The sequence below is a fragment of the Hypanus sabinus genome, chromosome 12 (genome assembly GCF_030144855.1).
Source record: "Hypanus sabinus isolate sHypSab1 chromosome 12, sHypSab1.hap1, whole genome shotgun sequence".
Taxonomy (NCBI): Eukaryota; Metazoa; Chordata; class Chondrichthyes; order Myliobatiformes; family Dasyatidae; genus Hypanus; species Hypanus sabinus.
This window is the reverse complement of record NC_082717.1, coordinates 79,278,141-79,350,229: the sequence shown is the minus strand read 5'-3', so window position 1 is coordinate 79,350,229 and position 72,089 is coordinate 79,278,141. Positions and strand designations below refer to the sequence as shown.

General features: G+C 42.7%; 1 long non-coding RNA gene across 2 annotated transcripts; it reads right to left on the bottom strand.

Annotated features, from left to right (window-relative positions):
- Positions 1–23,779: 23,779 nt before the first annotated feature.
- LOC132402514 (uncharacterized) lies at positions 23,780–57,265 on the bottom strand. Of its 2 annotated transcripts, XR_009514938.1 has the most exons (4): positions 57,189–57,245; positions 56,901–57,094; positions 56,007–56,070; positions 23,780–25,963 (listed from the first exon to the last, which is right to left on the bottom strand). It is a non-coding gene; the product is annotated as an uncharacterized LOC132402514 (long non-coding RNA). The 2 variants fall into 2 exon arrangements; XR_009514939.1 differs by lacking the exon at positions 56,901–57,094 and having other exon boundaries at positions 57,151–57,265.
- Between the last annotated feature and the right edge of the window lie 14,824 nt (positions 57,266–72,089).

The following is a 72,089-nucleotide window of genomic DNA, read 5'->3' as shown; positions in this document are numbered from 1 at the left end:
TTGACTCATTATAGAGCCTAATGACGAGGGTAAGAATAAACTCATATAACACTCACTGGAGCAGCACAGTTGCCTTAGTCTATTAATAAGAGTGCTCCCCTGTCATCCATGATGATATGCAGGAGGTGAGAACCATTGAGAACTAGGCCACTTGTTCTCTGAAGCTTTCCTTTTAATTAATAAGATCATGGCTGACCTCCCTGGCCTCATTTCCTCTTTTGTGCCAATTTCCTCATAACCCTCAATTCTTTAATATTTCAATTATTTATCGATCTCTACATCACCCTTGGGTCACATTCCCAGAGTAAAGGGTTAGCTACTCAAGACTACAGGAAGAAATCTTTTCACTTAGGAAGTGGTGGACTTTTGGAATGATCCATCCTCCAAGTTTGGGGATCATTTACTGACTATATTCAAGACAAGGCTTGACAGGAATTTTTTTGATAGTAAAGGAATCAATATAGGATTAAACAGAAAAGTGGTGCTGATGTGATGAGCAGCCATGTCGGTGTGACCAGTCACAGTTGAGTTTATTACCAAATGCACATCTAAGCACAGGTGAAATACTACCAGCATTAGATAAGCAGAATTCATAATAAAACATAAATTAAACATGAGTTGTACGTAATTTTTACAAGAAAGAGCACAATTGGAAGATAGATTAAAGTTTATTTGTCATGAGTACATTGAAACACACAGTGAAATGCGTTGTTTCCATCAACAACCCACGCAGTTGAGAGTGTGTCAGGGACAGCCTGCAAGAGCTGCCACCAACAACGCATGCAGAATAACACAGAACACAACAAACAATAATAGCAAAACAAATTCTGTTCCTCCTTCCTACCCACACACATATACAGTTCTCTAACCCCGAGACTGGATTCTTCTTTGGCCCCAGTCTCCTGTGGACTCAGTTTCGGCCTAAGAAATGCAGACATTATACCTTGAATACCTTAGTGGACTCTCAGAGATTTGCAGGCCTGGGTCTCCATTCAGTGTGGCTGGACCTTCGAATATCTGATTTGACCCTCGGGCCTCGATTCTCTGCATTGACACCAAGACCCTGCTGATCACCAGATACTAGGCCTTGAACTCCAGTCTCAATGATTTGTGAAGCCAGGGGATCACCAGACCTCATCCTTTTGTCTGCATGGAATCTGGACTTTGAAACTCGCTGACAACTTACTGACCTGGGGGCGGGGGGCGGGGGGTGGGGGGTACCAGTCTTCATTTATGCTGGTCTGCAGGTCCATTTTTTGTGCAAAGTGATCAAAGTGGTCATAGTGTTACTAAACTGTAGTGATTAGGGTTGTGCAGGTTGGTTCAAGAACCAAATGGTTAAAGGGAAGTAACTGTTGTTGAAACTGGTGAGGTAGAAGGTCAGCTGTGGTGCAGTGGGTATGAAGGAATGAATCGGCTGCCTCTTGCTTCTATTTCTTAATGTTTTCAGGGCAAGGATTTGCACCCAGTTGCTTGTGAGGCTGAGAAGCAAATGCAAAAGTATTGATTTTGAGCTGAATGAGTCACCCCTGAGACATTTTGTCTCCCTCTGAAGGAAATGACGCACTGCTTGTAATGCAAGGAAAACCCTACAGGAACTTCCTGCCTCGGCTGGACAGCTTCTGTAAGCCTTTTCCCATCTTGTAATGAGCAGCTCCAGTTGGCAGAGACCCCCTTTTGCAGGTGAGAAATAACATCAGTGTCATGGATAAATCACTGAGTTTGAACAAAAGCACGCTGACTTAGCACCAGGAAGCATTGGCGGCCAATATCTTTCCAGGGCCAATGTGCAAATGCAAATGACCCTGGACAGCTGGAGAGGATTAAAGTGAAATGTGCATCCTGGCTGGTTGGATCCGCTCTCAGTTTCAGGGGAGAAAAACTGTTTAAAGATGGGAGCTAGATTCTCACCAACAAAATTAAGTTCAGTACAAAGTGTCACGTCTAAGACAGGTTTCAGTTGCAGGGAGTGGCTGGAAGATTGCAGGTGAATTTAAATACTTCCATCCAAATTGGGCCTGGGGTTTCTTTTTCTCTCACATGTGAGGTAGCACAGCTGTCTGGGGTGGCTTGTTGTTCATTTATTCCGATTTACATGGTTTGCTTCATCATTTAAGCTTTAGTATTGTGGAGTGACAGTGATCATTCCAGCAACCGTTTAGAACCGAGATGAAACACGCCGCACTCTTTTCCTGCTGCCCAATTTGATAGTGAAGCAGTAAGAATACAAGAACATATTGGAGTCATAGAGAAAAAAATCCTGGAGTTGTTGAGTACTAAAACATGTTAGAGTCAGAGAGAGAGTCCCGGAGTTGTACAGTATAAAAACACGCTGGAGTTATCGAGAATCCCACAGTTGTACAGTATAAAGACATGCTGGAATTATTGAGAATCCCGCAGTTGTACAGTATAAAGACATGCTGGAATTATTGAGAATCCCGCAGTTGTACAGTATAAAAACATGTTGGAGTTATCGAGAGTCCCACAGTTGACCAGTATAAAAACATGCTGGAGTTATCGAGAATCCTGGAGTTGTACAGTATAAAAACTGGCTCTTTGACACACTAAGTCCATGCCAGCCATCTTATCTATTTTTAACCAATCCCATTTACCAGCATTTTGTCCCTAGCCATCTACACTGCGTCAGTTCAATTCTCACCTAGGTGCTTTATAAATGTTGAAAGGCTATGTTCTGGTGTGGGATTGCACTGGCAGAATGGAGTGATGGATGTATTAGAAGTAGAACAAGAACCTTAGAGCAGGCAAAGTCGTTTATTTCCCTCTGGCTCCAATACTTCCACCTCATTTGAAAGTGGTGTGTGGAAGACATCCCTCCCCAGCCCCAAGAAGTTGAGACCTGTCATAGCAATCTTTTCCCCACCTCTGAGAAAGCTCTGCTTCTTTATCACTGATGAACCCCAAGATTTGACATCTCCCCAGAAGTGGAAACAGAATTTGGCCTGTGCAGTAAAAGGCAGCTTGTAAACTCAATCCAATGGACAAATTGGGCTGTGCGCTCACTTCTGCATCACCAGAGGCAAAAGGGCTTCCCTGTTTTGCTTAGTTTCATTTGAGGGAGGGCAGTGGTCCTCTGACATTGAACAAAGGTTCTTAGGACAGTACAGCACAGAAACTGGTCCTTCAGCCAACATTGACAGCGCTGAACATCAAGTCTCTTCTGTCTGTACATCATCCATATTCCTTCTTCCCTGCATATTCATCTGTCAATTTAACAGACTTTCAATTGCGTCTATCACACTTGCTTCTACCATTCTCCCTGACAGCCCTTTTCAGGAATCCAACAATCTCAATTTACAGAAATTTTGTCCCCCACCCCTCACATCTCCTTTAACCTCCCCTCCCCCCAGTTTAAATTGGATGTATTTTAGTATTTGACAGTTCTGTCCTGGGAGGAATATTCTGACTACCTGTCTCCCGTCAGCTTCTGACACGCCAGAGAAGACAGTCCAAGTTTATCCATCTTCTCCTTGTTACCCATTTGGGAGATGGGATGAGGGGTTGGCTTTGGGCTTCATTGCCCTGCAGTGATACTGGCGAAGGTGAGCAGGGGTGCTGAGATCAGACCCTTCATCCAGTGTTAGCAAACCCTGGGAGTCCCAGGTTTGGGGCCCGAGACAGTGGGGTGGAAGGGAGGTTATGATGAACTATGAAGGATGGGCCCAGAGAAATGGTCAGGGCTTGGCAAAGCTTCACTTTAGGCTAGCAACATGAAAATATAGTGGTTCCAGACACAACCAGAAAAGTGGTTCCTGGATAAAATGGTCAAGTTTATTTGGTAATGCTCCAAAATGGCAGCGTTTGGTATGATATGAAACTTGTGACTCATGGAGGATGTGCCCTGTCAGTCCAGGAGAAGTCCCAATCTTATAGAAATGAACTGAAGACTTTATGCAATTGATTTTTTAAAATACCTTCAGATATACAATATGCAGGGCACCATCGTAGTATAGCAGTTAGTGCTGCACTATTACAGCTCAGGGTGTCGGAGTTTGTAGTTCAATTCCAGTGTCCTCTGTGAGAAAGTTTGTACAGTCTTCTCGAGAGTGGTGCTTTTTCTCTCCGAGTGCTCCAGTTTCCTCCCGCAGTCCTCAGGCATTACCAGTCATTGGGTAATTGGTCATTGTAAATTGTCCTGTGATTATGCTAGAGTTACTGGGCTGGGTTACTGGGCGTTGCAGCTCGTTGGGACAGAAGGGCCAATTCCGCCCTGTATCTCTAAATGAATAAAAAGAAATATCAACATATTGGGAGTTCCCAATTAATCAAAGATGGGGCCAAGCGGAATAAACTTTAACATGTGTCATTAATCTGTTATACAATTGAAGCAAGGTAATACCCCAAGAACAGCAAATCCAAAAGTATTGAACTTCCAATGAAATGACATCAGTCTAAATCCTTAACACAGCTTCTCTTTCCATAGATGCTGCTTGACTTACTAATTGCTTCCAGCATTTTCTGCCTTTGAGTTCAAGAGCTGTCAGGTAAAGCTGCAGCTCTATAACATCCTAGTTAGGCCTCACTTTGAATATTGGCTTTAGTTCTGGATGCCTCATTATAGGAACGATGTGAAGCTTGCGAAAGAGTGCAGAGGAGATTTACCTGGATGCTGCCTGGATTGGAGAGCAGGTCTTACTCAATTCAATTCCAGTTTAATTGTCATTGAACCATAAATGAATACTCATGAATAGAGTACTGCCAAACGGGACAGCGTTACTACAGGGTCATGGTGCAAAGACACGTTGCCAACAACACACACTGTGGTGAACTATGTATACCTGTCTGAACACGCCCCCCCCCCCCCCCACTCCTGCTGACTGCTCCTGTGGCTCCTCCCACAGACCCCGGTATAAAGCTGATTGAGGCCTGAGCCCTGCCCTCAGTCTCCAGGGTGTTGTATGGTGGTCAATTACTACTTGTTCTTTCTTCCAGTCAATAAAAGCCTATATCTCGCCTCACATCTTCGAGAGTTATTGATGGTGCATCACACACACAAGAACACAATCACATAATAAGAGTCCCAAGACCACCCCCCCAACCCCGCAATGCCGCGACATGTTGCCCAGTCCTCGCACATGCAAGTCAACCATCCCATAGAGAATATCTGTAAAACTACGTCAATGCAGGGTATCAACGAGGACAGGTTGAATGATCCAGGGATTTTCTCCTCGGAGTGAAGGAAGATCAGGGGTGACTAAACAGAGGTGTACAAGATGACATGAGTGTAGTTCGAATGGACAACCAGGGACTTTTTCCCAAGGTAGAAGTTGCTAATATGAGGGAACATTATTTTAAGGTAATTGGAGAAAAATACAGGAGCGGATGTTAGAGGTACAATGTTTTTTTTTACATAGAGCATGTTGGGTGCATGAAACGTGTTGCCAGGGTGATAGTAGAGGTAGTTATCTTAGGGCCATTTAAGAAACTTCCAGATAGGCGCATGTATTATAAATAAAAGTAGAGGGCTATGTGGGAAGGAAGGTTTAGATTGATTTTAGAGTAGATTAAATGGTCAGCACAACATTGTGTGCCAAAGGGTAATGCTCTATCTTATATTTAAAGCATTATCAATTTTTCCATAACATCAACAGTGTAGCAGTGTATTAAATGTAGCCTAATGCCCTGATAGACCACCAGACTTTGTATGACACATCTTTAGGCACCCATGCACTCTGCTAACATTGGTAACATCATTCACAATAAAGTATTCTTCAAAGTTGTGGCGATCTCTTTGGTAATGCAGGGCAGTTTTTGCACTGTAAATTCCCAGAAGTAACAATGTGACCATGGCCATGTAATCTTTTGCTTTGTTGATTGAGGAGCTAATTTTCTCCAAAGGCATTGGAAATAAATTGCTGACATCTTTTGTAAATTAATTTAATGGAATCTGAGAAACAGATAGCCCCCCACCTAATGCCTTTAGCTACAGTGAGCGGCTGGAAATCCAGCATAAAAATCATAAATTCTACTGTTGCAAACGGTGGGTATTTTATTGGCTCTGAAAGGACACTTCCTTTGGTAATAAATGTTGGTGAATGGTGAATTCTGCCTTTACTCCCCAGTGTTTGGTGTCAGTACTGTGTACACACTGCCACCTCATGGCACCAACTACATCAGCAATATCTTCCTTTAACTTGCAAAGAATAAATTTGAAGTAGCAACCAGATCATGGAAAGCAGGTCCATTATGGAAGAATAGAGCAGGGAAGAGGTCATCCTGCCTGTTGTGGCCTTCCCAGAGCTGCTCATTCATCCTGCTCCTCCAAGACTCTCCCCATGATGCTACAATTCTTCTCTTCCCCCATAATATTTCCCTTCTTAAATCATGTGGTTGCATTTCATTTCAGTTTGAAAGTACCCAGCGGGGTAGCAGCTCAAAATCACTGACCTCCAACCCCCTCTGTTTTACTCTGACAGTCCTTGGTAGCCTCACTTAGGGTGGCATGGTATCTAGTGGTTAGCACAACACTTTACATCCGCCAGCTGTAAGATCTGGTTCGATTCCTGCCACTGTCGGTAAGAAGGCTGCATCTCCTCCCCATGACCACACGGGTTTCCTCAGGCAACCCAGGTTTCTCCCACCATCCAATGATATACAGGTTAGGGTTAGTCAGCTGTAGGCGTGCTATATTGGCACCAGAAGTATGGCGACACTTGCCCAGCAATGTCTTTGTTTTGATTTGGCACAATCGACACATTTCACTGTGTGTTTTGATGTACAGACGGCAAATAAAACTAATCAGGCAATGCTTTTCCACAATAAAAGGTGCTATTAAAAACATGCATTTTATACAGCAGAACAATATGACAAGAGCGTATGGCAAAATCATCACCTACTTTAGATTCACTTGGCATTGGCACAGTGCAATCTTTTGCTGACTCATGTGCTTGATTTTATAATGCATGTTCTCTGGACACTCAGCCACAGAACCAAAACCACCATCAGCATTAACCCGTTAGTTATAAGCACCCAAATCACCTCTGTTGTTGAAGGGTAATCTAACTGAACATCCAACGCATCATCATTTCAAATTATTTGCTAATTATATAGACCCATAAGGGTCAATTCCAATGGTTTGAAAATCATAGATGCTGTAGTGAGTGGCCAAACTCATGGTTGATGAATGTAAAAATTATCTTCAAAGTAATCAATATAAATCTATTAATAATATTATACACACTGTGCAGCTTTATGTATTTGATTTTAAGACTTCATTTTGTGTTACATGAATATATTCAATATTTTTTTCCTCCGTGAATATGGTATTACAAAGGTCAGCGGAAATCCCTACTCTACTTGAAAAGGGCAGCCTCTTATTCTGCTTTGATTACAACAAATACGATATGTTTTCAGCCCCACTCTCTCTTTTGAGTAACATCAGGCAAAATTCCAAAGACATTGGGTCTTGTAGCTCAATTCAGAATCTATCTACTTGTTGGTATGAAATAGCTAGCGAGATGCTAAGAAGATTTGAATCATATACTGGTAGGTTCCTTCAGATTTCTGGGAGTCAGGCAGTTACTGATAGATTTCTAGCAGTGGCCTGTCAATCCCTGGGTCAGAGTGCATGTGAAGGTGGAAACCCAACTGTTTCCTTCAGTATGTATTGCCCAATATTGGCTAGCTGTTCGATTATAAGGAAGGGAGACGAGAATTGCTGGTAGCAGGATGATGGACAATATAGCAAGCTTCATCTCTTCTGGATGTTGAAATGGAAGTTCCTCTGAGGGTGAGGCAGACTGTTTGGTGCAGATCATCTGAGTCACTTTGAAGGTACGTGGCTTCACCATAAGTGCCAGAAAAAGCCAAGTGGAAAAGTAAAAAAAAAACAATCAGATTTAGAAACTAAACACAAGTGGCATCAAGGGTTATGAGGAGAGGAAAGAGATAAGATGTGGTAGAAGAGAAATACCTAATCAAGTGAAATCCTTGGACAGTGTAACAAGGGAAGCCAAAGAAATGGATAGGACTACATGGTTCATTTGTCATCCAGAATATCTGCTGATAGATGATAAGCTGTGCTCATATTGAATTGTGGACAAGATTCAAAGAGCCAAGTGGCCTACTCCTGCTCCCATTTTCCATGTTTTCAAGATTCTAAATTTGAAACAAAATTGACCTGGAAACCTGGACCCGCTGCACTTTGCCTACCACCTAATTTACAGCAAATGCATTCTCACTGATTCTCCACCCAGCCTTGAACCACCTGGACAACAGCAATACCTATGTTACGTTGGTGCTGATTGATTACAGCCCAGCATTCAACACCATCATCTCCTCAGTACTAATCAATAACCTTCCAAGCCTGGGCCTCCATACCTTCCTCTGCAACTGGATCCAAGACTTCACTGGGAGACAACAAACATTGTGGATCGGAAATAACATCTCCTCCTCACCAGCAATTAACACAGGCACATCTCAAGGATATGTGGTCAGTCCACTATTCTACTCTCTCTACACTCATGACTGTGTGACACGAACGCTATCTTATAAATTCACCAGTGACACATTGGTTGTCAACGTGTCAGCATTTTCAGAATAGCATCTTCCCCTCCACCATCCAATTTCTGAATGATCAATGAACCTATGAAAACAAACTATCTATTTTTGCGCTACTTACTTAATTATTTATGTACATATTTTATTTTAATTTATGGCATATTTTATATATTACACAGCACTGCTGCCACAAAACAACAAATTCCACTATTTATATGTCTCAGTGATAATAGACCAGATTTTTCTTCCGACTTTGATAGACGTTTCCTGACTTGTTAATGATTCCCAGCATGCTCTGTTTTAATACTAGAATTAGGTAGAGTGTGACTTGAGCATAAAGTTTTTGTCCATGATCCAATACAGGACCTCCAAGCAGGAGAAAGTTTGTTGTGGTTCTCCCACAATCTGTGTGTGGTCAGTTTTGAATCCCTAGTGGGACAATGTTTGAGTAAATGTCCAATAAGAACATGGAACTGCTGCCAGATTTAGCAGCTGATTCTCATTAATATGTCAACAGAACAAATAGCAAGGCTTGGATTTGTGTTCAAATCTCTCTGTAACAGCTATAAGCCTCAAGTGAAATTAATGACATCGAGTTTTGTTTTTAAAGATAATTAACAATAACATCATTTATTGCAAAATCTGTATTTGGTTTACTAATGCCCTTCAGGAAAGGAAGGCTGCCTCCTTTAACTGGACTGAGTTATTCTCAACCAGGGCGTCCCAAGCATTATGCCATTAACTGAGGGGTCCATGGACTCCAGGTTGGGAAGCCCTGCTCTAAGCCTATCAATTTAGCAAAACCCAGATCCTCAGAATCGCTAGACTTTGTAAGATTCTTAAATGCTCTCAGAAATAGTCCAGCAAACCACTCAGTTTAAGGACCAATCGAGGATGAACAATAATCGATAGGAGGGAGCCTGTGTATGTGTGTGAGGTGGGGGGGGGTGTGGGACAGTGGGTAAGGGTCTTGTTTCCCTGTTGGCTTGTTTATTCCTGCTGTTGTTGTTGCTGCTTATGTTGTCTATTGAGCTGTTGCTGCATTGTACATTGTGGGCATGCTGTGTGGCAACTCTTGCGGGTTTCCCCCAGCACGTCCTTGGGTGTATTGGTTGTTAACACCGATGATGCGTTTCACTGTTTCGATGAACGCGTGATAAATACATCTGAATCTGAATCTCAATCGCAATCTCACACTTCCTTAGGCGGAGCAGTATGAAATTTTGTAGGAGATATTCCGGCAGAATGCTACAGAACATTACAGACGTGATGTGGATTAATTTTGCTACTGAATTCCTCGGCCCTCAACAAGGAGACACGGTGGGAGAGCTGGTCGAGCTGCTGCCGCACAGCGCCGGTTCAAACCTGACCCGTATCTTATCAGTGTGATTGTAGAATATTCCCTCACGACCACATTGAGTCTTCTGGTTTCCTTCCCCCTCCGAAAGCTGTGTAGGTTGGTAGGTTAATTGCCTATTGTAATCTCCCCCTAGTGTTACTGTAGGTGAGTGGTAGTCTAAGAGGAGTTAATTGGCCCATTGTAGAATTAGTATTATTAGGTGGTTGATGGTCAGCATTGATTCAGAGGGCAGAAGAGCCTGTTTACGTGCTTTATGTCTCCATGGCTCTGTGACACTGTAATAGTGGAACTCTTACAGGAAACTGCTATTCTATTCCGAGACTTCGAAAATTTCTCATTGCTCAGCTTTTACAAGGCCCTCCAATCAGAGAGGTCTCTCCGCAGTAAGGTGTAGAACTGTCACAAAGAGACATAACTGAATATCAAAGTGACAAAGAATGAGGAGACATTTTCCCACAGTGTAGAAGGAAGAAACCATGGGGTGTGGCCCAAGCCTGGGATGTTGCTGTGAGTTTTTTCCCCCTAGGACAAGCTCATAAGCTGCAATGGTTGGGTTAATGGAGTGGGATCTTTTGAAGTATGTTAAAGGAAGGGGGGTGTTGAAAGGGTGATCGTGCTAGGCACCATCTCCTTCAGTACAGCCTGCTACTCCAGATGCCTAATAGCAGAAGGTATACAAACACCCCTTGTCACTTTAGAATGCACTTCAGAAAGCAATCTTCCTCCACAGGTCCTATTGCAAACATACATTGGCTTCAACTACTGCATGCACTATCTGGGGACGTTTCCAGAGCCATCTTTCCTTTAACTTACTATCCCCCCCTTCTCCCTTCTATTGTCATTTCTTCATTTAACCACCAGGTGGTGACATTGGCTCACATATCCCATCATGCCTCCTGTGAACACTCTATTCAGTTAGAGGTCAATGCAGAGTGCACCATGACAGGAATTATTTTTAGCGATCATCCATTATGTTTACTTCTTTCTCACTTTATCCAGAGTGCATTTATTTTCTTAGTGTACATGTCACAGAGCGATACAACATGGGAACAAGCACACTGAACTATGCAACGCAGAGTACAATTTCCAACATGTAAGTCAATAAATTTGCAGCAGGTGGAGTAAGTACAGCTTCCAAACCTACAAAAGTGCATATCCCATGCGCCTGAGTTGAAATAGTAAAATATCATTCGACATTTTGAATCATGAATGTGTATTCTTAGTATAAGGAAAGATCAAAGGTAGTCTCAGGTATCTGTGGTGCTGATACTAAACAGAGTGGGAGCCATGCATTTCTTGCCCTTTCGAGTGCAATCTGCATAGAGTGCCTTTGTATATTCTTTGGAATTTAGAAACATGATGAGGGTAGATGCTGAATAACTGTTTCCCCTGACTGAGAGCCTAGAATTAGGGATGCAAGGACAGAATAAGGGGTAGAGGCAGAGGTAGAGATGAGAGTGGCTTTTAGATAGACACATGAATGTGCAAGAAATGGAGGAATATTGATCATGTACAGGCAGAAGAGCTTTAATTTGATTTGGTATTCAATTCGGTGTAGATATGGTGGCCAAAGTAATAGTTCATGTGTTGTACTTTTCAACGTTCCATGTTATAGAGTCATACAGCATCTAAACTGGCCCTTCAGCCCTACTGGTCTATGCTGACCTCAACACCTTCTCTGCCAGTCCCAGAAGCCATAACCCTCCAAGCCCCTTCACTCCATGCACTGATAGGAATGCCTCTTTAATGTTGCAATTGTACCTGCTTTGAACACTTCTTCTGGCAGTTCATTTCAGGTGTTCACTACCGCTTGTGCAAAGAAGTTACCTCTCAGGTCTCTCTTTTTAAATCTTTCCCCTCTTACCTTGTATCTGTGCCCTCTGGTCCTGGACTCCCTAAACCTGGGGGTAAGAATCCGACTATCCACCTTAGCATACCCTTCATGACCTTAGAAACTTCTGTGAGGTCACTTCCCATTTTCCTTCACCCCAGGGAATAAAGGTCCAGTGTGGCCAACATCTCCCTGAAACTCTGGCCCTCTAGTCCAGGCAGTATCCTTGCAGATCACTTCTTCACCCTCTCCAGCCTGACAATGTATATTCTACATCAGGGTGACTAAAACTGTACACAATACTCACAAGTGCGGCCTCACCAATGACTTGTTTATCTGTGACACAATGTTCCTACTCCTAAGCCCAGTGCCCTGACTGATGACAGCCAGCATGTTAAACATCTTCTTCACCACCCTGTCTACCTGTGTGGCTGCTGTCAGCAAACCAGGCACTTGCACACTTGGGTCGTCCCTCTATTGTACAATGCGCATCAGTGCCCAACCTTTCACTGTATTCCCTACCATGGTTTGAATGTCCAAAGTGTATCATCTCATGCTTATCCAAGTTGAAGTCCATTTGTCCCGCAGCCCATCTCCCATACTGATCAGGATCTCTTTGTAATTGCAAGCAGTCTACCTACTGTAATCTGCTTCACTATCAACAAGGTCCCTAATTTAGTATCAGCAGCAAGCTTGCTAATTGTGCAGAGCACATTCATATCCAAATCATTTACGTAAATTATAAATAACAGAGGTCCCAACACAGATTCCTGGAGCACTCCACTTGTCACAGGTCTTCTGTCAGAGAATCAACCTTCAACCATCTCTCTCTGTTTCCTATCATCAATTCAGTTCTGAACCCACATTGCAAGCTCCCCTCCCACTACCCTACTTTTGACTATCCCCTGGCTACCTCCTCAAAAAACTCCAAAAGATTCGTCACAAATGACCTACCATGTACAAATCCATGCTGAATATTCCTTACCATACCTTGATATACAAATGATGATAGACCTTTTCCCTCAGAACTCCCCCCCATTAACTTCCCAACAACTGTAGTAGGCTTACTGCCTGTAGTTCCCTGGCCTGTCCTTGCTTCCTACTTGAAAACTGGAATTTTAGCCATTTTCCAGTCTTCTGAACCTTCACCAATGGCTAACAACATAGCAAATATCCCTGCAAGAGCCTCTGTGGTTCCTTCCCTGGGCTCCCACAAGGTCCAGCAGCTCATTTAGTCAGGCCTGGTGATGTACCCACCTTAACAAGCAACACAACCCAAGGATGTGCTGGGACAATCCACAAGAGTCATCACACATTCTGGTATCAACGTAGCATGGCCGTCATATTCGTAGAACACAAGCAACAACAGCAGAACCACATTATCAAAGCAACAAGCTCCATTCCTTGCACCCAGCCAACACGCACACAAACAGTTCTCCAACCCCAGGACAGGCTGTCTTTGGCCTCCAGCGGACTCAAACTCAACGACATTGCTAGGGTCTTTGACTTACCCATCAAACTCGTAGAGCAGAAACAGACATTAAAAATCTCAGCCATCCCGAGCTACTCCACACCTAGGCAGCCCTGAAGGTCTTTGAGGACCAAGTCTGTCCCTTGCGATCCTTTCACTATTAATGTATCTGAAGAACTTCTTTAACTCTGCCTGTCAAAGCCTTCTCATACTTTTTGCCATCACATATTTTCTCTTAAGCCTGGTCTTAAACTTTCTATAATCATCAAAGGTTTCATTTGTACCTGTTGCCAAAGTTCTTCATTTTCAGGGTTCAGGATTCAACCCATCAATCAAAGTTCCCTGAACTTGTTATGTCTCTCCTGTACCCAAATGGGAACATACAGCCACTGCACTCTTGACCCTTTTAAAAGCCTCCCAACTGTATGCTTTCCCATTGACTTTAAGTAGAGTCACCATTTCTAGATCCTTCCTAATGTTCTCAATGCCCTACTGACCTTAGGACTTCAACGTGTGGACATGTTCTATAATTTTTTTCAGAACTACAGTGATTATAAAAAAGTATTCACATCCCTTAGAAGTTTTCATGTTTTATTGTTTTACAACATTGAATCACAGTGGATTTAATTTGGCTCTTTTGACACTGATCAACAGAAAAAGACTCTTTCATGTCTAAGTGGAAACAGATCCCTACAAAAAGATCTAAATTAATTACAAATATATGACATAAAATAATTGATTCTATAAGTATTCACTCTCTTCAAGTCAGTATTTAGTGGATGCCCCTTTGGCAGCAACTACAGCCTTGACTCTGTGGATCAGTCTCTATCAGCTTTGCACATATGGACACTGCAATATTTCCCGATTCTTCTTTACAAAATTGTTCAAGCTCTGTCAGATTGCATGGGGATCTTGAGTAAACAGTTCTTTTCAATTCCAGCCACAAATTCTCAATTGGTTGAGATCTTAGCCACTCTAGGACATTAACTTCATTGTGTTTAAGCCATTTCTGTGTAGCTTTCGCTTTATACTTGGGGTAATTGTCTTGCTGGAAAATAAATAAATCTTCCCCCAAATCACAGTTCTCTTGCAGACTGCATTGGGTTCTCCTCCAGGATTTACCTGTATTTTGCTGTATTCATTTTACCCTCTACCTTCACAAGCCTTCCCGGGCCTGCTGCAGTGAAGCATCCCCACAGCATGATGCAGCCACCACCATGCTTCATGGTGTGTTTTTTATGATGTGCAGTGTTTGGCTTACACAAAAATAGCGTTTAGTCTGATGACCAAAAACTTTGACTTTGGTTTTATCTGACCATAGAACTTTCTTCCAGAGTCTCCCATATACCTTGTGGCAAACTCTAGCTGAGATTTCATGTAGGTTTTTTTCTCAACAGTGGCTTTCTCTTTGCCACTCTCCCATAAAGCTGCGACTGGTAAAACACCCGGAGAACAGTTGCTGTATGTGCATTCCCTCCCATCTCAGCCACTGAAGCTTGTAACTCCTCCAGAGTTGTCATAGGTCTCTTGGTGACCTCCCTCACCAGTCCCCTTCTTGCAGAGTCACTCAGTTTTCGAGGACAGTCTGCTCTAGGCAGATTGACAGCTGTGCCATATTCTTTCCATTTCTTGATGATTGACTTAACAAAGGATATTCAGCGACTTGCAAATTTTCTTGTATCCGTCTGCTGACTTGAGCTTTTCAATAACCTTTTCATGGAGTTGTTTTATATTTATGATTAATTTTAGATCACTTTCCAACATCTGTTTTCACTTTGACATGAAAGAATCTTTTTCTGCTGATCAGCCAGATTAAATTCACTGTGATTCAATGTTGTAAAACAATAAAACATGGAAAACTTCCAAGGTGGGAGTTGAATATTTTTATGGGCAATGTATATTATTATCGGAAGAAATTACAGGTAGGAGAATTAGTGGATGTGGTTTACTTGGATTTTCAGAAGATCTTTGATAAATTGTCACACATAAGTCTACCTAACAAGCCGTGAGTCCATGGTATTACAGAAAAGTAACTAGTGTGGATGGAAGATTGACTGAATGGCAGGAGACAAACAGTGGGAATACAGGGAGATTTTTCTGGTTGGCTGTCAGTGACTAGTAGTGTTCCACAGGGGTCGGTATTGGGAACTCTTGTATGTCAGTGATTTGAATGATGGAATTGATGGCTTTGTGGCCTAGTTTGTGAACAATATAAAGATAGGTGGACGGGCAGGTAGCACTGAGGAAGCAGAGAGTCTGCAGAAGAACTTAGATTGGAAGAATGGGCAAAGAAGTGGCTGATGGAATAAAGTGTAAGGAAGTGTATGGGCATGCAAGAAAGGATGTGCTGACATTGGAGAGGGTCCACAAGAGGTTCATGAGAATTATTCCAGGAAAGAAAGGGTTAATATATGAGGAGCATTTCATGCTTCTGGCTTACAGGCATTGGAGTTTAGAGGTATGATGGGAGACCTCATTGAAATCTAATGAATATTGGAAGACCTAGATCGAGAGAATGGAGGGTTCACTGGGATATTTATCCTCTCACCACAGCAGTCTAAGCTGCCCAGCTGCTTCAAGGAAGTGGCAACCTGCCTCAATGATGGTCATCCAGTAGCACTTACATCTACTGTGATAAAGTGTTTTGAGCGGTTGGTGATGAAACATACCTCCTTCTCGTGAAGAGATCTTTTTCAAATTTTGCTACTGGCACAACAGGTCCACAGCAGATGCCATTTAATTGGCTCTTCACTCAATCCTGGGACATCTGGACAGCAAAGATGCTCCTTATTGACTCCAGCTTGGCATTCAACATTAGTATCCCCTTAAAACTAATCAATAAGTTTCAAGACCTTGGCCTTAATATCTTCCTGTGCAATTGGATCCTGATTTCCTCACTGGCAGACTCCAGTCAGTTCAGATTGGAAGCAACATCACCTCCACAATCTTCATTAGCACAGGTGTACCACAACTTGTGTGTTTAGCCACCTGCTCTGCACGCTTTATACTCATGGATGTGAGGTTCAAAACAGCTCCAGTGCCATATTTGAATTTGCTGACGGCACTACTGTCATTGGTTATGAATCTGTATATATTGTATAAGAGAGATTGAAAATCTGGTTGAGTGGTGCCACTACAACAGCCTCTCACTCAATGTCCACAACAACAAGGAGCTGATTATTGACTTCAGGAGAGGAAACAGGAGGTCCATGACCCAAACTTGGAGACAGTCAGCAAATTTAATTTCCTCCATGCTATCATTTTAGAAGATCTGTCCTAGCCCAGACTGTAAATGCAATTATGAAGAAAGCATTCCTTTGGAGTTTGCAAAGATTCAGCATAACATTTAAAACTTTCCCAAGCCTCTCTAGATGTGTGGTGGAAAATATATAGAGACCAGAGGGCCAAAGACAAGCGCCAATATCAGACAACCACCAAGCAGAGGATTTATGGATGACCCTACAATTACAACCAGAACACATGTCCAGGCTAGGTGGGTACTCCAGGCAATGACGAATGAAATCTAAACCTGCCAAGACAAGGTGTTTGGTGATAAAGAAAGGCCAACTTAACTAGAAACTCACCTTGAAGATTGAGGATGAAGAAATCCTGTCTATCATAGGAAACCTAGGGAAATGGTATGGTGGCAGCCTGAAGGACATCAACAGCAGCAGACACCTGGAGCAAAAAACAACAGAAAGGCTGGTAAAGATTGACAAATCAGGCTTTACCGGGAAAGTTCAAGGCATGGATCTTCCAACATGGGCTCCTACCCAGTCTAATGTGGCTAGTGATGCTGTATGACATCGCCTGTCAATGATCGAGGGCATGGAGAGGAAGACTAACCGGTATCTGAGAAGGTGGTTAGATGTACCATAGTGCTTCTCTTCAACAGGGCTCTACAACAAGTCAGCCAGGCTCCAGTTGCCCCTCTCCTTGGTTGTAGAGGTATTTAAGGCAGGGAAAGCATGCCTCATCATGACCCTCAAAGACTCCAAGGATGACAAGGTCAGTGAAGCAGGAGTCCAGATACGGACAGGTGGTAGAAGAAGCAGAGTCCCGACTTTGCCACAGAGACGTTGTCGGAAGATTGTGTAAGGGCAGACAAGGCCTGAGATGTGAGTCAACAACCAGGTGAAGGGAGGCCAACCCTAAGGACAGATGACACTTGGTCCAGCAGGAGATAAGGAAGAAACAGGAGTTGGCTAGATATGTGCGAGCAGTGGAGATGGGGAGTCAAGGGACCTGGACAAAGTGGGAAACAGAACAGAGAGTGGTGGCGTGGGGTGACATATGGAAATATACATCTTTCCAACTCCAGTTCTTACTGAGGGCTGTGTATGACGTACTACCAACTCCAGCAAATCTGTGGAACTGGGGAGTGACAGAAGGCCCAACGTGCCATCTGTGTAAGAAACCAGCAGGTCTAGAGCATATTCTTTCTTCATGCTGGGTTGCCCTTTCCCAGGGACTGTACAGTTGGAGACACGACCAGGTTTTGAGAGCTCTCACCCACACTTTGGAGACACAGAAGAAGGAGGACCACAAAAAGGACAGCCAACCAAACTTCATCAACTTCATCAGGACCAAGGAACATGCTGCAGCAACAAACAAGCGCAGAGACGGTATCCTGAGCATGGCAAAGGACTGGGAGATGAAGGTTAATCTTGAAAAGAAGCCGGTGTTTCCACCAGTAGCAGGGACCACACTTCAACCAAATGTTCTACTATTATCAGAGGGAGCAAAGAAGCCCATAGTGATAGAGCTAACAGTACCATGGGCGACCCGATGCCAAGAGCCTCATGAGAGGAAGCTTGCGAGGTACGAAGACCCGGTGGCGGACTACAGACGGCAAGGCTGGCAGATGTGGAACTTCCCTGTCGAAGTGGGAGCAAGAGGATTTCCCGCCATGTCATGCTGGAAGATGATGGCAGCTTTTGGGATACAAGGGGGAACCAGGAAGTGAGCTGCTAACACCATGGCCCAAGCAGCAGAGAGAGCGTCCAGTTGGCTTTGGCTGCGAAGGGACGATAGTAGCTGGACGTCTGACCGTCGAGGGTAGAAGATTGATCACCTTCTGCTGTCCCGCCAACCCGAGGATGTTCCGGGTTAGGGGATGAAACGTCCGGAGATGGATGGACCTGGCTGATGACTCGACAGTCCAGCAGCAGAAATGTCACAGCTGTTTAAGGTAATGCTGCATCATGGCCTAGTATGGAAATACCGGTACTCCTGCGTGGAAAACCCTACAAAAAATAGTGGATGTTGTAATGCACAGATCTATTTCAAACACCTGCAATGTTATTCATGAGCAGAAATCTGAGATCACACATATACCTCCTGAAACCAGATACACACAAGGAAGTGCAAAATAAACAGTTCAGCCAGTTGCCAAGTGAAGCAGGGCAAGGAGCTTCGAGATTGGGCAGGAAGTCTTGGTGCATGATTACTGAGGAGACAAGAGATCACCCAGTAGGATCGCTATATGAGCTGGTCCATTGATGTGCACAGTGGATGTTGGAGATCAGACATGGACACGACATGTGGACCACATACTGGATGCTCAGCTGAAGAACACACCTGAGCTGACTGCATACAACAAAACGGACACACTGCAGCCACTGGACTTGCCTCTCAGTGACGATCATGTCAATGTGACACCGGCAGCCGAGAACATTGTATTTGACAAAACACTGCCATACCTGAAGCTACTCCACAGGTCCAAAGGCACTATCCTGAAATAAACAGAGTGCCACCCAAAAGACTGAATCTTTAGTATAGTGGTTAGTTATGGACTGTTATTGTGAAAGCATATTTATTTGAAGATGGGTTATTAAAGGGAAATCGAATATTTTGTTACATTTACAGTTTATATTACATTAATCTAAAGGGGGAGGAAGTGTAATGTATGAATCTATCTATTTTAGGCAAAGACTCCCCTTAGTATTGATTATTGACTGATTACTACGCATGTGCATTGATCTATTCTCTCTCTCTCTGCAATGTGAATATACCAGTTAACCTCACGTCTGCATGTGTGCTTTCATTTTATTGATATGTGGTTGTCAAGACACAGCAGATATGGTCAAGTCCATCATGGGTAAAACCCTGCCCACTATTGAGCATGCGTACAAAGCAGTATCCATCATCAGGGACTGCGACCACCCAGGTCATGCTCTCTTCTTGCTCCTGGCATCAGGAGGGTGGTACAGGAGCCTCAGAGCCCACACCACCAGGTTCTGGAACAGCTATTATCCTTCAACCATCAGGCTGTTGGACCAATGGGGATAACTTCACTCATCATTTGTTCCTACAAATGATGGACTCACTTTCAAGGATTCTTCATCTCATGTTCTTGATATTTATTGCAAATTTATTTATTTTTATTGTTTCTTTCATATTTGCACAGATCGTCACTTGCACATTGGTTGTTTGTCTGTCCTTTTGGGTGCAGTCTTTCATTGATTCTATGATGTTTCTGGGATTGCTGTGAACACCTGCAAGGAATTAAATCTCAGGGTAGTATATGGTGACATATGTACATTGATAGTAAATTTACTTTGAACTTTAATTGGAGGGCTATGAAGGAGGGAAGGGTTAGAATGATCTTAAAATAGCATAAAGTGTGGCCTTGTACTGTGTGATAGAACATGCTATTTTCTGCACCCAGTACTTTGGCAAACCCGCACGATCTACCATTGTAGACAGGAATGTTACTTGGACTTTTACTTGTACAATCAGATTGCCCTAAAAGTGATATTTGTTTTGTGCATAACAGGGAAATAACTGGGCATTTTCTGAGCTCAATAAAATGGTCTTTCCCTATTGGATACAGTTACCTCCCTAGATTTTCTTGAAGCACACACAAACCAATATGGGAAAAGAAAAGCAAACAATTTTTTTTTACTATTTTTATTTCCCTTCTTTTCTTGAACTTGTCACAATTCTTTCTGCATTATCAGTCTATTCCTGGCTACCTATTATTATGTCTTTCTGGTCATCTTTCCTTTACATTATTTATTAGGGTAAGCTCACCGAGAATTCCCAGGTGCAGTGCATGTTTGCGATTCAGAAGTCAGTGAGAGATGATGCTGCCAAAATCATCAGACAGTGAGATCGCATATTTCAGATGGATGGGCGTGACATGCTTGTCTGGTTAGGGAAGTTTTTGAGGGAACATGACGCCACATGTCTTGAGCCGGAGAGTAACGGATCTGTGGAATTCTTTGCCACAGGCAGCTGTGGAGGCTATGTCTTTATGTATATTTAAGGTAGAGATTGATAGGTTCTTGATTGATCAGGGCATGATGAGATACAGGAAGAAGCGAGGAGGTTGTGGCTGAGAGGAAAATTGGATCAACTATGATGAAATGGTGCAGCGGACGTGATGAGCCAAATGACCTAATACTGTTCCTATATCTTATGGTCTTGTGCAGATAAATGGGAACAGCTCAGGTTGACAACTTGATCAGTGTTGATGGGTTGGGCTAAAGGGTCTGTTTCCAAGCAGTTTATCTCTATGATTCTATGGTTTCAAGAAGTCATCAATGGATGGGTTGATTGAGACAGAATTGGAAACAAAATTTAATGTGGATAAAAATAACCTAACACATCAGGGGAGAAAAAGAAGGGAAAAGATTGAATGACAGATGGCCAGATATTAATTTCTGCAGAGAAACAGATAAGTGCATGTCACAAGTTCTTGAAAGTCGAAGTATGAAGAAAATTAAGAACACATATGAGATACTTGCATTAGTTGTCCACTGATAGGCATACAAAGGCAAGGACGCCATGCTAAAAATGCAAAAAGAAATAATTTGTTGGACCTCGGATAAGATATTGTGTGGGGGTCTGGTCATCATACTTTGGGGAGGCATGAGTGAGGCACAGAGAGTGCGGGGGAGATTTACAAGTACATTGCTTAAGTTGGTAATCATTATTATGAAGAGAGACTGATGAGGCTGAGATTGTTTTATTTGAGTTAAAGGGAATATGAAGGAACAGCCATCTGTGGTTTATAAAACTGTTAAAGTCCTAAAGTGGGTTAAACATAGAGTACACTTTCCCTTAACAGAGATTAAGAGAGTAACTAAAGAACATAAATTTAAGCTAAGGATTTGATTGTAGTTAAAAAAAATAGTAATTTCATTCGATGAATAGTGGGGCTCTAGAACTCACCGTCTGATAGGTAACAGAGCCAGATTTGAATGGATTTATCAGAGCCAGAAAAGATATAGACCCAGAGCTGGCAATGGAAGCTAAGTTGGAATCCATTTAAGGAGGGCATGAACATGACGCTGGATGCCCCTTTGGGACGAATGGCCTCTTCCCCTGTTCTTTGCTTTCATGATTCAATAATTCCATAAAGTAATGTTCAACTGCTGCATATTCTAAATGAATATTCAGTTCAGTTACTCAGTAGAGCACCGATTAGAATTCTGTCCCTCAGAAGAAAACTGCAGACACTTGGTTCCACTATTACGCAAAGTTTCAAACTGCAAGCCGCATTTGAATTCGGGACATTGAAGTTACGAAAAGAGGCAGAGGCCGAAGATATTTTAAAACAGCTTCTTAGTCAGACTATTGTATTCATTCATGTGTTAGCATTGATGATACAGTCTTATTCACAATAAGTTTAGCTACTCATCGTCTATAATTGAAAGAGATAATGAAGGGAAGAGATCCTGAGTTCAAAAGGGTTTGTATTCTTCTCATATGTCCACAGAAGTATTTCTGGTAGTCAGTTTAAAACCTGTTTAACACAATTATCTTCTAAGCAATGGTTTTTGCCTTGGCTTGAGAGCATTGAGTGAAGGAGAATTGTAGGATCAATAATCAGAATAGTAATAAGAATTGGATTTATTATCACTGACCTTTATGTGAAATTTGTTGCTTTGGAGCAGCAGTACCATGCAAAGCCATAAAGTTATGATAATTAGAAAACTAAGTGCAAATAGAAAGAATAATGAGGTAGTGCTCATGATACCTGATGGCAGAAGGGTAGAAGCTGTTTCTGAATTGTTGAGTGTGGGTCTTCAGGCTCCTATTCCTTCTCCAGCTGGTAGTAATGGAAAGTGGGCATGTTGTGGATGGTGGGGATCTTTAGAGGTGAATAACACCTCAGTGGTGGAGGAGTTGTGCCCATGATGGAACTGGCTCAGTCTACAACCCTGTGCAGCCCCTTGTCTTCCTGTGCACTGCAGCCTCCTTACGGTGACTGGTTCAACCAGTCAGAATGCATATATGGACATTTATAGCGTGTTCAGTGTCATACAGAATCTCATCAAGCACCTAATTAAGCAGGATGTGTTGGCTCAGGATAGATCCTCTGAGATGTTTATACCCAGGAAGCTGTACACTATTCTCTTTTCCATGGAAACTGATCTGTATACTAATTCAAAGCTAACATCAAGAACTTGATAACAGATAGACAAGGTAACTAAGACTTGGCTGATGTGTATGGAACTCATTATAAAGATTCACAATATCTACCCAAAAACGAGGTAGCAGCCAGTGCCTTCGAGCTAGCACCTCTTTGCATCATTTGAGAGAGCGCGGGGAATTGTGCTCAGAGCCCAGGGTGAAAGAACCTTTTACAGCAACAGAGAAACACATATTGCTGAATTAATTACTCACTGTCAAATGTAATGATAACAATGTGCTTTCTTGGCAAAAGGCTGAAGAATTAAGGGAGATTCATCATCTGACTCTTGATGATATACACATCTTTTTAAAGGCTAAAATATCCAGGCAGGTTTCATCAATATTGCCAGACCATATCTGAAATAAGAATGGCTTAAAGGGAGAAGCAGATCCACAGAGGACAAACTGAGAGACTTTACAAAGGCAATGAAGGAGGTGATAGACAAGCAAATTGGACCAAGACTACTTTAATTAAGCAAGAGCCAAAAAAGAAAGTTGAGAGTTATGGTGAGTGAAAATATTAGGCAACATAGTGGCGTAAGTGGATCAAAACAGGATGACGACGTCTTCTTACAACTTTGAAAGTTGGCATGAGCTCATATCTGAGCCAGGTAATAAAAAAAATGGGGATTACCCATTGGCCACACATTTAATCAAAAACTTAACTGGGCAGCAGTAATGTAATGGGACTTGTTTTCCAAATTTCCACAGAGGAGTTAAAATGACTCCTGATGAAGTGATTAGTATCAGCCCTCGGTGACAAGGGTAGGGATCCCAGAATGTTTGTCAGTGCACTGATAGGAGGCTGGCGGTCACTATTTTGGTAGACACTGGGGCCTCAATATCGATAACATATCTCAACTTGGCCATTACAAATAAAACTATGGCAGTTGTGTGGTTGGGAGGGGATTGATGCTCACTCAATTAAGTGAACCCACCTCGATACAGATCAAAGACACCTGGACTTGTGACAACCACAAAGGCACCATCTTGGGGAAAGGTCTATTATTATGCCTGGGGGCAGGTACTAGGCAGAAGGGAAGCGGCAATGGTTTATATATATCATGAGCTGTGACCATAAATGTCAAATGGGCAGTGGCAGAAGTGTGGGTTATTATTGCGAAAATATATCCCCGGGTCTGGGCAACTCACAAACACGTCTGTGGCCTTGTTAAAGTAACACTCGTTCAGATAGAAGGTCCATCACACCCATCCCATAGTCAGTGCCCCATTAACTTAGAAGCAGAGGCTGCAGTCATAAAAATGGTCATAGAGCTACAGAGGTAAGTAGGATAGATAAAGGGGATGCAACGGATGTCATATATTTGGACTTTCAGAAGGCCTTTGACAAGGTGCCACACATGAGGCTGCTTGCCAAGTTAAAAGCCTGTGGTATTACAGGAAAGTTACTAACATGATTAGAGCACTGGCTGATTGGTAGGATGCAGCGAGTGAGAACAAAAGGATCCTTTTCTGGTTTGTTGCCAGTGACTAGTGGTGTTCTGCAGGGATCAGTGTTGGGACCACTTCTTTTTATGCTGTATATAAATGATTTAGATGATGGAATAGTTGGCTTTATTGCCAAGTTTGTAGATGATACAAAAATTGGTGGAGGGGCAAGTAGTGTCGAGGAAACAAGATGGCTGCAGAAGAACAGACAGATTAGGAGAATGGGCAAGAAAGTGGCAAATGAAAATGCACAGTCATGCACTTTGGTAATAGAAATAAACAGCGGACTACTTTTTAAACAGGTCTTTATGCAGAACATGCCATGTTAGCATTCATTTCAAAAGGACTAGAATACAAGAGCAAGGATGTGATGCTGAGGCTTGATAAGGCACTGGTGAGGCCTCACCTTGAGTATTGTGAACAGTTTTGGGCCCCTCATATTAGAAAAGATGTGCTGGCATTGGAGAGGGTCCAAAGGAGGTTCACAAGGATAATTCCAGGAATGAAAGGGTTATCATACGAAGACTGTTTGATGGCTCTGGGTCTGTAGTCACTGGAATTCAGAAGGATGAGGAGGGATCTCATTGAAACCTTTTGAATGTTGAAAGGCCTGGACAGAGTAGATTTGGAAAGGAGGTTTCCCATGGTGGGAGAGTCTAGGACAAGAGGGCACAGCCTCAGCACAGAAAGGCATCCTTTCAAAACAGAGATACGAAGTAATTTCTTTAGCCAAAGGGTGGTGAATTTGTTGCCACATGCAGCTGCATATTTAAGGCAAAGATTGATAGGTTCTTGATTGGACATGGCATCAAAGGTTATGGGGAAAAGGCTGGGAACTGGGGTTGAGGAGGAGATACAAAAAAGGATCAGCCATAATTGAATGGTGGAGCAGACTCAATGGGCCAGATAGCTTAATTCTGCTCCTATGTCTAATGGTCTTATGGAGACAAGGAGTGAACCAGCCAACCATCTCCCATACGAATTCTCCAGTCTGTCTGATACATAAGCCAGACAGGTCCCACCAGCAACGCATTGATTACAACTCTATGAACAAATATGTCACTTGGGAATATCCTGTGGTGGCAAACCCACCTGAATGGCCAGAGGTCGGAACAGGACTTTTACTGTCTTAGATATGGTGAATGGTTTTTGGTCAGCTCCAGTATGTCCTGATAGGATAAGTTAGCTTTTACCATCCAGAGACAACAGTATTCTTGGTCAAAGATTCTCAGGATTCCCATAACAGCCCTCTATTTTCCGTCGATGTATAGTGAAAGTATTCACCTGTGTTGTCTTGGCAGATACCAGTAGCAGTATTTTGCAACAGCTAGATAATATTCTAATTGCATCTCCGGGAGAGAAAGAGCACACGTGGTTGGTTTCACGGACTTTACAGGTTATCGACAATGTTCCACTGAAGGTAAACCCCTCCACGGTACAGTTTGGACGGTCTGAAGTAGTATATTTGTAATGCAAATTTAGATAGGGTGGAAAAGAAATACCCTAGGAATGTAGCTGACTTCTCCCAGCTCATCAGCAAAACAGATGAATTCTTCCTATTCTCGTGTCTCCGTTGCCTCTTCAGGCTGGCTGGCGTGTATGTATTCTCGCTTCTTCGAGACAGACAGCGAGACAGAGCCTGCTACCAGTTCTTGAATCAGGGAACTCGAAATAAAAGGCAGTGCTTCAGACTGACTAACATCTAAATAGCGACTGTTGTCTTCCCTGTCGCTGTGGCAGGAGTGATATCTGTCTCTCCCTTAGTAGTGAGACAGAGCCTGTGGGATGTCCGATTGTTGGATGAACAGTAGTTCTGGATGTACTGTCGACCATGACCTCTCTTTGGGGGCTTTGCTGTGATGCACCATCAATAACTCTCGGAGAAGTGAGGCGAGATATTGGCTTTTATTGTCTGGAAGAAAGAACAAGCAGCAATTGACCACCATACTACATCCTGGAGACTGAGGCTGGGGCTCAGGCCTCAATCGCCTTTATACCGGAGTCAGTGGGAGGAGCCACAGGAGCAATCAGCGGGGGGGTGGGGGGGGGCTGTCCAGACAGGTATATGTAGTTCACCACATGCTGTTGCTTGCATGGTGGGTAGCGGCAGTGCTGATGCTGTGTGTGGGAGGGGGCAGGGGGCTTTGGGGTTCTTAGTGTTTTCTGTCATTCATTCTTTGGGGTTTTCTGTTTCAAGGATGTCTGCGGACAGTGAGCATTTCAGGTTGTATGTTGTATACGTTCTCTGATACAAAATAAAGCTTTTGAACTCCCCTAAACCAGCGAAAGGAATCCATTGGAATTTATGGCTCCTAATTTACTGTCACAGTTTAGTGGAAAATTGCACTGAGCTCACAGAGCCTCTGCCAGCCTTTGTTAGCGAAGAGAAACAGGGCAAAGAAGGGGTGGAATTGACACTGGAATTAGATCAGGCCTCTTCACATCTAAAGCAAGCCCTAGCTGCAGCGCCAGATCTGGGCTTGCCTGACGTGGACAGACCATTCCATCTTTTTTGTAAAACCCGTGGGAATTTTATAGAGCGGTTGTATGTCAAGAACATGGAGACAAGTTGCAGTCTGTAGCGTGTTATTCTGTAAAACAGGAGCCTGTAGTGACAGGAGTGGATCAGTGTTTGAAAGAAATAGGCTGTGCAGCTTGGGCCGTGGAGTGTCAGAATCCATTACTCTGTTGGGTCAGATAGAATGCACACACCTCACACACTCTTCCAGAGGCAGGGAAACTATGGGGAGTGTCTAACAGCAGGCGAGTACAATGGGAGGCAGTATTGTTATGCTGACAAGCACATACAGCTAACAAGGGATAGCTTGGTTAGCGGAGCCAGTTTGATTGGTCACGATTGATCCCCACATGAGTGCATGGACCTAATATAAGGAGAAACTCCTATGAGGGGAGTGATGTGTTGACTTTTCTTTGTACACAAGTTCAGGAAGTACCATGACAGTAGCCCACAAACAGGAAGGAACCTCATGGCAGGAGGAAACCTCCCAGAACAGGTTAGCACAAGGGGCAGAACTAAAAGCTCAAATAGAGGCCGTTAAATTGGGTAAGGGTCAGAGCGTGAACACTTTCACAGACATTGGGAGGAGTACATGACTACACGGCAGGTTGGGCAAGGAGAGGGTATGTGAGCTCGTCAGACCAGCATACACATCATAAGGAAACGGGGAAGGAGTTAGCTGAAGCTGCTAAACTGCTCTGGGAAGCAGCAGTCATCAATATTAAGGAGCACAGAAGGGTAGACACCCCTGAGCAACGGGGAAATCCATTTGCTGGTCAGGCAGCTAAGGCAATTGCAGAGGAATGGCGAAGGAGAAAGACTCAAAGGTAATACAGGCAGGGGCCCTTCTTCAGAGGATAAGTAAGTCAGAGAATAGGCCAGAGCAGTGCAAAACGAAGACTGGACATGGCAAGAAGGTAACCATAGTGTAGAAGAGCGCACATCAGACATACGTGATTAAAACCCCTGTCTTGGTTTAGCTCACATAGGGTGAGGTGCTGACCAGGGATTGGGAGAGATATTGCTAAATTTAAATGAGTTTCAAGTTCAAAGTAAATTTATCATCAAAGTACATATAGATCACCGCATACAACACCGAGATTCTTTTTCTACAGCCGTACTTAACAAATCTATAGAGCAGTAACTGTAAACAGGATCAATGGACAACAAACTGTGCAAATACAGATATAAATAAATAGCAATAAATAACAAGCATGAAATAACAAGAAACCTTAAATGAGTGTCTTTTGTTCAAGAGCCTGATGATTGAGTAGTAGTAACTGTTCTTTAAACTGGTGGTGTGAGTCCTGAGGCACCTGTACCTTCTACCTGATGGCAGCAGCGAGAAAAGAGCATGGCCTGGGTGGGGAGGATCTTTGATGACGGATGCTGCTTTAATAAGACAATGTTTCATGTAGATGTACTCAATGGTTGGGAGGATTTTACACATGAGGTACTGGGCCAAATCCGTTACCCTTTGTGGGCTTTTTTTCCTCAAAGGCATTTGTGTTCACATACTGGGCCGTCATTTAGTCTGTCAGCACACTTTCCATCACACATCTATAGAAATTTGCCAAGGTTTTTAATGACATGCCAAATCTCCACAGATTCCTGAGAAAATTGAGGTGTTCTTGTGCTTTCTTCACAATTGTATTTATATAATGGGTCTGGCACAGGTCTTCTGAGATAGTGACAGCTAGGAATTTAAAGTTATAACCCTCTCCACTCCTGATCCTCCAATGATTCTGTAAATAGGGATGTGGATTGGCATTTTAGACCAAAGGTCTGGGGGGGGGGGGAGGTGGGGGGACTGTTGCAGGGGAAAGAATAGTGAGGTCTATTAACTAGCAAGTAAGGATGTTGGTTGTGCTAATGTGTTAACAGGAAACTACAGACAAAGACTAGAATGGAATACAACAGTGATAATGTCCAAAGCTCATGGGTTTTATTAATTATGTTATAATGTGCACCCATTGTTCTAAGAGTAAATTGGATCTACAGTTAGATTTGTGGTCATCATTTTATGTATTCTGTATTCACTTAACACAGTGTTCTGTAGCCACACACACAAAATGCTGGTGGAACACAGCAGGCCAGGCAGCATCTATAGAAAGAAGTACAGTTGGTGTTTCCAGCCGAGACTAGGTCCATGAAGAGGAGGAGGGTTGAAGACGGGAGAAGGGGTCATCGGTGGGAGTGGGAGTGTCCTTGCCGAAGAAGTAAGCTCGGAGACGGAGACGGAGGAAAAAGAGTTCAGCGTCATGGTGCATGTGGAACTCACTGAGGTGTGGGTGCAGGGGGACAAAGCTGAGGCCCTTACTGAGGACAGAACACTCTGCCTCAGAGAGTTGAAGGTTGGAGGGGATGATAAAGACCCAGCACAGATGAGAGATGGGATCAGAGGGGGGAGGGTGGCTGGTGGTGTCAGTGGAGAGGGGAGGGTTGGCTGTGAGAGGAAAATGGAGCTTCTAAGGGCCCAGGAGCTGAAAATGCGATCTGAGGGAGAGAGGATTGCAGAGAGGTGGTGGGGGAGGGGGAGACGGGAGTCACAACAGCAGCACGTGAAGACCCGGCCTGAAGTTCAAGGCTGGAGTCACAGTTGGTGGTTGTGCAATTGCTTTGAAGGTGTCCATGGTCGTTGGAACCCGCGGTGATGGTGCCGGAGTCCGGGTTTTGAATATGCCCTGGGTTGGTGCGGCCACCAAGATCGACGGCAGGGGCTGCAGTCCGAAGTTCATGCCTGCTAGTGACGGAGCCAGCAGGCTCTGGGACCTGCAGATGGAAAATCTTGCAATCCTTGTCTTGCATGATGAGGTGAAAGAAACGGCGATTACGTGCATGGATCCGACAGAGGATGAAATAATGGACAGGTCCATTACAAACAGCGAAGTGTCCTGGAGGTCTGGAAAGGACTGGGATAAGTACCTCCTCATGGCAGCGAGTGTCGCCCTCAGAGGTCGACAGGAGAAACTCTGGGAGGCAGAGTCATTGAAATGTGAGTACCTGGGATCCTCAGAAGGTCCAAATTGAGAGGCTCGAAAACAAATCCTGAAGCCAAATGGAGTAAGTTGGCGGCAGAGACACGTTCCAAGGAAGGATGAATGGCTGTAGTAACGGGTCTGGGTCAAAGTGTGGTAGAAAAGTTGAAGGGCCGAAGTGAGAGAGGGTTTCACTAAACTCCTGTTGAAGAGAAGATTTAAACTTCTTCAGTGTAGGCATCACTGGGAGAGGCTTCGCAGTAGTGAATTTAAAAACACAAACCCGAGAAAATCTGCAGACGCAGGAAATTCAAGCAACACACACAAAATGCTGGAGGAACTCAGCAGGCCAGGCAGCATCCATGGAAAAGAGTACGGTCGACATTTCGGACCGAGACCCTTCAGCAGGACCAGAGAGAAAAAAAGATAAGTAGAATTAAAGGGTGGGGGAGGGGTTGGACAAACACAGGGTGACAGGTGAAAGCAGGTGGAAGGAAAGGAGAAATGAAGAGTTGGGAAGGTGATTGGAGAAAGAGATACAGGGCTGGAGAAGGGAGAATCTAATAGGAGAGGACAGAAGGCCATAGAAGAAAGAAAATTAGGGGGGAGCACTTGAGGGACATGATGAGCAGGCAAGGAGTTAAGGTGAGTGAGGGAAAGGGGAATGGGGAATGGTGAAAGGAAGGGTGGCATTACCACAAGTTTGAGAAATCAGTAGCCTCGAACCTAATGGCATGAACATCGATTTCTCAAACTTCTGGTAATGCCCTCCCCCCCTTACCATTCCCCATCCCCTTTTCCCTCTCTCACCTCATCTCCTTGCTCATCCATTGCCTCTCTCTGGTATTTCTTTCACCAATCAACTTCCCAGCTCTTTACTTCAACCCTCCCTTCCTGGTTTCACCTTTCACCTTGTGTTTCTCCATCCCCTCCCCCCACTTTTAAAATGCACTCATCATTTTTTCCTCCGGTCCTGCTGAAGGGTCTCGGCCCGAAACGTTGACTGTACTCTTTTCCACAGATGCTGCCTGGCCTTTTGTGTGTGTGTTGCTCACATTTTAATTAATGTTTATATGAAGTGTTCCTTGATATTCATGCTGCGTCCCTTATTTTCTGGCTCTTTCCTGGTGTTTTCACACATTCTATCATTGTACTTTGTGGTAACTTAACGTCTCAAAATTAACCTTTGATGTCTATCTTTGTACATTGCAGGTCATCACTGGGTCTTAGAATAACTTATTTGCAGAGCAAATATGAAGTATTTTGTGGCATCATTTCTTGGAAGGAAGCTGGAATTGTGTTTAACCAATTTCATGGGATTCAGTGAAAAGGTAACAAAGCCCAAACAAGGACGAGGCAGTGTGATGTGACGTGATGTGCATGGACAACTAGCAGGTAATCAATAGGATATTTCATAAAAGACTCTTAGTAAAAGAAATACGGTTCATTACCCGACAACAGAGGCATGTGGGAGTGAGGTGAGATTGTGCCTTTTTCAAAATCATTTGGTGTTTTAAGGACTGATGTATAGTGCATGTTTAATGCACTCTTCCTAAAGCAGGCAAGGTTTAATTCCTGCACACATTCCTTCCAGGTTGTAAAGAGTAAAAGTAACATCAATTCTGAACTGACTGCTCTGTAATGCTGCTTTCTGCTCTCACCTACACCTTGCCCAGAATATTAACCCCAAGCTGGTTGTCCTACAATCACTGGCAAACTGGCTGAGATGACAAGATGGATCAGACACCGGATGAAAACACTGTAGAGATTTATCATGTGCATTTCTAACTCAACGGGCGAGAGACATGTTTGTATTTTGTTTGCCTGCTTGAGATGTAATGGTCTCTCAAACAGTTTAATAGCTTGAAACATATCTACCAGAAATGCAAGCCAACTTACCTCAACAAGCTAGTTGTATATATGATTAGCAATGAAACATTACAGAGAAGCCATTACATTAGCAGTGAAACATTACAGCACGTTACACTCTCCCCTCACCAAATTTAGTCATGTCCTCATGATGCTGAGATAATTCGCCAACCCTTGCTGCAAAACACAAAGTCCAATCCAGGTGTACAAGGCAATGACGTAGCTCCCCAAAATGGTAGTGGTCACACCTTGTTCCCCTGGTGCCAGCCTATCTGGTGGTCTCCTAATTCTCTGAGACCTCCACACCCTAACTCTTCAGGTTCAGAACCTACTGGGGACACTTTTGGTCTACCTGGCAAGACCTGCCCAGACCTATCACTCGTGCCCACCAGCAACACGGATCCCTCTATCCCATGGCCAAGCCCCGCCTCATCCCTTGCAGGGTCCCGCTGCAACCCAGGCTGTCATGGATAGCCCCCCACTTCACCTGACTCAATGGGAGAAGGGCTAGAAGTCTCTTCCTCAATCAATGGGGAGTTAGTGAAAGACAGCATATACCACACATACAGGACCTCATCCTCAGAATCAGTATCCCTCTCAGGGGTGGGTGCCGGCCTAACCTCGCCTGCTGTGGGCCTTGCAGTCGCCCCGTGTTTCCACAGAGTCCCCTTACTAGGTGTAGGCTCCAGGTCGGGCTCTGGGCCTACTTGCATCTCTTGATCCAGGGGCAGCAGGTGAGAATCTTGACAGGCCCATTCCCATCCTCAGGTTTCACCTGGAAAACTGGTAGGTTTGGCATCTGACTCTCCACCACCTAGGGCTGAGCCACCCAAAGGTCTGCTATCTTATGCTTTCCAGGTAGCTCCAAAATCCTTATGAGGACTTGGTGCTCCAGCAAGAGTTGGGAACCTCACCTTTTGATAATACCTCCTCTTATTTCTCGATATTTGCTTGGCAGCCGCGTAACCCAGCTAATTCATAAGCCCTTTTTAGCTCTTCTCATATCAGACACATACTTCAGGTAAGTCTTTGGTGGTAAGTCACCACATTAATCCCTAAACAAAGCTCAATGGGCAACCTTGCCGCATGCCCAAACATCAGATAATATGGCGAGTACCCAGTAGCTTCATTTCGTGTACAAGTCCGATTAAACCTCTCTAGCTGGAGATCACCCTGCGGGTGATAGGGCGTGGTCCTCGACTTCTCGACTCCAAGCATGCCCAGTAACTCATGGATGAGTCTGTTCTCAAAATCCCATCCCTGATCACTATGTATCCACCTGGGAAAGACATAATAAACAAAATACTTCGCTCATAACACTTTTACCACTTTAGATGCCCTCTGGTCCTCGGTAGGAAAAGCCTGAGCATATCTGGTGTAGTGGTCCATGATGACTAAGACATTCACCGTGTTGCTGGCATTCGGTTCTACGTACAGGAAATGCATACACACCAGGTCCAGAGGCCCCATACTCTGCAAGTGGGACAAGGGAGCTGCCCACGTAGGCAGTGTCTTCTGCCGTGTACATTGAATCCACGACTTGCAGTATTCTTCAAACTCCGACTTCATTCAGGGCCATAGGTCTTTTCCACCCCCAAATGTCTTATATCATCACTAAGTGACTTCAACGCAATCCCCCAATATTTCTCAGGCAGAACCAGCTGGCAATGCCAAGGTCCAGGGGTGATGGGACCTGGTACAAGATCTGGTTCTTCAACTCCAACTGAGGCTATTCTCACAGTAATGGAGACACAGATGCATATTTCGTCTTCTCCGTCTGAGCCATGTCTCCCTTTTCAACCGCTGCCCAAATGGTACCAATGCCCAAATGGTACCAATGCTGAGCAGCTGCCACTTCCCAGAACTCAATTTCGGCAGCTGATTTGTCTTCAGAGGAGTCAGTTACAGTAAACTTGGGGGATGGCGTCATCAGAAGCCCCCAATTGATCCACTGTTTGATCCTGCACCTCCTTTCCTCTGCCTTCACAGTGATGGCAAACTGCATGTGGCCTTCACCCTTGGGGCAGAAATGATCTCCCAGTCCTCAGAAATGATCAAACCCTGTCTTTGATATCTCCACCCCCAGCTACGGGAAACTCGCCTTGTGACTTGGCCCACTCCACTACCTTCTCCTCCTCCCTGACGGTATGGACAGGCCATGGCCCTGCCTCACCTCGGCTCTGAAAGATGCTGGCAGTCTCACCAACGTTACCTCAGCGCTAGTCTGAACTGCAACAAAGCCTGAACCCACCATTTTATCAGAACTCTGCGCTATGATCTCAACTTTGCCAATAGCTTTAACTGTACTCAAAAATCAAATTAACAATTCATCCAGGGTATGAATATCTACCCCTCTTGACACACACCAGTATCTAATCCATATCAGCACAGATTTAAACACTCAATGCACTGGTTCAATGCTCAGGGCAATCACACAGCATCCAACAGAATCAATCCCAGAGAAGCCCCCACAATTGTAACCCTCAGGCTCAGCCAGCATACCTTAGTCTAGGGGAAGACAGCTTCTGCCCCCACCAAACTGAGAAATTTTGTTTGTGTAGATGCTATGAAATGTGTTGTCTGCTTACAAATGAGAACCGTAAAATATCAGATAGTACACCATATGCAATTAAATAATTGAACTTCATAAATCGTAATCTGAATATAGGGTTAGTAAAGAAGATAAAAAGAAAAAGGGCCCATTTTAAGGAAAAAGTCAAAAGCACGTGTTGAAGCTTACTGGTATGGCCATTCGTCCACCATCAACCTCCTCCGAGTGTCACCAGCCTTTGGAGTCTTGTTCCCAATCCACTCCTTCCGGTGGTCTACCAGCTCTCTCCACACACATCTTCCTTCTTCCTCTCTTGCCGACAAAAGACTGCAAAAGTCCCTCTTCCAGACCCACAAGAAAGAACACCATTCCTGTCCTGGTTTAGTTCCACATTCCAAAGCCCTATCATCGCTAGTCATAACCCAAAGATTGCTGCTACATATGTAGCAATGTACATCATAGTGATAGTGAGGCTGCGACTTTTCCATCTCCTTTGATGCCTAGATGCCATTCAAACATGGTTAGATTTATATCATTTTGTGTGCTTGTAGTGGTCTTACCTGTTAGACAGGCTCAGCTACAATGTCTTTTGTGTGCCAATCAACCGGCTAATGTCTTTGCTGACATCTTCAACTTCTCATTCCAGCAGTCTGCAGTCCCCATCTTCTACAAGGAAACCTTCATCACTCTAGTTCTCAGGAAAAGGAAAGTGCCCTGTCACAATTAGTACCTCCAAAACTGACCATAATTAAGTTATTTGGGAGAATGGTAATGAGCAATATCGGTGGGAGCCTCCCAAACAATCTAGATCCCTTTCAAACTGTATGCATGAGAAATGGGGCTATGAAGAACACCATCTCACTTGCACTACATTCAGTTCTGGGTCACCTTGACAACAAGAATACGTATGTCTGGATGCTATCCATTGAGTACAGGATGAGAATATAAAATCAAGGATGTAATGCTGAGGCTTTATAATGTATTGGTCAGACCATGTTTGGAATGTTGTGACAATTAAGAGAATCTGCAGATGCTCAAAATCCAAGCAACACACATACAAAGTACTGGAGAAACTCAGCAGGCCACACAACTTCTATGGAAGAGAGTACAGTTGACGTTTCAGACCAAGACCCTTCAGCAGGACTGGAGAAAAACAAATGAGGAGTCAGAGTTAGAAAGTGGGGAGAGGGGAAGAAGAAGCACAAGGTGACAGGTGAAACTGGGATGAAGGGGAAGGGTGAAGTAAAGAGCCGGCAAGTTGATTAGTGAGAGATATACCGGGCTGGAGAAGGGGGAATCTAATAGGAGAGGACAGAAGGCCATGGAAGAAAGTAAAAGGGGGAGGAGCACCAGAGAGAGGCAGTGGGCAACGGGGATGGGAGATAAGGGGGAGAGGGAAACGGGGATGGGAATTGGTGTAGGGTTCATTACTAGAAGTTCGAGAAATCAATGTTCATGCCATCAGGAGGCCATGAATGGTGCTCCTGGTGTGGCCTCTTGTATATTGGTGAGACCTGATATAGACTGAGAGACCATTTCACCAAGCGTTTACACTCTGTCCGCCAGAAAAAGTGGAATCTCCCAACGGCCACGCATTTAAATTTCACTTCCCATTCCCATTCCAATATATCTATCTATGGCCTCCTCCACTGTTGAGATGAGGCCACACTCAGGTTGGAAAGAACTACACCTTATACTCTGTCTGGGTAGTCTCCAACCTGATGGCATGAACATCGATTTCTTGAACGTGTAATGGGGTAGTAATGCTGCCCCCCCCCAACACCATTTCCCAGCCCTGTTTCCCTCTCCTGTATATCTCCTTGGCTGCCCACTGCCTCCCTCTTGTGCTGCTCCCCTTTTCATTCTTCAATCACCTTCTGTCCTCTCCTATTAAAGTCCTCCTTCTCCAGTTCTGTATCTCTTCCACCAATCAACTTTCCAGTTCTTTACTTTACCCCCTCCCAGTTTCACCTACCACCTTGTGTTTCTTCTTCTCTGCCCCCCCCCCCCCCCACTTTCTAACTCTGACTCCACAACTTTTTTCCCTCCGGTCCTGCTGAAGGGTCTCGGTCCGAAATGTCGACTGTACTCTTTTCCATAGATGCTGCCTGGCCTGTTGAGTTCCTCCAGCATTTTGTATTTGTTACTTGCAATGTCGTGTGCAGTTTTTGGCTTCATGTCTAAGGAAGAATGTGCTGGTGTTGGCGAGGATCTCAAGGAGGCTTCCAAGAATTATCCCAGAGGTGAAAGGGTTAATGCGTAAGGAACATCAGATGACTCTGGTTCTGTACTCACTGGAAGAGACGGGTGGGGGGGAGGAGACAGGGGAGAGGGATGAAGAATCTCATTGAAATCTACCTTATATTGAAAGGCTTGGATAGAGTGGATGGGGAGAGGATGTTTCCAGTTGTGGGAGAATCTCAGACAAGAGTGCACAGCTTCATGAGGAGGAATTTCTTTAGCCAGGGTTTGGTGAATTCATGGAATTCATTGTCACAAATGGCTGTGGAAGCCAAATCATTGGGTATAAAGTGGAGGTTGAAGTTTCTTGATTAGTAAGCGTTTCAAAGGTTACAGGGAGAAGGCAGAGGAATGGGGTTGAGAAAGAAAAATAAAATCAGCCTTGATTGAATGGTGGAGCAGACTCGATTAGCCAATGGTCTAAATTCTGCTCGTATGTCTTTTGGTCTTACAGTTGTGCCTTCGACACCTTTATACCAAATAAGCTTACCTCAAAATTCTTGGACCTTGACCTTGGGGCATTCATCTGTAACTAGTTTCCAGGCTTCTGACCAGCCGACCTCAGTCATTTAGAATTGGTTATAGTGATTTATCCATCTTCATCTGCAACACTGGTATTGTCCAGGTTTATGTAATCTGTCTCCTGCTCTACCACCTGTATACTAATGACTCTGTGCCCAGATACAGTGCCAGTCCAACCCTTAATTTTTCCTATGATGCTGTTGCTATTGGCTAGATCAACAACAATGATGAGACAGAACACAGGAAGGCAAGTGTGAACCTTGTGTCACAGTGTCACAACAGCGACCCACCCTTCAGCATTTACTGTATTGCACTAATTCAATTGCATAACAGCCCTTGCACCATTCTGATGTTTGCTGGCCATCGTATTTACGCATACTATTTACATTTCACAAGATTAAGGAATTTCATTGCACCCTGGTGACTAATTGCTGTCTGTAGGTTGCAACAACATTTATTAAGAGAAACTTGCAAAAGTCATTCTGCATTTGAGGAGGAAATTCAGTAGAAATGCTGATTTGGCTTTCCATAATTTCTCTTTTTAATGAGGGTTCTTTTAGTATAATTTATTCTCAAGTTTTAATTTTTTTAATACTTTATTCAGTGGTATAGCATGGGACAGCCCCTTTCACCCAATGAGCCCATGCTGCCCTATTACACCCACGTGACCAATTAACCTATTAACCCATGCATCCTGGGAATGTGGGCAGAAACCAGAGCACCTGACAAATGTACAACTCCTTACAGCCTGCTACAGGATTGAACCTGGGTTATAGCTACACCATCATGCTGTCCCATCATCACCACATTAAAGAAGATTAATCCAGGAAATAAACAGCCACGGGATGCATCTACATCAAGAGCAATCTGTGATATTTGAAATTGACTTTGGAACAACATTAATGGCTAAACAAACCATCAATCGTGATATAGTGCAGTTGAAAGCAGAGGCTAATTGCAGTTTTTTCTAATAACATACAGCTGACACTACAGGCTAATGGCTCAGTAGAGAGTCTTGGAACATTATTCTTTCAGGAGACCCAAGCAGAGTTGTGACTGACACAGGCACAGGTGATGTATGAAATGTGAAAGAGCTGCTTGCAGTATCCATTAGCGTGAAGAAGTTTTACCTCTACACATACGGGAGAATGAACAGATAAACAATGATCTTTACTGATAAACCCAGCCACAGGACACCAAAGAGCTCATAGAGAGTGAAGACACAAGAGACAGCAGGTGCTGGAATCTTGTGTCTCTTTTCTTGATGACCCCCTGAAGCATCTAGACCTGAAACATCAGTGGCGCATTTCTTTTCACGAGTTCTGCCTGACCCTCTGAATTCATCCAGCATCTTGTTGGACATAGAAAATGCTGTGAGATTTAGTGCTGTCTGGCAAAGCCATGTTTGTGAGCAACACACCTAGCTGAGCTCTTATCAAGGACAGAAGAGCATCAAGGTCAAAATAATCAGCATGGTGAGATGCATTCAAAACAGATTCTAACCTACTTTTTTAAAATTAATCATCAGACCTCTTATACAACCAGGTGGACTTCTCACCTCACTAACTGCCCTGCCATGTGTCTTGCATCTTATTATCTCTCTGCACTGCCCTTCCTCTGTAACTGTAACACTGCATTATGATTTTCCCCTGCACTGTCTCAATGTGTTGTGATGAAATGATTTGTATGGATGGCATCTAAAATTAAGTTTTTCACTGTTTTCCTCAGCGCATATGACATTAATAAACCAATCAGGTAAATTGGTAAACATATTCAGCAGATGCTTCAAATCTTGCCCAAAGTGCTGGAAGGACTAAGCAAGTTAGGCATGGCGAATGATAAACAGTTGTCATTTTAGGCTGTCCTGATGCAGGGTCTCACCTGAAACATTATCTGTTTATTTCTCTGTGTGGATTCTGCCTGACTTGCTGAGTTCCTTCAGATTTTCTGCTGGCAAATTGGTAAAATTGTAAATTTATGTAATTTAATGCCCAGGTTATATTCCAGGTTCTTATTCACTAAAGAACGAGACTGAGGAGGATGCCAGAAGAGATTATACCAAGCCACGCCTTAACAAGTGTTTCAGATGGAACTGAAAGTGACTGACTGTGAAGCTAAAACTCTTTAGACTGAACTTCCACTTAAGAGGTGACTTGACTATTAAAGGCATAGTTTTCAGAGACAAAAGGATAATTATCTCCAAGGAACAACATAATCAGACATATTAACTCTTTATTTCCTAGAGTGAATGCAATGATTGTTTCTGTGGATTGAGAGGGAGTACCTGCTGGCCAGGGATGAATGAGATCTGGGTCTACATGCAGAATTGCAGCATGTGAAGATCATTAAATTAGAACCAGCTAAAGGAAATTCCTCACACATATCAAACAGTAAACTGGTGAAAAACCAGGTCAGGGTAGTTTTGGCAATTTTATAGAAATATATTAATGTTATCACACTTCAGTGAACCCTATGGTGATACACTAGTTTTTTGTGACAATGAATTATTTTTCAGACTTGTGGGAACTGAATGTCGTTGGAAACAATACACAGATTGACAATCACTTGCACACTCGGAGGTGTCAATGACAATGTATTCCATTCATAAGAACATAAGAAATAGGAGCAGGAGTTGGCCATCTGGACTGTCGAGCCTGCTTCACCATTCAATAAGGTCACGACTGATCTGGCCATGGACTCATCTCCACCTCCCTGCCTTTTCCCCGTAACCTTTAATTCCCCTACTATGCAAAACTCTATCCAACCTTGTCTTAAATATATTTACTGAGTAGCCTCCACTGCTTCACTGGGCAGAGTTCCACAGATTCACCAGTCTCTGGGAAAATCATTACCTCCTCATCGCAGAACTAAATCTATTCCCCCAAATCTTGAGGCTATGTCAAGATATAGCCCCTAGTTCTAGTCTCACCTACCAGTGGAAACAATTTTCCTGCCTCCATCTTATCTATCCTTTTCATAATTTTATAGGTTTCTATAAGATCTCCTCCCATTCTTCTGAACTCAAGTGAGTACGGTCCCAGGAGACTCAATCTCTCCTCATAGTCTAACCTCCACATCTCTGGAATCAACCTGGTGAATCTCCTCTGCACCACCTCCAAAGGCAGTAATATTTCCTTCTTCAAGTAAGGAGACCAGAACTGCACGCAGTACTCCAGGTGCAGCCTCACCAGTACCCGGTACAGTTGTAGCATAACCTTCCTCTCTCAGATTCAATCCCTCGAACAATGAAGGCCAACATTCCATTTATCTTCTTGATAGCCTGCTGCACCTGCAAACCAACCTTTTCTGATTCATGCACAAGCACTCCCAAGTCCCTCTGCACAGCAGCATGCTGCAATTTTTTACCATTTAAATAATAACCTGCTGTTTCATTTTTCCTTCCAAAGTGAATGACCTTGCATTTACCAACACTGTACTCCATCTACCAGACCCTCAAGCACTCACTTAACCTATCTACAACTCACTGCAGAATCTCCGCATCTACTGCATAATTTGCTTTTCCACTCAATTTAGAATCATCAGCAAACTTAGATACACTGCACTCGGCTCCCTCTTCCAGATTGATAATGTATATCATGAACAGTTCCAGACCTAGTACCAACCCTTGCGACACACCACTCACCACTGATTGCCAACCATAGTAACACCCATGTATCCCAACTGTCTGCTTTCTAATAGTTAACCAATCCTCTATCCATGCTAATACATTACCCCCAACTCTATGCATCCTTAAGTTATGGATAAGTCTTTTATGTGGCACCTTATCGAACACCTTCTGGAAATCCAAGTAAGTGACGTCCATCTATTCTCCTCTATCCACTGTGCTCACTATACTCCAGTAAGTTTGTCAAGCAGGACCTGCCTTTGCGGAATCCATGCTGTGTCTGCCTGATGAATCTATTTCTTTCCAGATGTCTCACTATTTCTTCTTTAATGCCAGCTTCAAATATTTCCCCAACTACATATGTTAAACTGACTGCCCTATAGTTACCTGCCTTTTGCCTACATCCTTTTTTGAACAGTTGTGTGACATTTACTGTCTTCCAATCTGCCTGGACCTGCCCAGACTCCAGAGAATTTTGATAAATCATCACCACAGCCTCTACTATAACTTCCACCTTTTCTTTCAGTACCCTGGGATGCATTCCATCAGGGCCAGGGGACTTACCTATCTTCAGACCCACAAGTTTGCTCAGCAGTACCTATTTAGTGATAGCTATTGTCTCGAGGACTTCACCTCTCATTGCATCCATAACATCTCTTTTTGGCATGTTAGATGTGTCCTCCACCGTGAAGACTGACACAAAATAGTCATTCAAAGCCTCGGCCATTTTGTCATTACCCAGTATCAATCCCCACTTCTCATCCTCCACATTCACTTTAGCCACACTTTCCCACTTTATATAATAACTATTTCTACTATCTGTTTCTATATTTTGTGCTAGTTTATTTTCATATTCAAAACCTCCCTTTCTTTATTGCTTGTTTAGTGGTACTTTGTTGCTTTTTAAAAGTTTTCCCAGTCTTTATTCTTGGTATGTTTGTATGCATGAGTTTTTAAGTTTGTTGCCTTCTTTCATTTCCTTAGTTATCCAAGGCTGGCTCTCCCCACCCTTACTGCCCTTGCTTTTAACTTTTTTCTTTGAAAGTTTTCCACACCCCCTTCCCATTGTAGTTTCCATTGTTTAGGCATGATACACTGGTTTTAGATAGAACTATTGCACCCTCCATTTGTATGAAAAATTCAATCATACTATGATCACTCTTTCCAAGAGGATCCCTAACTACAAGATCATTAATTTTACCTTTCTCATTGCACAGGACCAGATCTAATAAAACACGTTTCTTTGTAGGTTCTGTAACATGCTGTTCAAGAAAGCCATCATGGACGTATCTGATGAAGTCCTCCTCAAAACTGCCTTGGCCAACTTGATTCACCCAATCTATGTGCAAGTTAAAGTCCCCAAGTAACAGCTGTTCCATTCTTACATGCCTCAGATATTTCTCTGTTTATTGCCTGTGACACTGTAGTGTTATATTTGGTGCTTGTTAGAGAACTCCCACCTTTACTATTCCTAATCTCTACCCAGATGGATTCAAAATTCTGCCCCTTAGTTATAACATCTCTGGCTATCACCTTGCTCTCATCTTTAATTAAGAGTACAGCCCCACCTCCCTTACCTTTCTGCCTATCCTTCCTTATTACCTGATACCCTTGGATATTTAATTCCCAATCCCCTCCACCCTGCAACCACATCTCTGTAATGGCCACAAAATCATACCTCTTTGTACTGATTGGTGTCACAAATTAACTGACCTGGTTTCGAATACTGCGGGCATTCAAATAAAGTGCCCTTACACTCAGTGTGCTTTAAAAATCTTGTAATCTTTTACTCTTTTGCACTTTACTTTTCTTCACTCCACTCTTACTTTTCTCTTTTTTATCTGTTGTTCTTTCTTTATCTTTATCCATTTTTTTTTACTTCATCCCTACTTTTCCAATCTGTGGAACCCACCCCCCCTACAATTTAGTTTAAAGCCCTATCCACAGCCCTATTTAAGTGATTTGCTAGGATCCAGGTCCCATCATGGTTCAGGTGGAGCCTGTCCCATTGGTACAGCTCCCTCTTTCCCCAATACCGGTGCAATTTCCCATGAATGTGAACCCACTTCTCCCACAGCAGACAACTGCAAGGATTTTATGTCTTATTAGATCGCAACTGCTGCATGACTCCAGCTGAAGGGATGGAGGCAAGTCCTGTGCTAGAATACACAGAGAGATCCTCTGAAGCTTGGTGCAGCTAGTGCAAGAGATTTGTGGTTAAGAGTCACAGTCTCGGCTTCTTCTGCTACCACACATGGAGGGTCTGATTTGAGTGGGGAAGTCCCTCAAACATTCAAAAGGTGTATTGCCCCAGGGTACATGAGTGATCAAAGGTCATAGATTCAGAGAGTTATACAGCATGGAAGGGCATCCTTCACTCCATCTGTCCATTCTGACCAAGATGCCCCATCCAAGCTTGTGCCATTTGCAAAAGTTTGGCCCATAACCTTCTGAATCTTAAACACCAGGAATCCTGCAGATGTTGGAAATCCAATGCACCATATACAAAATGCTGGATGAACTCAGCAGCTCAGGCAGCATCTATGGAAATGAATGAGCAGTCAATGGCCTAAAACCTGCTGAGTTCCTCCAGCATTTTGTGTGGGTTTCATTCTAAACCTTCCCTATCCATGTACATGTCCAATTGTCTTTTAAATGTTGTTGTGTATCTGCTTCAACCACTTCCTCTGGCAGCACCTTCAAAATACATATGGACTCACTTCCTAAGACGCTTCATCTCACATTCTCGAAATTTATTGCTGATGTATTTATTATTATTAATTATAACTATTATTTCTTTTTCATTTTTAGTATTTGTAGAGCCTTTTGCACATTTATTGTCTGCCCTGTTGGTGTTGTGTTTCTCTGATTCTATTGAGATTATTGAATTTACTGTGTATGCTTGCAAGAAAATGAATGTCAGGATTGTATACGGTGATATATGCGTACTTTGATAATACATTTACTTTGAACATAACACTTGTGTAAGAAAATTGGCCCTTAAATTCCTATTAAATCTTTCCCTTCTTACCTTAAAACTGTCCCCATTAGTTCTTGATTCCTCAAAAACAGAGCGTATTTACCTATCTATGTCCCTCAAGATCTTATACACCTCTGCAAGTTCAACTCTCAGTGTCATATACTTCAGTGAATGAAGTCCTGCCCTGTTCAACTTCTGCCTGTAGCTCAGACCCAGCAACATCCTTGGAAAGCTTTTCTGCACCCTTTCCAGTTTAATAATGTCTTCCTCATAGCAGGGTGACCAGAACCGAACACAATACAATACTCCGTATGCAGCCTCATCCGTGTCCTGTACAACTGCACCAATATTTCCAAACTTTTATATTTAACACCCTAACTTCTGAAAGCAAATATGCCAAAAGCTTTCCTCTAAGGTTCCTCTTTCCTGCAACACATCCCAGGGTCTTGTCATTCATTGTGAAAGTCTTTCTTGGATTTGAATTTCCAAAATGCAATGCCTTGTACTTATCTCAATAAGCTCCATTTGCCATTTCCCCCACTTACTCAGTTGTTCAATATTCCCCCGTAAATTCTTTAAACTTCTTCATTCTTCACTATACTACCTATTTAGTGACATCTGCAAAATTATGAACCATTCCCTGTACATTCTTATCCAAATTGTTGATGTAACTGACAAAGAACAATGGGCCCAGCACCAACCCTTGTCACAAGTCACAGGACTCCAGTTCCATAAACAACTTTCTGCCATCACCCTCTGCTTTATACCACCAAGCCAATTATGAATCCAAGTAACCACCCGTCCTCATTTCAATGCAATCCAAACTTCCAGAGCATATGGAACATTATCAAAGGCCTTACTAAAGTCCATCTAAACCACATATACCACCCTGTCTTCATCAACTTTCTTGACCACAACATCAAAAAGCTTCATTTATGTTTATAAGACACCATCTCCTGCCCAGAAAGCCATCCGGGCCATACCAAATCAACTCCTATCTTTTCAAATGTATGTATATCTTATTCCTCAGAATCTCCTCCAGTAACTCAGCTATTACAATAAAGGCACAACATTTGCTACCCTCCAATCCAGCGGCACCTCACCTGTGGCTAATACTGCTTGTAACTCAGCCAGTGCACTTATAGTGTCTTCTCCAGCTGCCAAAGCATTCTTGGATAAACATGGTCAGGCTCTGGAGATTTATTTACTTTTATATATTTTACTTCATTCAGCACCTCCTCTACTGTAATGCAGACCATTCATAAGACCGTCCTAAATTTACTTTTGCTAATTCCAAAAACTACATGTCTTTCTCCATGGTTAAAAACAGAGGAGAAATATTCATTAATGACCTTGCCCCTCTCCATCAGCTCCACACAATGATGTCTGCTATGGTCTTTGAGGGAACCTATTCGCTTAATATACTTAAAATCTCTTCGAATTTTCCTTAATATTCTCTTCCAAAGCTATCTCATGCCCCTTTTTCTCCCTTCCTGATTTCCTTTTTGAGTACACTCCTGCATCTTCCATTCTCCTCCAGGGATCTGCTCGATCATAGATGCCTTTACCTGACCAGTGCCTTCTCCTTGACCTAGTCAGTGTCTCAAAGTCCCTCATTATCCTCTAATTTGTACTCTTACCTGCATTGCCCTTCTCTCTCTGACAGGAGCTTGCAGACCCTGAGCGCTTACTGTCTCACTGTTAAAAGCCTGTCATTTGTCTGTGATCCCTACCTAATAAATCTTTTCAAGCTCCCGTGTCATACTGTTAAAATTCAGCCTGCCCAAGGTTAGAAATCAAACCTGTGGATCAGTTCTGTTTCTTTCCATAACTATATTAAAACTAATAGAACTATGGTTGTTGGTCCCAATGTAATACCCCACTGTCTGCTCAGTTGCCTTCTTCACCCTATGACCAAGAGTTGGTTGAACTTTGTCCTCTATCTAGAAAGGCCCAAGGGAACTTCCCTGGAAGCGCTTATCAAGTTTCATCGAAGCTTTTAACATTATGGCAGACTTAATCTATGTTCGGAAATTCAATATCCCCTCCTATGACACTCTTATTCAACTGAACTATTCTTGCAATTCTCCACAATCTCCCTGAAGAATTGTTCTAATTCTTAATAACTATTTGGGGGCCTGTAGTATAACCTCAAGAAGGTGACAATTTCCTTCTTATTTCCCAGCTTCATACAAACTGTAACACCTGCAAGCCTCAGTGGATAATCCTTCAGTAATTTCATCTCAGACGACTGCTGTGACGTCCCCTTAAAATAAAATGGAACTTCCCCTCCTCTCTTTCCTCCAGCTCTATCCCATACAAACCATTTGTTATCCCAGAATGTTAAGCTGCCGGAGCCGATTGTTTCCATAATAGCTATAATATCCCAGTCCCATGCAGCTTTCCTGTAATAATGTCGTGGTTATTAAAAACAAGGCAACAGTACTCAATATATCAACCACATCCCACTAAGGATGTAAACATATTTGCCCGGTCTATTCTTAATGTATTTTTATTATGAATTAAACTTACTTTTGAACTTAAAAAAAGATGAAATATCCAGGCCCTTTAAACACAATAATCTGAAACCAAATCTAGAGGGACAGCCCATTACCCCAAGAATCTACAAGAGTTTGCACTAAAGTAAAGCACACAGAGAAACTGGACTGTGATTTGCTTTTTACCCTCCCTCTTTTTGTCATTAATGAAGGGATGTAACATGTAGAGCTTACATAATTAATGTATGCCAAGGTACTATATGCTGTCTGTACATGACACCATTTAGTGCAGAAGCTTCCAGAATTCTGTCTGCTACTGTGGACTTAGCACATGTTAGCCAAACGTGCTGCATCACTGCTTCAATCAATGAAGGATGCTCAACAGTTGTGGCAGGGCTTAAATACTATCACCTCTTGTAATCTTAAATCAAGAAATGTTGTCGACAGCAGGGTTTCACTTTCAGATGAGGTCAATGCCTTCTCTGCTCACTTTGACCAACAAAGTATGAAGGAAACTTTGCAAACTCCCACAGCTCCTGATCCTATGATTTCAGGATTAGAGGCCAATGTGCGAGCAACCTTTAGGAAGGTGAACCCATGAAAAACGTTTGGCACAGACAGGGCACCTGGCCAAATGCTAAATATCTGTGCTGATCAGCTGGCTGGAGTGTTCACTGAGACCATTAACCTCTAACTTTGGTAGGTACCCACTCACTTCAAGCAGGCTTCACTTATACAGCTGCTCAAGAAAAATGTGGTGACCTGTCTAAATGACTATTGTCCAGTAGCACTTATATCCACAGTGATGAAGTGTTTTGAGAGGTTGGTGACGAAACATATCAACTCCTGCCTGAGAAGTGACTTAGATCAGCTCCATTTTGCCTACCAGAACAACAGGTGCATGGAAGATGCCATCTCATTGGCTTCTCACTCAACCCTGGAACATCTGGAGAGCAAAGATGCATACATCAGGATACTCTTTATCAACTACAGTTCAGCATTTGATACCATCATCCCCTCAAAGCTAATCAATGAACTCCTAGTGCTTAGCTTCAATACCTCTTCATGCAATTGGATCCTCGATTTACCCATGTGCACACCCCAGTCAGTTCAGATTGGCAACAACATCTCCTCCACAATACCCATCAACGCTGTTGTACATAAGGTTTTGCTTGCTTTACACATATGGTTGTGTGGTTAAACACAAGTTTGCTGGTGACATCACTGTCATAGGCTGAATCAAAAGTGGGGACAAATCAGCGTACAGGAGGGAGATAGAAAATCTAGGTGAGAGTTGACATAACTACAAGCCTCTTAGACAATGTCACCAAGGCCAACGAGCTGATTACTAACTTCTGGAGTAGGAAACCAGAGGTCCATGAGCCAGTTCTCATCAGAGGATCAGAGGTTACCCTTGTACACTTCTACATGAAACACTGTTGCAGGAACACAGCATCCATCATCAGGGACCTCCACCACCCAGGACAAGCACTCTTCTCACCGATGCTATCAGGATGCTATCAGGTACAGGAGCATCAGGACTCACACCACCAGGCTCTTGAACCGAAGGGGATATCTTCACTCAAGTTCACTTAACCCATTATTGAAATATTCCCACAACCAATGGATTCACTTTCATGGACTCTTCATCTCATGTTCTCGATATTTAATGCTTAATTTTTAAAATTATTATTTTCTTTTATCATTTGCAGTTTGCTGTCTTTTGCACACTGGTTGAACACCCAAGTTGGTGCAGTCTTTCACTGATTCTGTTATGGTTATTATTCTATAGATTTATTGAGTATATCTGCAAGCAAATGAATGTCAGGGTAGTACATGATGACATATTTATACTTTGATAATAAATTTACTTTGAACTTCAGAGAGGAAACTGCACTGCAGTGGACAAGAAGACCCTACACCAGGTATTTAAAACTGCCCAAAACATCACCAGCACCAGTCTGCCTGCCATCATGGACCTATATACAGAAATGTGCCAAAAAGGGACCAGTAACACCATGAAGGATTCCGTCCACCCTGCTCATGGACTGTTTGTCACATTCTCATCAGGGAGGAGGTTACATCTACACCAGGCCCACTAGTCTCAAAAACAGTTACTTTCCCCAAGCATTAAGGCTGATCAACACTCCCAACCATCACTACTTTATTACTTCCTGATACGGACACTGGCATCACTTTATGGACATACAATCAATCTATGTGTATATGTTATCTTATGTATTTATATTCATCGTGTTTTTTTAATCTTATTGTGTCCTTTCATTCTGCATCAGATCTGAAATACCAATTATTTTATTCTTCTTTATACTTGTGTACTGGAAATAACATTTCTTACTTTGATAATAAATTTATTTTGAAATCTAAACATTGATTTTGTATCTTGAATCTTGTAGGCTATGCCATCCTTCTTTGAGTTCTTGTGTTAATAAAGTGCTTTATTCACAAAAGATACTGCACATTCTCCTTAATTTAAATAGAAATATGAAAAAAATTCTGCAAAATCACTCACCTTAGCTTTGCTCAAGGTTGGTTTCTAAACCATTTTGAGGACACAGAGCAATTATCACCAATGGCATGTATGCTGATTAATTGGGGATTTTTTTTAGACCTCATTGCCATTTATAATTGCTGACCTGTGGGACTGATTGTCAATTCTGATTAAGTGAATCCAAGTGTCCGACACAATCAAATGGTCCTCAAGAACAACCATTCACCTTTGCTGATTAATATCCTTGTCAAAGTAAGAAGGAAATGAAAGTGCCCCAGCATGTTACCGAATCACAATAGGATTTCAGGAGTTGTGCTTCAATCTTTGCTGGCTGCACTTCAAGGAAGTCAAATGGATTAATACCAGGACAATGGGGCAGACATCTGAAAAATAAGATGCTCAACTTTATTGTAAAACGTATCTCAGTGGCAATTAATGCAGTCTTCTGCTCTGCCAGGCTATACAGATGAATAACTACTTCAGGGGGTACAGAGGAAAATAAATGCAAGAGTACAGAAAATAATCAAAATGAAAAGGAACTGAGCAGTTAAATTAAATAAGAGATGTTCATTGATTGTGTAGAGCTAAAACGAAGGGTAAAATGAAGGGTTGTTGAAATAATGCTCAGTCAGGAGGTACTGAAGGATCGAGTCAATGGTCAGAAGTTGTTGATTTGTTACTTTCAGTTTATGACTAACAACAAGACATTGGAACCCCAGGCTGGGTAAAAAATAAAAGGCTAAATGTCTTTCTGTACTGATGTTACCATTTTGTGTGTCAGTTAAATATACCTTCACTTCGTTTAATTCTGAAATAAAAATGAAGAACTATAGATTATTATACACAAGAGCTTGCCCTATGCTGTCAATTTCTACGATGAGATGGTCATTCAAAGTACTTTACCATTTTGCTGTTGCAAAGGGTGTATTGTAGAGTTATGGAATATAGCAAATAATAATTTCAACAGCAACCAGTCTTCAGATTTCAATGTGGATTGCAGATTGAATTCAAAGTGCAGCTCAGATCGATAATCTTCTGAGAGCCTCAGAATGGGGTTGGAAGCAAATCAAGAAGCCCCCCATTGACCTGAGATGTCTTTAGATGTATGAATGCAGCTCAGAGGCAGTGCTGATTAACATTCAGTCTAGGGTGTTTGGAGTGATGATGTGAAGATCCAGGTGTTTGAAGATTACATGCCTCCAAGGAAGCATAGGCAACCCAAAGTGATGAAGTAAACAATGTGATTGTAACCTCTAGAACTGTATCGAGTTACAATTGATTTTAAAGTTATAAAAATGTGATGTACTTTAAGTTGAGGAGGCTCCTCTCCCAAGAGTGTCTCCATTATGATATTGTTTTGCTGAATGAAGATTTCTAGATCCACCAGCTTCAGAGTCTCTCTGGTGACTTTGTTCACAGTCACAACAGTGAATTAAAGTGTTCGGTGTTTAATCTGCTTGAAAAGCATTTGTAATTATTCTTATGGGCAATTTGGGCAATAGTTCACTATTGAATTGCAATCAACAAGCAAATGTTTGAAGAATTCTTGTCAATGGTACAACAGGAAGTAAAAATGTAGTGAGAATAACACATACTGAAGTTGTAGTATAGAAAGGTTAACTGTGCACTTAGTTCTAAGAGAAAGTAGCTAAATGCAACAAATCATATAGCATTTGTTCATTTTTAAAATGCAATGTGAAGCGAATGAAACTCCACACTTATAAAATAGAATTTTCAGGGTCAGAAAAACAATTCAGAAGTAAGTATTTTGCTCTTAATTTTAGCATCTGTTTATTGGGTGGGAGTAGTCACCAACTTACCTAATTGCACACCGTAATTGCGATATTGAGGCACAGTACACTGACAAAGACTGCAACAGGTCACATTGAGCAGGAGCAGGACATCACTGACTGTAACTTATGGAGTTTGCTGTTTAAATAAGCAAGTGCCAATGCCAGAATTTGATGTCCATTAACCCAATAACATCAATAATCTGAGGCAACTTGACTGTTATAGGGGAAGTAAATGTATGCTTTTTTGTATTTGCTAGTTGCACATGATTGAAATGAATTGCTGATATTCTGTAAAATTGCAAAGATCCACTCTATCCTCATAGGGATAATTAGTATGTGCAGATATTACTGCAGAACTATTAGACAGTAGAATGATCTGTGCACATGAGATTATATCAATGGTGGTGTGGAGTATCATTCCATTTAATTATTGAAGTTTTCATTCACTTACTCTTCAAAAATGTACTATAGACAATAGTTCACTGCTGAAATGCAGGCAACAATAATGGCTCTTCACTGTATCTATGCTGCATGGAGATAATGCAAGTAATATCAGATTGGCATTGTTTCAAAAAGGAGCTTAAGAACTCTCGCCAATGTCCTTGATTGTGTTTCTCTTTCAGTCAATGTCATTGCAGCAGATTGCCTGGTTATTATCATGTAGTTTTCAATGGAATCATGCAGTGAGCAAACTGGCTATCACATCTCCCACATTACTGGCAGTAATGTAATTTTATATACATTTGAACATAAATACAGTGGAGCCATATTTACAGTGGATACTATCTTTGTGGAAGTCCTGTAAAGAAACTTGCTACGTTCTACCGCTAGGAAAGATGCAATAAAAATGTATTTCTATGCAAGTTCTCCTTCTATTTTTATCTTGCACCCACCAAACTTGATACTTGATTCATCTGCTTGTGTTTACACTTGTCAGTCCTGGCACGGTTGAATCCACAATTTTAATGAGACATCCTCCTGCTCTCCCTCCTCTCTCAGAGCTTAGATGCCATGATCTCTGCTCTATGCACACTTGCATTTTAAATATCATCATAATTAAATGGAAGTCTATTTAACACTGACCATCTTGATTAAGTAAATTTCAGCTCTATGTATTTAACCTGGCCATTTATGTTACTAGACCAAATTTGTATCCTACCAGTCAAATGACTCAGTTATTCTGATGAGAGATTTGCTTTTTTTGGCTTCAATATTAAGAACATTTATACTTAGAAAAAGGAGCGAGGATAAATCATGTGGCATTATGAACCTGTCCCATCATTTAATATAAGTATGATTGAACTTCTAGCCATTTTCTCATTGTTTCAGGAGGCTGATGATCTGATATTTGATCTAAGCCTGGTCTTTGACACCGGAAGGGCTCCTACAATTAGTGATGGATTATAAACATTGTGCCTTATGTCTCTTGGAGCATCTAATACACTTCATATGGAGTGACGCTGGACATGCAGATTTCATGCACGGCCACACGCAAAAGACAACCTGAAGACAATCAAATGCTCCAAATAAATCAGAATCTGGTTTATTATTACTGAGATAAGAAATTTCACTGTGGCAGCTGTGCAGCGCAAGACCTAAAGTTACAATAAATTCCAAAATAAATAAAGATAAATAAATAAAACAGGATCAGTGCAGTGGTGCTCATGGGTTCATGGAGATTCACAGATATGATAGCGGAAGGATTTCTGAACTGTTGAGCATGGGCATTTAGACTCCTACATCTTTTCTCCAGTACTGGTAATGAGAAGTGGGCATGCCCAGGAAGTGAGGATCCTTAATGATGGATGCTAACTTCTTGAGGCACTCCTCTCGAAGATGTCCTTGGTGGTGGGAGGTATCACAGATAGTTAGCTCAGTCAATAGTGTGATGATCAAGGAGTATAGGTCCAGGGATTCCTAGGAAGTGTGATTGGGGAGGAGATTAAGTTTAGTGAGGGAATTCCAGAAAATTTTCAATCAGCTAAAAGCACGCCAGCCCCGGTAGAGAATTAAAATCAAACCGTCAGAAATGGTGGAGGATGGGGATTGTTAAGGATTAAAAGGATGTACCCAAAATCTCAAAGATCTATGCCAGAGAATGAGGTCATTGTACCCATGACAACTGAGCAGCTCGATCCTGCCTATCAGCTGCAGACCAACAGGCTCACAGGTCACAGCTCTACAAGTTTGCATCCAGGTTCTGTTTACAAAGAATTTTCCCACAATCCTGGAAGTATTTCAGAGTTAAGGCAAGGTTCAGGATATCCTGCCACATTACCAGCTGGAACAGAATGAATCTCAAACTGATTGGGCCACAGCAGGACCTGCTAACAAGGATATGAGTTTTATGAACTTGCTGCTTCAAAATTCAAATATTTAAATGAACTGTGAGCTGATATATGTTCATGATTCAAGTTCAGGAGGGGTGAATCTCAGGAATGCTATCAAATATTGACAGCAAGATGAAGAAAGGGGCATTTAGAAAAGTAACCGAAAGCTTTGGGAAAGAAAGTAGGGTTCTCAAAGAGGAAGAAGACGTGAAGAATCTCAGTTTAGTTTTAAATCAAGTTTCAGCTTAATTTGACCAGGATAAATTTTCTCATTTGGAGGCCAACCTCAAAAATCTATCTGAACAGTTCTTAAACACTGTTCCAGACACTGAGAGAAACCCCACTTCATTTGTGCCTGTTTTTACAAAATACAATGGTGCTTCCTGTTCGATGAGGAGTGATTTTAAATCCACAACCTTCAAACCCACCCTTCATTTTTAAGGTAACAGAAATCAAGCTAAAATTAAAGCACACCAACTTTTCATTTTGAATACAATATTTAAGTTTTGAGCAGTTTATAATTGAAGAGAGCAACTACAAGTGAAGGGTCGTGATCTGAAATGTTGGTTGTCCATTCCCCTCCATAGATGCTGCCCGACCTGCTGAGTTCCTCCGGTATTATGTATACCGATTGAGAGTCCAGCATCTGTAGTCTTTTCATGACGAGTTTCAGCCTGAAACGTTGAATCTTCTTTCCTCTCCAAGTGCTGTCTAACCTGCTAAATTGCTCTGGCATTTTGTATCTGCTACTTTGCATTTCCAGCATCTGCAGAATTTCTTGCATTTATCTTGTGTCTCCATGAAGCAGCCCAAAACTGTACTCCAGCACCTCTGTAAGATGTACAGAGATTGCCTGGCAAATGTAGAAAGGTGCACTCAACACAAAGCTAGCTCACTCAATAAAGTGGAAGGGTTGGGAGAAAAAAGAGGAAGTCCATTATATACCAAAAAAAACATTTTTGAAGTCAAAGTCAAAGTTTAATTCCCTATTCCCACTGGATATTCACCAACCCTGGTTCCACTAGGAACAACAATTGATGACGCATGGATTATGACAAATCCACAACATACAAATTTCAACTTGAACAGCGTGTATTGGGATATGGATGAAACTTCCCATTCAAGTCACATCTACCTAAATAGCACGCTGAATAAATGAACCAGTTAAAATCGAGTTTATTGTCAGAACAGTCTGGAAATAATTAGCAGGTCAGGGATCATCCATCAAAGTCAAATTGAGGTTATTGTTATTTGCAGAAGCACATGTGTGCATAGATGTAATGAAAAACTTACAGCAGCAGCAGCACAGGCACTTAGCATCAGATAATCAACATTCACGGGGAAAACATAAATATAATTTATACACAACTTTACAATTAAGTGCACAATTAGAAGGAAAAAAGCAAACTCCATTGGTGTGACAAGTGGTCAAAGTGGTCATCACTTTTGACAAGACTCTTCTCTGCTCTTTGTTTATTCCTTAACGTGTAAAAACATTTAAAACAAGGTTACAATTTTATGAAGGTCTTTAAACAGTCAAGTAAAACTTCTGAGGACACAGTATACAGCACAGGACCTGATCATGTCAGACTTCTTGACAGAGAAGCAAACAGTCTGGTGTCCTTTTAGCATATTTAATGCTCATTTATATTGATGAGTGGAAAAGACAGATTCTATTATTAAAACATAATTATCCAGACATATATTAATGAAAAACCAACATGTCCAGGCCTGAATAGCCTGTTGAAATGTTAAATCAGTCATCCATACTGAGCAGTGAATATAATTCCTTTTTGGTCTATTTTCCACCCTCTGCATTTTATGAGTCAGCTGATGCCCTGCTGTCTCCATCTAACATGCACAATGTTCTTTTTCCCCTAACTGCCTTGTTTTAAAATTCCTTCCTCATCTTGTTAATCCCACTCTCAGTAGCCCACTTCAGTTTATCAATCCCCCAAGAACTTTGAGTTCATCTACTTCTGACCCATTATTTGCCCCAAATTTAATTCTGGTGTTGGTATTGATTAATTATGGCCACATTTACCAAGATACCGTGAAATCCAAAGAGATCATTTCGAAAGATAAGAACATTGAGGTAGGTCAAGTGAAAAGCAATAACAGAATGCCAAGAGGTTTCAGTTACACAGAAAGTGAGCAGTTACACAATAAGGAGCAGCCATGATGAGGCAACTGTGAGGTCAACAGATCATCTTTAAGATGATCTCTTGATCTAGGCGAATGCACTAGGTTATTAAACCTAGTACATTGGCTTAACATTTCCACAAGTGCTGAGGTACAATGAAAAACTTGACTTGTATAACGTCCATACTGATCAAATAATTTCAATGGTACACGAGGTAAAATAATAACAGAGTGCAAAATTGTGATCATTGCAGAGAAATGGCAGTGCAGGTTGATAGTTCGGTGCAAGGTCACAACAAGGTAGATTATGAGGTCAAGAATCAACCTTATTGTACTAGGTAAACATTTAATGGTTTTATAACAGTGGCACAGAAGCTGTCATTGAGCTGATTGGCACATGCTGTTAGGCTTTTGTATCTTCTGCCTGACTGAAGAGAAAATTTCTTGGGTGGGTGAGATCTTTGATAATGCTGGCTGCTTTACTGAAGCAGCATGAAGTATGGATAGTATCCATGAAGAGGAGAATGGATTCTGTGATACAATGAGCTGCTTCCTCAATTCTCTGCAGTTGCTTGCTGCCACATGCAGAGCCATTGCATTACCAAGCAACGATGCATCCAGGTAGGATGCTTTCTATGGTGTATTGGTAAAAATTGTTGAGGGTCAAAGGGGGCACACCACATTTCTATAGTCTCCTGAGGAATTAAGGGGCACTGATACGCTTTCTTGGCTGAGGTGTCAATATGGTGGGAGCAGTATAGGCTACTGGTGATGATCACACCTAGAAACTTGAAACTCTCAACCCTCTTGACGTCAGGCTTGTTCAAGAGTCTCGTAACATCCAGATGGAAGCAGCCTTGTGCCTGGTGCGTGATATCAAACTATTGTATCTTCATAAACGATGGATGCGTTTTGAATAGCCCATGTGTTAAGCTTCGGAAAGCTCTCCCTAAACCCTTTTATCTCTCTGTATTTTTAAGACACTCATGGAATTCTACTATTTTGATAAAACTTATCTCAGTGTGAGGTTTTGTTTGTTAATGCTGCTGTTGTATTTGGGATGTTTGCTGTATTGAAGTTGCATATGAATGAATGGAAAGAGAACTCTACCTTGAATCTGTGAGTGGATTACAGCTGCTGGTGGTATTCACTTCACGTGTGTTCAGCCGTTTGAACAATAAATCTTTAGAGCTCATAAACTCTTGTGACAAAACAGGACCAGCACTGTTTAACTTTTGATTTGTTTTGCTAGACTAACTAATATTTCAAAAAATTGGGTTCATGGTGAGACAACTCTTTTAATTGAGCTTCTCTAACGTTTTTACCTATGATCAATTCAATCTAGCAAAATAGGACAAGATGCAAATATTCAAGCAAAGAAACAACCACATATCCCTACCTGTAGGGTATCGCACAGGCGATTGTCAATGGATGGGTAACCAGCACACATTATGAAGACTGCCCTAATTGAAAAGAACATCAGTATAATATTTGATACTATCAAGTATTAATGTACTGTACTTGACTCTATTAAGGACTCTATATAAAGTATTGATAAATATAGCATCTTGTCACAGGAAGTTAATTAGGATATGTTTTTCGCGGAGGAAGGACTCCTCCTATGACTCGCAATAAGTAAGCCAGCAATTGATATCAAAAACAAACAGAACAAAATCTCTATGGAATTAAAAGCTGAGCAAATCTTAGGCATATACAATAAAAAGGGAGCAGCTATTACATGGATTTGCTATGTACCAGCATCAATGGGGAAAAAAATGGAAAGGACTGAAACGTCGATTGTTTATGCCAGGCCTTCAGATTTTCGTGTGCGCTGCTTGGAAGGTAGGTAGGTGAATGAGAAGCTAGGTGGTGATAGCTGGAAGAGGGAGGGATCTGATAAGGAAGGAGGGGAGAAAGGGAATGAGGAGGGGCACCGGAGGGTGGTGATGGTTAGGTGAGGAGAAGACAAGGGGCAAGAAGGGAGCCAGAATGGGGAATGGAAAAAAATAGAAAGAGAGGAACTAAACCTTGTGGGGCACTTTACATTCGCACTGGTGTTACTCTGCTCTTCTTTACGATATAATGAAGTTCACCATATAAATGCGATTCTGTTAAGACAGGTGAGCACAAGCTTGGTTATGGAGGTGCCTTTGAAGCGGCATTTTAACAGTGTAGTACTGAGGCAAATGATGATGGGAACTGGAACGTACTCAGCACTCGATCGCTCAATTATCTGACATCAGTTCTAGCAGAGTCCATTATCTTCTGCCACTTACATCCAATTTACACATACCTTTGATCACTCCAAGATATAGCTGACATTCTGAAGGCAGAAATAATCTCTGAACAATTCATGCAGATCCCAGGTAATTTTTCATTAAAAAATGCAGCTTTGTTTGCTGCGAATGCTTTTTGCTAAGGGGGCCACTAATTTTTCACCAGCCTCCATAAAGAATCATATGCTATCCAATTACTCCTGCAGATTTCCTGTTGTATGAAGAAAAATAGGTCAGAAACTAGGCAGTGAATTTTCAATAACTTACTTTTATCCCCACAAGTAAAGGTATTCCTTCTTCCTTACATTAATGTACCACCGCCTTCAGAGTGAACTTATCCGGTCAGCTTTAGCCTTCCATTACTGTATGCAGTGTGAAGGTCACTCCCTGCCCTGATTGATGTGGGGGAAGGAAGCAACATTCCTGGCTGGCCCACAACCAGCTCTGCACAGCTGCATCAAGTAACAAATGGATTGGCAGCTTCTAAAGAATGGTCTGGCTGGGATTCAGGAGTTAAGGAACTATGTATGTGATTATGTATGTATTAATTTAAATAAGAACCAATCTTCAGTTCTTAATATAAATTGCAAACATAGTAAAGGGGAAGCTTTGCAAACAAACAGTACTGTGTGCAGAGCACGGGTTACCACCCCACAGCAGGTTGGCTTCTCCAGAGATATAGTTAGTAAGGTGAAGTGACTTTGCATGACGAGACGTTCTCATATGTATCAGCGAAACATAAGACAATGGACATACACTAATTGGTCTACAATAAACCACTGGCTAGGTTATTTTGCTGCATTGTGACTGAATTAAAAGAACCTTCCAGACCAGATTGATATTGTCACTTAGAACATCAAACGTGGTGGTAGTCATATTTGCTGCATCAAAAGTTGTGATATTTGTGTACTCAGAGATTCAACTGTCACAACATTAATTTTGAGTGTCTGGACTCCCTGTCTTCAGAAGCTTTCAGACATCTTTATTCCATCAAAGGTGTTTGAGCATTCAGAGGTGTCTTGCCAATTATGGTGTGCTCATGTTATAAATATGTGCGTTTGTGGACATAACACTAAACAAGGACATATATCACTAGACATAGCCTGCTTGAAATGACGTATAAAGATGTTTAATATCTCCAGTGACTCAGCTCACTGTCACAACAGGTGATGCATCTTCTGAACCTTCGTTTGGCTTTCTAGTGGTCAATACTGCAAGAGCAGAAATGGCAGCGTTGCCTAAGGGATGAGTATGCTGCTCTTGTTACAAACTGAATAGATGAGTCATGTTGAATCCAGCCTGAGCCATACTTTTGAAGCCACGAAGCTGCCAGTGATCTAGAAGCCTCACTGCTGAAAACATCTCAGCAAGATTCGAGATTGTTTGATGTCATTTTCTGTGCACAAGTGTAAAGGTGAACAGACGGATTGTTATTCTGGATCAGCAGAAAAAAAACCCCACAAAGGATAAAGAGCACAACAATAAGACTAGAATAAAGATAAATACATAAGGTAGCTTATATACATAGATTAATTTTTATGCCCATAAAGTGATGCTGGGCTGTACTTGACGTGACTGACAGGAAAGAAAAAAAATGGTGGAGTTTGGGGAAAATAACTGTTTTTGAGTTTGGTGATCCTGGTGTGGATGCTACGCAGCCTCCTCCCCAATGGGAGCGGGACAAATGGTCCTTGAGCAGCATGGGACGAATCCTTCATGATGTTACTGGCTCTTGCCCAGCACCTTTCTGTATATGCGTCCTTGATAACATGAGTAGAGATGTGCAAAGTTCAACTCTCTTCAGTCTCCTCAGGAGCTAAAGGCATGATGAGCTCTCTTGACCATGTAGGGTGTGTTCTAGGATGATCAGAGCTTGTGCAATATGTGCACTTTCAGGAGCTTGAAATTGCTTGCAGTTTCCACCGCTGTGCCACCAACAGAAAGGTGTGTGTAAATGGTGTGTGTTCTCCTAGAGTCAATAACCATCTCCTTTGTCTTGTTGACGTTGAGGAAGAGATAATTTGCCTGGAACCAGGTCTTGAGCTCTTCCATCTCCTCCCTGTAGGCTGTCTCATTGCTGTTGGTGATGAACCCCACCACTGAGCAGGGACTGCCCTGACAATCAGAAAAAAATCAAAGACTTTTGAAACTGACTTAAATAATTTAAAAAATTGATCTACAAGCCCTTAAACTGCTGTTAAATAATTGAAATCATAAATATCTAGAGAAATAAAGAAAACTGAACAAATAGCAAAGGTAAATTTACCTTTTTAATTGAAGTCAGCGAGTGAACCTGAAGTGAATATACCAGGCAGGCCATCATGAAGGATGAAACTATATGTACTGATGAAAATATCCTGACTGGTTGCATCATGGCCTGGTATGACAATTCAAATGCATAGGAACATAAGAAACAACAGTGAGTACTCGACACAGCTCAGTTCACCATGGGCACATCCATACCCATCATCCAACAGTGAGTAGACAACATGGGTTGGTACACCATGGGCACATCCATACCCATCGTCCAACAGTGAGTAGACAACATGGGTCGGTACATCATGGGCACATCCATACCCATCGTCCAACAGTGAGTAGACAACATGGGTTGGTACATCATGGGTACATCCATACCCATCATCCAACAGTGAGTAGACAACATGGGTTGGTACATCATGGGCACATCCCTACCCATCGTCCAACAGAGAGTACTCAACGTGGGTCGGTACATCATGGGCACATCCATACCCATCGTCCAACAGTGAGTAGACAACATGGGTTGGTACATCATGGGTACATCCATACCCATCGTCCAACAGTGAGTAGACAACATGGGTTGGCACATCATGGCACATCCATACCCATCATCCAACAGAGAGCACTCAACATGGGTCGGTACACCATGGACACATCCATACCCATCGTCCAACAGTGATTACTCAAAATGGGTCGGTACATCATGGGCACATCCATACCCATCGTCCAACAGTGAGTACGCAACATGGGTCGGTACATCATGGGCACATCCATACCCATCGTCCAACAGTGAGTACGCAACATGGGTCGGTACATCATGGGCACATCCATACCCATCGTCCAACAGTGAGTACTCAAAATGGGTCGGTACATCATGGGCACATCCATACCCATCGTCCAACGGAGAGTACTCGACACAGCTCAGTTCACCATGGGCACATCCATACCCATCGTCCAACAGTGAGTAGACAACATGGGTTGGTACATCATGGGCACATCCATACCCATCGTCCAACAGTGAGTAGACAACATGGGTTGGTACACCATGGGCACATCCATACCCATCGTCCAAGAGTGAGTACTCGACACAGCTCAGTTCACCATGGGCACATCCATACCCATCATCCAACAGTGAGTAGACAACATGGGTTGGTACACCATGGGCACATCCATACCCATCGTCCAACAGTGAGTAGACAACATGGGTTGGTAAACCATGGGCACATCCATACCCATCGTGCAACAGTGAGTACTCAACATGGGTCGATACATCATGGGCACATCCATACCCATCGTCCAAAAGAGAGTACTCAACATTGGTCGGTACATCATGGGCACATCCATACCCATCGTCCAATAGTGATTACTCAAAATGGGTTGGTACCTCATGGGCACATCCATACCCATCATCCAAGAGTGAGTACTCGACACAGCTCAGTTCACCATGGGCACATCCATACCCATCGTCCAACAGTGAGTAGACAAAATGGGTTGGTACACCATGGCCACATCCATACCCATCATCCAACAGTGAGTACTCAACTTGGGTTGGTACACCATGGGCACATCCATACCCATTGTCCAACAGTGAGTACTCAACATGGGTCGGTACATCATGGGCACATCCATACCCATCGTCCAACAGTGAGTACTCAACATGGGTCGGTACATCATTGGCACATCCATACCCATCGTCCAACGGAGAGTACTCGACACAGCTCAGTTCACCATGGGCACATCCCTACCCATCATCCAACAGTGAGTACTCAACTTGGGTTGGTACACCATGGGCACATCCATACCCATCATCCAAGAGTGAGTACTCGACACTGCTCAGTTCACCATGGGCACATCCATACCCATCGTCCAACAGTGAGTAGACAAAATGGGTTGGTACACCATGGCCACATCCATACCCATCGTCCAACAGTGAGTAGACAACATGGGTTGGTACACCATGGGCACATCCATGCCCATCATCCAACTGTGAGTACTCAACATGGATCTGTACATCATGGGCACATCTATACCCATCTTCCAACAGTGAGTACTCAACTTGGGTTGGTACACCATGGGCACATCTATACCCATCTTCCAACAGTGAGTACTCAACTTGGGTTGGTACACCATGGGCACATCCATACCCATCATCCAACAGTGAGTACTCAACACAGCTCAGTTCACCATGGGCACATCCATCCCCATCGTCCAACAGTGAGTAGACAACATGGGTTGGTACACCATGGGCACATCCATACCCATCGTCCAACAGTGAGTAGACAACATGGGTTGGTAAACCATGGGCACATCCATACCCATCGTCCAACAGTGAGTAGACAACATGGGTCGGTACATCATGGGCACATCCCTACCCATCGTCCAACAGAGAGTACTCAACATGGGTCGGTACATCATGGGCATATCCCTACCCATCGTCCAACAGACAGTCCTCAACATGGGTCGGTACATCATGGGCATATCCATACACATCGTGCAACAGTGAGTAGACAACATGGGTTGGTAAACCATGGGCACATCCATACCCATCGTCCAACAGTGAGTAGACAACATGGGTCGGTACATCATGGGCACATCCCTACCCATCGTCCAACAGAGAGTACTCAACATGGGTCGGTACATCATGGGCATATCCCTACCCATCGTCCAACAGACAGTCCTCAACATGGGTCGGTACATCATGGGCATATCCATACACATCGTGCAACAGTGAGTAGACAACATGGGTTGGTAAACCATGGGCACATCCATACCCATCGTCCAACAGTGAGTAGACAACATGGGTCGGTACATCATGGGCACATCCCTACCCATCGTCCAATAGTGATTACTCAAAATGGGTCGGTACCTCATGGGCACATCCATACCCATCATCCAAGAGTGAGTACTCGACACAGCTCAGTTCACCATGGGCACATCCATACCCATCGTCCAACAGTGAGTAGACAAAATGGGTTGGTACACCATGGCCACATCCATACCCATCGTCCAACAGTGAGTAGACAACATGGGTTGGTACACCATGGGCACAACCATGCCCATCATCCAACTGTGAGTACTCAACATGGATCTGTACATCATGGGCACATCTATACCCATCTTCCAACAGTGAGTACTCAACATGGGTCGGTACATCATGGGCATATCCCTACCCATCGTCCAACAGACAGTCCTCAACATGGGTCGGTACATCATGGGCATATCCATACACATCGTGCAACAGTGAGTAGACAACATGGGTTGGTAAACCATGGGCACATCCATACCCATCGTCCAACAGTGAGTAGACAACATGGGTCGGTACATCATGGGCACATCCCTACCCATCGTCCAACAGAGAGTACTCAACATGGGTCAGTACATCATGGGCATATCCCTACCCATCGTCCAACAGACAGTCCTCAACATGGGTCGGTACATCATGGGCACATCCATACCCATCGTGCAACAGTGAGTACTCAACATGGGTCGATACATCATGGGCACATCCATACCCATTGTCCAAAAGAGAGTACTCAACATTGGTCGGTACATCATGGGCACATCCATACCCATCGTCCAATAGTGATTACTCAAAATGGGTCGGTACCTCATGGGCACATCCATACCCATCATCCAAGAGTGAGTACTCGACACAGCTCAGTTCACCATGGGCACATCCATACCCATCGTCCAACAGTGAGTAGACAAAATGGGTTGGTACACCATGGCCACATCCATACCCATCGTCCAACAGTGAGTAGACAACATGGGTTGGTACACCATGGGCACAACCATGCCCATCATCCAACTGTGAGTACTCAACATGGATCTGTACATCATGGGCACATCTATACCCATCTTCCAACAGTGAGTACTCAACTTGGGTTGGTTCACCATGGGCACATCCATACCCATCGTCCAACGGAGAGTACTCGACACAGCTCTGTTCACCATGGGCACATCCCTACCCATCATCCAACAGTGAGTACTCAACTTGGGTTGGTACACTATGGGCACATCCATACCCATCATCCAACAGTGAGTACTCAACATGGGTCGGTACATCATTGGCACATCCATACCCATCGTCCAACGGAGAGTACTCAACTTGGGTTGGTACACCATGGGCACATCCATACCCATCATCCAACAGTGAGTACTCAACTTGGGTTGGTACACCATGGGCACATCCATACCCATCATCCAACAGTGAGTACTCAACTTGGGTTGGTACACCATGTGCACATCCATACCCATCATCCAACAGTGAGTACTCAACTTGGGTTGGTACATCATGGGCACATCCATACCCATCGTCCAACAGTGTGTACTCACCATGGGTTGGTACACCATGGGCACATCCATACCCATCGTCCAACAGTGAGTACTCAACTTGGGTTGGTACATCATGGGCACATCCATACCCATCATCCAATAGAGACTCCTCGACTCAGCTCAGTATCCAACAGACAGTACTTGATTCACCTCGGTACATTATGGGCACATCCCTCCCCATCACACGAGGTGAAGAAGGCAATACATATCTTCAAGGATTCCCACCACCTGGACTATGCATCTTCTCACAGCCTCCAACAAGCAGGAGGTACGGAAGCCTGAGATCGAACACCAGCAGATTCAAGAACACCATCTTGCCTGCAATCATTTGGTTCAGGAACCAACCTGCACAACCCTAATCACTGCCATAGTTAAGCAACATTATGACCACTTTGACAGCTTCGAACTGCAATGTACTTTTCTTGTTCTAATTATAAGATTTTGTGTAATTTGTTTAATTTATATTTTCCTTGTGAATGTTGTGTATCTGATGGTTATGTGCCTGTAATGCTGCTGTAAGTAAGCTTTTTATTACACCAGCCCATACATGAAGACAGAATATAATATTAATGGTCAGACTCTTGGCAGTGTGTAGGATCTGAGCGATCTTGGGGTCCTTATCAATAGGATACTCAAAGCTGCTGCACGGTTGACAGTGTTGTTAAGAAGGCATATGGTGCGCTGGCATTCATCAGCTGTGGGACTGAGTTCAGGAACTGTGAGGTAATGTTACATCTATATAAGACCTTGGTCAGACCCCACATGGAGTATTGTGCTCAGTTCTGATCACCTCACTACAGGAAGGACGTGGATACTATAGAAAATTCAGAGGAGATTTACAAGGATGTTGCCTGGATTGGAGGGTGTACCTTGTGAGAATAGGTTGAGTGAACTTGGCCTTTTCTCCTTGGAGTGACAGAGGATGAGAGGTGACCTGATAGATGTATAAGATGATGAGGGGCATAGATTGTGTGGATAGCCAGAGGCTGTTCCTAGGGCTGAAATGGCTAACATGAGGGGGCATAATTTTAAGGTGCTTGGAAAAAGGTACCGAGGGGTTCTCAGGGGTAAGTTTTACACACAGAGATTGGTAAGTGTGTGGAATCCGCTGCCAGCAGAGGTGGTGGAAGTGGATACAATAGGGTCTTTTAAGAGCCTCTAAGATAGGTACACAGAGCTTAGAAAAATAGAGGGCTATGCACTAGGGAAATACTAGGCGGTCTCTAGAGTAGGTTACATGGTCAGCACAAGATTGTGGGTCAAAGGGCCTGTAATGTGCTGTAGATTTCTGTGTTTTCTTTGCTCTGTGTTCTACGTACAGTAAACATGTCTATAAGCTCAATTTTGACTCAAATTTGACTTTGCCGTTAGTTTAGTGGTATGTTTAAGGATGCAGCTGGAATCAAACAGCTCCACCAGACACTTCCATCATTTCCCATTCTTCCACACCACAGAGTGCAGACACAGAAATCTAAGATGTTCTGATGGGTGCACAGCTGATAACTAGCAAACTGTTGGATGGATGAAGAAAAACCACTCTACTTTTTACTGTAATATCTAAAACTTCTTGAAATTGATTCACGTTCAGCGGCCTGGAGTGTGGCAAGCTGGTCTGCTTTTCTTATAACTACGATACCGGCGTATGACGTTGGCCCAGGCACAGTTTACTGATTAGGCTAATTTGGATGAAAAACAGAATATGCTGTAAGAATTCAGCATGTCAGGCCAATGTAGATACTCTCTGAGCAACTTCGATGTATCCCTTGGGAGTGGGGATATGGAAGGTTGTGGGCTGGATGGTTTGGAGATTATTTGGAGGGATTGGTGATGGTGGACTCAATATGGCTTGCACCATGCACCTTTTATTGAATGAGCACTAACAGTGATGTATTCGAAGGATTTATAGCACATTTAATATCAAAGTATATATGTGGTATACACCACTGAGATTTGTCTTCCTTACAGCCACAAAACAAAGAAAACCATGGAACACATTCAAAGAAAAACATCATCCCCTCCCCACACAAAAAGCCACCCACCATGCACAAAAAAATCCAAATCACACAAACAACAAGAAGTATGAGTGAAAACACAATGTATAAAACACAAAATCGAATGTCCATATTCTGTTCAGATCAGTGTTCATTATCTTTAAGGCCTTACTGATTCAAAATCGCCCAAAATAGCTAAATATCAATAGAAAAAGGAGCGATCAGGAACTACAGTCCAATCCGGAAATCACAGATCCAAAACTTTGGTACCATCCTCTGACAGGAGGGAGCGAGAGAGAGAGAGAGAGAGAGAGAGAGAGAGAGAGAGAGAGAGAGAGAGAGAGAGAGGAGAGAAAAAGGGAGAAAAAGGATCGCAAGCTGTCTCCTTCCTCCAGAAGCAGTGAATGAGAAGCTGGTGGACGGTGCTGAATGCTTCCTCGCCTTCAATGTTTTCAATTTTCCTCAACTTTTTAATTGGCGGGATCTGCAAGAAATGGAGTAGATCATGAGCTTGCGCCCTGTCTCTAAGTTTCATAGTCTCAAGGCCATTTGCCTCACAGAACCTTCTTGGAGAGAGCAAAGCACCAGATCGCTCAATTGCCCCGAAAACATACCATCAAACTGTAAATCATAGGCTCCAACAATACCAGAGCCACATTTAAAAGAAAAAGATGTAAGAGAAGAGAAAGAAACAGTTTTGTAGACCATTTGCAAAATATTGCTTGAGGTGGCATTGCTCGTTGGCATCACTTTCTTCTGGAGGATCAATATATGTCACTATAACAGTTATTTCACCTATAACTGAGGAGCTGTGATCAACCAATTGCATTTAGAAGAAAAGATCAGCTAAAACATGGTGAATGACTTCTGACGCAACAAATAATTATGGGATGACTGCTTCCTGCACTGAGTTGAAACAGCTAATCAGAGTGAAAATTCATCCCATTTTCAAAAGTTCAAAGTTAATATATTATCAAAGTACACAAATATCATCATGTGCTACCCTGAGATTAATTTTCTTGCAGGATTCACAGTAGAACAAAAAATATAAAGGAATCAAAGAAAAACTACACACAAAGACTGATAAAGAACCTAAGTGCAATGTTTTCCCATCTTTATTCAGTGCGAAGCAAATTGACATAACTTGCAGGTAGCAATTTTCTTGTCAAAGCAAGTAAACCCTTTTACTGCGAGCAAACATTTAGCAGAACTTTTTCTGATAATCATTTTGTCCTGAGTTAAAATTGGAGGGCAAATGGATAGCCATCTTCCTTCAATTTGAACCAGATCTCCTAATCCTCTCAACACCCCACCAAGCCTGTGATTGATATTTTGATGGTGTGTTTTTGGATCATTTCAGTGATCTGGTGCTTTGATGTGTCTGAGGAAGTTCGGAGAGGCTTGGAGAGGAGTGTGCAGTGTGGAGACTAAGAAACCTGGAGCTGGGGTGTGAGCCCATGATAGATTCCATTTCTCGCCGAATAAAGTGTACAGAGCAAGACTGAAATCAATGAAGATGAGAGTGGAAGGTGTGCAGGTTTTCAGCATCGTCTGCCTGCATGTCTCTGGTCTCTCTTTCCCTCTCATGTGCTGCTGCTGGAGGATCGAAATGGATTCTTGGGTCTTGGGCAAAGTTTACTCAACATGATTTGTGGATTGGACTCTGCAGTTCATATTATATGTGTTTCTGTTTTCTACTTCTTTTTTAATACCATTTTGCACCATTTTGATTGAGGCAGACTGGCTCGGCAGCCTGCAGTGAATGAACTAAGTTGAACACTCCTAGACTGTTTCAAGTATTCTATGGTTTAATGTTTTATATTCTCTGTATATTTCACAATTTTTTTGCCATTTGTGTGATTTGTTATTTTTTTTGTACCTTGATCATTTGATGTTTTCTTTGAACAGGTTCCATGGTGTTTCTTTGTTTCATGGCTGTTTGTGGAAGAGAGAGAGAGGGGGAGAGGGAGGGTGGGAGAGAGATAGAAAGATAGAGAGAGAGAGACATACATATTTTGATAATAAATGAGCTTGAACTTTGAAATATCTTCTCATTCACAGGAAGAATTGTGAATACCTCGACAGGACTGACTGAAGGAGATGAAGCAAAGAAAAATTTGCTGGGGGAATACTGCATGTTGAGCAGCATCTGTGCGCAGAGGCGGGAATTCAACTTGAAATATTGACAATTCCCTGACCTTGCAGCTGTTGATCCACTCACTGAGATCCTCCAGCAGATTGTTTGTCTCTTCAGATGCCAGCACCTTCAGTCTTTTTATGTCCCCATTGAAGAACCTCTGTTCTATTAAATATAATTATAATTGTTCATTGCAAAGAGAAGCTGCAATAATAAACAAATCCAAACAAAAAATGCAAAACTTAAATGATCTCGTATCTAGAATTCCAAACAGGCAGAGGTATATAGGTATAATAAAAATACTTTGTGTTCTTCCAGAATATTATTTACTTTCAAAGCTCAACCAGCTTTGAACAGGGAAAAGAAGTGACTCATTTTGTGCCAAAATGAATATTTATAGATTTTAACCATTTTCCATTGTTTCCGTACAAAGACAGATAACATGCTAAATAATATACACCAAATTCTGGTGGAACTCAGCAAGTCTGCAGGCATCTGTGAAAGTGAATAAACAGTTGACATTTTGGGGCAAGACCCTTCATCAGGACTGGAAAGGAAGGGGGGGGGGGTGCGGAAGGAGGAGAACAAGTGATTGGAGAAGCCAGGTGGGTGGGAGAGGGTGGTGAAGTAAGAAGGAGGGCTATGATAAGTGGGAAATAGGCTGGAGAAGAAGGAAAGTGATAGGAGAGGAGAATGGACCATGGGAAAAGTGAAGGGAGAGGAGCACCAGGGACAGGTGATAGGCAGGCAAGAAGAACTAAGAGCCCAGAGATAGGAAATGGAGAAGAAAAAATGAGGAGGGGAAAAATCAATTAATTTGGAGAAATCGATGTTCATGCCATCAGGTTGGAGGCTACCTAGACAGAATATGAGTTGTTGCTCCTCCAACCTGAGAGTAGCCTCATTGTGGCAGTAGAGGAGGACATGGACTGAAATTTGGAAAGGGGAATGGGGATAAGAATTGAATTGGTTGGATGCAGGGAAATTCCACTTTTTGCAGATGGAACTTCACATGCATATCTGCTGGGGTTGTCTACCATACCCAGTGCTCCTGCCGCATTCTCCTCTTCATTGATGAGACCCTACATAGTGGTGCAGGACCACTTTGTCAAGCACCTCAGCTCCAACGCAAAAAGCGTACTTTCCCAATGGCCAACCATTTCAATTCCTATCCCCACTCCTACCCTTGTCATCTTCTAGCTTGCCCTCCTCCATCCCACCCCACTTTCTTATTCAGGGTTCTTCCCCCTTTCATTCTCAGTCCTGAAGAAACGTTTCGGTCCAAAATGTCAACTGTTTACTCATTTCCATAGATGCTGCCTGACCTGCTGAGTTTTACCAGCATTTTGTGTACGTTTCTCTGGATTTCCAGCATCTTCAGGATCTCTTGTGTTTATAACATATTTAGTAATCAATTTACCTCTCAAAGTCCACCCTACCACCCCATTATGAGAGGTGGAAATGGGTAAGGCTGGCCAACAGGGCTCTGGTGAGGCTGTAGAAGCCAATCCTCTGCAGAGTGGATGCAACGGATTGCAGAAGTGTTGGTGAACTCCAACAATACCACCATCTTCAGAGGACAATGGAGACAGGAGATCATTGGTAGCCTATGCTCCGCTGGGAGCTAAGGGCCCAAGAAGGTAAGTAACAATCAATTTGTCTCTAAATACTTCACAAAGATTGAATCAGAAATGCACCAGAGTGATACAAAAGAAGAAGACAAAACATGTTAAATGAATTCATGTTTACTGATTAATCTTTTGCTATGGACACATCTCATTATCATACTGGTGTAAGGAAGCAGACATATTTAACAGTTCCTTTAGAATACTGGCAATATTTTAAAATGTTCCTTTACTTTTTATGAAATAAAGCATTCTTGTTCTGCCAGATATACAATATGCCTTCCTATATTCTGTCTTCTTTGTATTTCTTCATAGTATGTTAATAAAGTACTTCAAATTATTCTCGATATATTCTGCTTTCTGAGTGGCATAAATTTATTTGACCCTATTATAATAGGTGCCTAAAAGTTGACATCTATTTTATAGGCCAAATGCCTGTTTCAATGCTATATAGCTCTGTATAGCTCTCTGTATCATTTAATGACGTGACTGGGAAACCTGAAGGACATTTCAAGATTGGGTATCCTATTTTAACTATATCAGCTTTCAGAGTTGATAAGGTTTGCACATAAAAGGCTTCCATAAGTTAAGGAAGCACAGAGTTGGGGGTGATGTATTAGTGTGGCTAAAGGAATGGTTAACCAATAGAAAGCAGAGAACTGGAATACGTAGGTATTTTTCTGATTGGCAATCAGTGGTGAGCAATGCATTGCAGGAGTTGGTACTGGCCCTGCAACTGTTCACGATATACATTAATGACCTGGAAGAGGGGACCGAGTGTAATGTATCTATGTTTGCTGATGACACTAAAGTGAGTGGAAAAGCAAATTGTGCAAAGGATACAGAGAGTTTGCAGAGAGATATAGATAGGTTAATTGAGTGGGTAAGGGTCTGGCAGATGGAGTACAATGTTGGTAAATGCGAAGTCACCCACTTTGGAAGGATAAGTGAAAGATCAGATTATTATTTAAATAGTAAAAGATTGCAGTATGCTGCTGTGCAGAGGGACTTGGGAGTGCTTGTAGATGAATCACAAAAGGTTGGTTTGCAGGTGCAGCAGGTTATTGAGAAGATAAATGGAATGTAGGCCTTCATTGCTAGAGGGATTGAATTTAAGAGCATGAAGATTATGCAGCAACTGTACAGAGTACTGGTGAGGCCGCACCTGGAGTACTTTGTGCAGTTCTGGTCTTCCTTGAGGAAGGATGCACTGGCTTTGGAGGTGGTGCAGTGGAGGTTCACTAGGTTGATTCTAGAGATGGGGAGGGTGGGGGGTTAGACTATGAAGAGAGAAAGAGTCACTTGGGACAGTACTCACTGGATTTCAGAAGAATGAGAGGAGATCTTATAGAAACATAGAATTATGAAAGGGATAGATAAGATAGAGGCAGGAGAGCCGTTTCCATTAGTAGGCGAGACTAGAGTTAGGTGACATAGCCTCAGGATTCTGGGGAATAAATTTAGGATGGAGCTGAGGAGGAATTGCTCTTCCTAAAGAGTGGTGAATCTGTGGAATTCTCTGCCCAATGAAGCAGTGGAGGCTACCTCAGTAAATATATTTATGACAAGTTCGGATAGATTTTTGCATAGTAGGGGAATTAAAGGTTATGTGGAAAAGGCAGCTAGGTAGAGATGAGTCCATGGTCAGATCAGCCATGATCTTCTGAATGGTGGAGTAGGCTCGACAGGCCAGATGGCCTACCTCTGCTCCTATTTCTTATGTTCTTATATGTTCCATATGCACCCCATATGCCTGTCCTTCATCAGCAGTAACCCATACATGGAGAAGGTAATGATGTAGTTAGAGAGAAATTATGGGTAGGGATGTCCAGATACCAGTGAAGTCCAGAACATAGATCCCTCATGGACCATTAAAGTATAGGGTACATAGACTCAACAGCTGTATCACTACTCCAAAGTCAGTTTTACAATGCAATGCACCATCAAAGATTAGATTCATTATGAACATTACAAAGGAGAGAACATTTATGTTAATCAATCGTCTGGGTAAAAATGCCAAACATCATTCTAAATCTGGCAAAACTGGGCACATTTAAAGGACAAATGTGGCATAAAGAGCAAGCTAATGTCCTGGAATCATAATCGAGGGGTAGGAGCTTTGGTCCACCATGGCAACTGAATTTAAATTCAGTTCTAGATTTTAATGTGTTATATCCACTGAGTTCATTCTGATAGCCTTGTTGAAAGAAAATCTATTACTCTTGGCCCATTTGTTCTATATGTGGCTTTAGATCCAGGGTAATATGGTTGGTTTTAACAGACCCCTAAAATGGTTCCATTTAGCCAGTTAGTTTCAGGACAGTGTGTGATAGGCAATAAGCTTGTCATACTAGTGACAATACAAACATTCTGTGAGGTAATTTTGAAGTGCTCAGATTCTATAGCTGCATCTTCATGATGTATAAAATTGATAATCTGTTGTCCAGTACTGATCAAATAACAATATTTAAGGGCACCCTAATAGGTACTTTTTCCAATTTATTTTTTTCCAATATTTCTCCAACTCTTCCCTGATTAATTGAGGCCTGCTCTTTTGTATCTCAGCCAAAAAACCATTATCCCCAAGCAAGGGTATACTTGCCCTCAAGAAGACACTAATAGTATTATGAAGATTAACCTCTGGGATTAGATTGGTATTCTGTTGTTATGAATGTACCACAGCTCTGAGGGGCCGCAGGGTGCGGGGTAGCCCCCTCCTTTGTGAGAATCGCAAGATCACTATTGATTTGGGTCAGGAGACCCAGGAAATGAGAGAGAGAGACGTGTGGAATGTCTTGACCCCCCCCCCCCCCGGTGATATAAAGCTACGGGAAATGGCCATTGTCTCTTGGAGACGGACTT